Raw genomic sequence first — 72,089 nt, forward strand, 5'->3', positions numbered from 1 at the left:
CACCCCAGGAAAGTACGGGATAACATTCACCTGACACAACAAATCAGAATGGAGCCTCGGTAAATCACTGGCAGTGTCCCCTGAAAATGTTTCTGCAAACAAATTGGTGTATATACTGCTTATATGCCAAAATGGCTTCTAGGAGGTTCACAGCTACAAAATTGATACATAGTAACAATTCCATTGGGGCACTAAAACATCCTTAATTAAAATATACAATAAAACACACAATTAAAAAGCATGACAATTGAAACAGTTAAAAAAAAACAGGGAGGGAAAGCTGAATCCCTCAGTGTTGGAGTCTCTGCTCCTAATTTTTCAGTCTCATGTTCGGTTTTCCACATTTCCACATAAGTTTGCAATTTTAAAAATTGGTCTGCACTTTTGTGTGAATTTCTCTTACTATACACATTTTTATATGATTTTTTTCCTACTACAGACATTTTTGCAAAGCAGTGTCCCCTAACTTTATTTATTTATCTGTTGAACAGAATCAAATGTCTCTCTACCCACCCACTGCCACCCAATCCTCTCTTGCAGATTGTGTTTTTCTGAGCATCCGCCCTCTCAGCCCCTCATCAGCTCTACGGCCCCTTCCCGGTGATATAAGTGCATGTGCAAAGACTTTCAAAAAGTTGTGCATTGTATCCATATTGGCTTACTTAAGCATTTCTGCTTCTTGTGTAGATTACAGATTTATTGAAGGTTATTGTTGGTTGGACAGTGTTCTCGAAGCGACCAGCATGAGTTTGACCAAACTGCGGGAGGCAGTGGAAGACAGGAGTGCCTGGCGTGCTCTGGTCCATGGGGTCACGAAGAGTCGGACATGACTAAACAACTAAACAACAACAACATTGTTGTGCAATGCATTTACACCCCCCCCCAAGGAGTGTGTGTGGAGGATGGGCAGCAGAACATACAGTGACTAACGGGGAAGCCAGCTGGCCTGCAAGTATTGACGTCAGGCTGTGCCCCTGCTTCTGTACCCCCCAAAGCAGCTTGCCTTGAACAGCCGCTGCAGGTTCTGAATCTCTTCCACCCTCTGCCTGTGTAATGGGCCTTGGCGCTTATTCCACATTTGTGGACTTTCTTGACCCAGCACAGGTCTCAGCAAGGCTCTTGAGAAGAGGGGGTCTTAAAGGGAAGGAAGGAAGAAAAACGAGAATCAAAAGAAGATAAATCCATGACTTGAGCCTCCACCATGCAGTGCATTCGAAGCACTGGCGGAGCTCACAAACAGCGATATGGAGAATGAAATTAGCAGCAGAAGTATTAAAATATTGATAGCCACCATTCCTAGGCCAGGCTTTGTCCATCAATAATTCAGCTTACCTTGAAAGATAGTGTAAGATTTTGGACTTTGCTTTATCATGTTTTCGCTTGGCAAGATGGGCTTGTGTTTCTCTCTCTCCCCCCCACCACCAAATTTTCTGAGCAGGAGGTCTCTGGGAAGTAACACTCATTCTTATGCAGTCCATAGCTGGAATTTACATTGGGTGGCTTCATAAAGGGAGAGAGAGAAAGAAAGGTCGGGAGAGGAGAGGAAGCTTTCTTTGGGACAAGCAGTTGAGCCGCTCATGTGTGTGTGTAGTGGGGCTGAGATAATTTTTTGGGCAGCCCCCATCACCTTCCAGGAAACATTAGAAAAGTTGTGCCACTCATTCCTAAGTGCCCCTTGACAAATCCCCAGCAGTGAAGTTGGACTCACATTCCACAAAACAGCCTCAATGACACTTGAGGAAGCACCATGGGGTGGGGGGAGCCAGAGTGCAGGTTGATGTGTGCATGTGTGTGATTGTGAACATCAGCAAAACTCTCCTGCCCCCCTCCTAAGCAAATGTTGTTCCACCTGCTAGGCAGGAATGAGCATCTATCTGACTTCACAAAAGAAGGCCAGAGCACAGCTGGTTGTGTGTGGCCTCTGTCTCCAACAACGTGCCCTGGGTCATTTGAGAGAGTGCCTCCAGTTCAGAGCATTGTGGCGTCTCTGTGTTAGTGTGTACCTGTGCACACACACACATGGGGAAGCTTTACACTACAGAAGCAGTCCTGTTGAGAAGGAGGCATTTAGCCACACATACATTCCAAGCAGAGGCTGTGTACACATGACCCTTTACTCCAGCTCCCCATGTGTTCCCATGTTTGAAGCTGAGTACACATGACAGTAGTCACAACTCATACCTTATCCTGTAGTGTCTTGAGAAACAGTGCATGCAGTGAGTTGGAGTTTGGTGCAGGAAAACAAGCCAGGTACTGCACATCGGGTGAAGACATCCCCGCCCCCTTTCTGGTGTGTACAGCAACTTAAAAGAGCAGCTTGAAACACAGTGCAGGGGAAGGCGACCTCGCTGCGTTTCAAGCTGCTAATGTGTACATAGCCTAAGTCTGCTTGCACATTAGACTTTTAGCACATAGGCATTTTTAAAGTCCTTTGCTCTGGAAAGGCGGGGACACTCCCCCAGGCGATATAAAGGGGTGGGGAGTGTGTTTGTGTATGAGACAGACACACATTCACATTGACTGTGAGAGAGAAGTACACTTGGAGATCTGGGAAGCCACAGAGCTTTTTCTGGAAGTTCCTATGCTGCTTGCACAACCTACTCATGCTTAAATTATTAGTTAAGGCTGTGGTGCTGAACACTGATGTTTGGTCAATGGTTTCCTGACTGCATTTTGCTGGGAGGTGTTGGGAAATTCTTTCATGTACTGCCACATAATCTGTTCTTGCCCTTTCCTCTGATTTTTTTAAAAAACAACATTATGGAGTGATGTCTCCTGATTCCTTTTTTAAAAGTGTGTAAAGTTCAACCATTTTCCTGAAACAAGCGCCTAAGTTCACATTTAGTTAAGAGCTTGCACAAGATCCATTTTGAAAAGGCTGGAGACCCCTTCCTCCTTTCCCACATATTTTTAAGAATCCTTTTTTAGGAAAAGGAAAGAAAAACCAGGAGCCCCCAAATGAGCCAAATGTTGTTTCCATGGAAGCAATTAATGGGGAGAGCAATTTATAAGACTGATGCAAGAAAGGGGGGGGGGACGAGCACACTTCATGATATCCCCCGCTGCTTTGAAACTGTCTCCAGGAAAAAAAGTCTGTTGTGAAGGAAGTGAGCGCTCTGTTCTTCAGCAGAACAAAAGAAGGAGACGGGCAAATGAGGTCAGGACAGTGCTATTCTCTCCTAGGAAGTACCACTGGGACTCCACAGCTCTTGCGAGGCAAGGAAAAGTCAAGTAAATCCTCATTTTGTGACATATTCCTCCTCTGTGCAGCTTTTGCCCTGATGCACATCAGTTTGCTGCTTTTGAGGGCCAGAGGCATCTTGAAAGCAGCTGGATGCCAGCTCTGAACCTGGATGAAAAGACAAAGGCAGGTTGGAGAAGAGACCCCCTGCTGCCCCCTGTCCCGACTCCACTGGAATGGGGTCTGCAGCCAACAAGAGGGAGATCTTCCCCCAACTTCCTGCCCAGCATGGATGCCAAGTTCCTTTTTAATCAAAGAGGGATAAAAGCAAAGCCAGAGCTTACTTTTGCATGTGAAGCCAGAAGTCCAACAATCAGTCCCAACAGTTAGTGCTGGGGTGATACTAAAAGCAGCCCCTGCTTTCCCCATGAAGGGGGGATCCAAGAGGGTCCTTCCAGACAGGTGTTTTTTTTATTATGGGAGCGGTATTGCTCTTTAATTTTTATTTTTTGCCGTATCCATATGATGTCACCATCATCAAAATGCCAGCCTGTATTCTCGTTTAATCCAGATTTATCCTGTCCATGGAATATCCTGCAGTTTTGTTTATTATTTAATCTCATAGGCCATTTGCAATTCCTTTGCAGTACTGAGCCCCCAGTCTGGCAGTAGCCTTGATTTAAAAGCAAGCACTTTCCACCTTTTGTACTTCAAGGGCTACACCCAAAAGCGACTCAGTGGACATGAGAAGCCCACTCTTCGGAATCATATATTGGGAATAAGAGACAGTAGAAAATCTATAACTGGACAGTGAGAAACGTTTGTTTGTTTTAAAATTATCCTAAACACGCCAGATAGATAGGTATTTTGATGTTTATGGCACAGCGCCAGCTTAGCCATATTGTGCCCTCTTGCAAAATCCAGAAGGAAGGCCTCCTGGGAGTGGAAGGAGTTTGATCCTCAGTGAGGAGACTAGAAACGCTTCCTCCCTGCTAAGATTCAGTTTTGAGGTGCCTGGCAGGAAGCACCTCTGAGCCGCCCCCCTGCCCCCCACTCCTCCTTTAAGTTCCAGGGTCACTTGGGGGTCCTGAACACCTCCTGGAAGCAGGTTTGTGGAATTCCTATGGCAGCCCTGAAATGACACTCGTACGGCTACTCAATGCTTTCTTAATTTAATTTTATATTTATACCCCATTTTCCTATTAAAAATAACCAAAGCAGCAATTTTGTTTTTGTTTCCAGCCAGCTTGGGATGAAAACTTAATGGAGTTTTGGCAGCTTCCCTTTGCTACTGATTGCTCCCCCCCCCCCGATCTTTCTATGCCACCAGATATTTGTGTGTGTGTGTGTGTGTGTGTGTGTGTGTGTATCAAGGTGGCAAAGAAGATAAAACCATTAATTAAGTTATATCAGTAAAAACAAATTAGAAGTTAGAAATGAATGAATCAAATTAATCATCAGCTTAACTGGATCGCCCCTTGGGGAAGCTCTGGATGAACAAATGAGTCTTCGGCAGGTGCCTGAGTGCCAGTCCTGAGGGCATTTTGGTTAGGGACTTTGATAAGTGTGACTTTCCTGTTTTGGTTCACCTATTGTTCCCCAAGTGCAAATTAGGCAGATTCACATTACAATGTGAGCTGAACTAAGTCTCTCCCTCATCCCTAAATAGTATCATGCCCAAAGGACCCCCAAATTCTGCAGTATCCAGTACGTATTGGTGCAGAACAAACAGAGAGGATGAAGGGCCTATTTACAAAGAAGAACTATTTACAATGATAGTTCTTGTTGTTCTAAAAAGGAGCTTCTGTAAACCCTACAGCGCAAAGGCATTTCCTGGAGCACATTCCAAAGGGCGGCTCTGGGAGCTCAAACCCTTTCCAAAGGTGTTGCGCTTTAATCTCTCCACAAGACGTGCTGGTGTGTGTTGTGTGGGTGTGTGTTTTTGTTAAGGTGTGAACAATCTGAGACAGAATCTTACCTGCAGAGGGCAGCCTTTCTCCACAAAACAGGAATTCAAAGCTCCTTGTGAACCTAAAACAGCATTTGAATTAACGGAACATGGATATGCATGTGTAAAAATCATTAAATCATGAAAGGTATAACTGCCCCTCCCAGCAGAGCATTAGGCTATTTGAAATAACCGGTGATTAAAAAGTAGGAATGGGGGAGATGTGTGTGTGTGTGTGAGAGAGAGAGAATGACACACACACACACACACACACACACACACAACAACAACAACACTGCTTTCCCATGTTGTTGTTAGATATAATCAGAGATAAACTTACCTGTGAATAAGCAGAATGGTAAGATCATTAGGAATGTCCCAAGACAGCATCCACCAGAACCTGGGGGGGAAAACAACAACTACACTGATAAGCTTAAATGTAGCCTTACAATACTGTTAAGACAGGTTGATAAAATATTTTTGCTTAACAGCTATGCAAAAACAACCCCAAGGTTTCTGTGGGTAGGTTTAAACATACAGGCATAAATATTGGGGAGCAGGACAAGAAAATGCTTTTAAATGACCACCACGGAAGAAAACTGCTCTTTCTCGCAAGAAGGACCGCTGCTGTGGATGACACACAATGTGTTAAAATGAAGGGCAGTTTCTTCAAAGTCCCTCCTCTGGAATCTGAGCTCTAAGCAGAGGTATCCCAATGAAATCCTCAGCTAGTCCAGCTCCTATTTGCTTCCCTGGGGCTCCTAGTTTGCTCTGGACAGAGCCAGACAGGCCACAGCAAAGGCTATTCTAGGACACACACACACACACACACACACAGAGAGAGAGAGAGAGAGAGAGAGAGAGAGAGAGAGAGAGAGAGAGAGAGAGAGAGCAAAGCCAAAAGCTTTCAGTAGGGAAGAGGAAAAATGCCTTTGCGCTGTAGGGTTTACAGAAGCTCCTTTTTAGAACAACAAGAACTATCATTGTAAATAGTTCTTCTTTGTAAATAGGCCCTTCATCCTCTCTGTTTGTTCTGCACCAATACGTACTGGATACTGCAGAATTTGGGGGTCCTTTGGGCATGATACTATTTAGGGATGAGGGAGAGACTTAGTTCAGCTCACATTGTAATGTGAATCTGCCTAATTTGCACTTGGGGAACAATAGGTGAACCAAAACAGGAAAGTCACACTTATCAAAGTCCCTAACCAAAAGTTGTGCAGAAAAATTTGTGTCCTTGGGGAAGGTGTGCATAAGAATGCATATACTCATGGAAATAACATATGATATGCATTAAATAAGAAGAGATTGCTTGCCAAAATGTATACAGTATACATTAGGCAAAATTACATACAAATCTGTAGGAAAAATGCATTCTAAACTCCTGATGAATTTGCAAGATGATTTTTTTTCCCTTAAAAAGAATTGCAAATTGATGTGGAAATGGGGCAATTTGAAATTAAGATGGGGAAAAACGATAAACTGAGGGAATCTGAAATGGGCGGATTTGTCCATTCCTGCTCACATTATTATTAATATTTTGTTCCCCTTTTAAATGTTCTAGTTATATTCTTAAATTAATTGTAGTCCTTTTTTTTAAAAAAAAATGGTAGACTACTAATTGCTTTAAGGCACATTTGTTGCATTTTTCACTGCTGAATTTCAGTTATATTTTGGAAATTAAAAATGTATTTGCAACTATATATTTACAGTATATATATATTCCTTAAGTATTAACAGTCTCAAAAATGTTGAGAAGAGCAGTGAAATGGTGAGAAATGAATTGTGGCTTGAAGAAACTATTGTAAAGAACTCTCATCAGGTTTCAAAATAAATTTCAGTTTGTTCTAAGATGATTCCCTTAGAATGATTTTCTGTTTTGAAAATATAATAACCAAACTCTGAAACTTACAGAAATATTCCATACTCTAATTATTATTTGGAAAGAGCTAATTTATGTAGTGTTTGAGTTTTCAGGGTTGGAGAGAATCAGTAGCCTCTTCTGACTCAAAATGACATCAGTGGGACTATTGTAATGAAATCCCCATCTGTTTCCGTTATTAATGCCTTATTGGCAGGTTAGTAATGCAGCTCCTCGGTCAGCTCCCAGGTTGAAACTAAGCGTGCAACTGGGTTGCGGTTTAATTTTTGTTTAACAACTGAGTGGTTATAATAATCCCATAGTTGCATTAAAAAATAGTTGTTGTTTTTTTAAAAAAGAAAAGCCTTTCTGACGTTAGGATTTCCACATTAAGATTAACCACTTTTATTTTTTCTTAAGCATGGGAGAAATTTGCTTTTAAAAACTAGACATGGACTTTAATTACTATTTTTTTGAAGAGGTTATAAATTCAATATGTAAAAATGTGGTTTCGTTTTATATTTGCCACTCTGAAATCTCAGCTAAATCTTTTTCCACTTTGGAGGAAGATAGTTTAATAGTTTTCATTTTTGCATGCTGTTGCTGTTATTGCTATTCCATTATTGTCGTTGACAAAAATAACAATATTATTATTAACAGAAAGCAAATATTTTAATAGGCATCCAGAGGTTAAAATTATATATCTTTCAACTGTGGATGCTTTGACTCTTAGGAAAGTCATTTTAAAAAATAAATAAAAATGTCTTGTTTAATTGCTTGTCAAGTTCTGGTTCATTTTTGGCCCTTCAGCTGCATGTTTGGGCTTACAAATGGTTTTTTTAGTACCTGCTTTCCCCCACTCCACCCCACCCTCTGCGGTCTCTCTCTCTCTCTCTCCATCCTCAGAACGGCTAAATTCTAAATCCCCTCCGCTTGCTACTATGCCGCTTTTCCCGTTTAATTTTGCATTCATTGCGGCTGTATGGAGAGTGCAGTTTTTTAGCCTCCTTTTGCCCCTTTCCTTTCATTTGAAGATTAAAGGCGAATGCTGAAATATATCAAAAATAAATAAGGTGCTGCAAAGCTCATTCATCACCATCCCTGGTTTGCTGGCTCTTTCTTTCTGTTTCATGCTGTGTGCTTTACATTACATTTCACAAGCTTCTTTTCCTCCCTCTCGCCCTCTTCTGCAGTTTGTTAAAACCTGAGTATTTTCATAGGACTTGCAAACACATTTGTGTACAAGGAACGCTGCCCTTTGGGGTGTCCTGGGACGAGAGCAGATTCTTTTTGGCCTAACCCTGAACACTGTTTTGACTGTTCAATCAAAAATGCAATTGTTCTGCAGCCAAAAAAGCCGCTTTATGTCTGGAACCAGGCATGAGAATTCCTGGTGGCAAAGCAGTCCAGGTCAGAAGAGAGCATCAAAGTGGGGCCAGAAGACTGTTGTGGTTAAAAGCAAAAGGTCCAGCGGCAGCAGCTGCCTCCCCACCCACAAATCCACTGCCTTGTTCCACACACAGGCTGGCAGGAGGAGATGGGTTTGCTACTCAAGCATGATGTAATGCAGGGGTAGGCAAACTAAGGCCCCTGGGCCAGATCTGGCCCAATTGCCTTCTAAATCCAGCCCGCGGACAGTCTGGGAATCAGCGTGTTTTTACATGAGTAGAATGTGTCCTTTTATTTAAAATGCACCTCTGGGTTATTTGTGGGGCACAGGAATTCGTTCATTTCCCCCCCAAAATATAGTCCGGCCCACCACATGGTCCGAGGGATGGTGGACTAGCCCATGGCAGAAAAAGGTTGCTGACCCCTGATGTAATGGGAACCGAGTCGAATTAGGACACTACAAAGGCCTAGCAAATTTGCCCATAGGTAATCCATGGTTTTGTCTGCATTGTGTTCAAGCTGCATGAGTGAGAAAGAGGGACCCTTGCCTCGTGGGGTGCCCTTTTGCAATTAAAACTGCAGTGGTACCTCGGGTTACATACACTTCAGGTTACATACGCTTCGGGTTATAGACTCCGCTAACCCAGAAATAGTACATCAGGTTGAGAACTTTGCTTCAGGATGAGAACAGAAATCGTGCAGCGGCGGCGCGTCAGCAGCAGGAGGCCCCATTAGCTAAAGTGGTGCTTCAGGTTAAGAACAGTTTCAGGTTAAGAATGGACCTCCAGAACGAATTAAGTACGTAACCAGAGGTACCACTGTACTCTCTCTAAATAAGAGCTTTTCTGCAGCAAAGGAATTGACTGTTTCTCCTCCTATTTTATTCAAAACCTTTGTTTTTGCTTTAGTCCCCCCTGTCCTGCTGCTGTTCTGTCCACTGGAGTTCTCCATGGCATTCTCACGTAGTTGTTCTCCATCCCTTGGGTGGCAGTGGAGTTCCCTTTCCGGAGTGGTTAGACTAGTGTCCTTCTTGCTGTCTTTCCTCTTGCAAGCAGACAGGACTTTGAAAAATAGGGGCAGATGATGCTGGCTGCTGGGCCACTGTCAGGGCAAGCAGTATTTTAACGCTGGTTTCAGTGTTGTTTATTGTATTTCAACTATTGCTTTTAACTAGCTTTTTATTAGTACTTTGTGCTTTAAAATGATGTTTTAAAAATGTTGTAAGCCACCTTGAATACCGACTTGGGGGAAAGGAGGAATATAAATACATTGAATAAGAATCGTAATCATAATTTTGCAATTTCTCAAGAGCCGAAGACGGCACATGGATGGAGGCGGGAACACCTTGATGTACCTGAGAAGTTACGGTAGTTCAAGCAGCAGCCCTGTCAGCCACACCTGGTTCTGCAGTGGGAACTGGCTTCTAAATCCATCTCAAATTGGTTTCTGGGGGTGGGGGAAGAACTGATTTGCGGTCTTTGCTTTATTGCATGACTTGGCTAGGTTTTCATCTAGCTATCTCAATGCAGACCATATTTTAGCAAATGGAAATTGCTACATGCACCCATTCTACATATTACAGCCTACAATCATATAAAGGAATGACAGGGAAGATGTCAAACCCCAGCTTTATAGCAGGATGTAGCAAAAGTAGAATTTTTTTTTGTCTTGAAAAGACCACTAAAAAAACCAGAGCAAACCAACCTCCCTGCAGATGAATGGCTTTGTGTTGCACAGTGGCAGAGAAATGGTTAAATTATGCACTAGTTGGCGTCTGAAAGCCGTCTGTCCTCCTCCTTTGCTGACTGAGAGGTTGACCAGTGTCAAGCCAGCCTGATGTGTTCAGCATACCTTCATTGCATCATAAATAAAGCAGACGAATTACTTTTTCTTCCTAGGGTGGAATAAGCACTAGGATGGGGAGAGATGGGGACTGGGGGTGTCTGCCTGATGATTTGGAGGGGGGGCTAAGAATTAGGGGGAAAGGGGGGGAGAAAGAGGCGAGCGAGCTTTGCAACTGCTCTATGAATCTCTGGATGGCAGCTGAGAACAATGGGGTGGAAGCAAGCAATTACCTCCAATCCTTTCCCTTATCCAGGCGCAGAAAATATATTCCTGCCTGAGATCCCCCCCCCCCTTTTTATATCTCTAATTCAATTCTTAGAGGAAGGCGAGGGAAGATATAACAAAGGGAGGGGGGTGCTTCTGTCAACCAGGCCGATTTGCAGTTGCAGGACCCAACTCTCTCTGCCTTCGTGAACAATCTCTCGGATCCTGCGCGCTGGGAGGCTTCGGAGGGAACCTCTGAAAGGTGTTCCTTCCCCCCAAACTCTTTCGCAAATCCTCGGCAGACACTGAATTGTGAGCCTGTTCTTTCGCCTCCAGGAGTCAATTCCAATGTGTAAACACAGAGCCCTCCATATCACATCCTCTGGACTGCAGCAATTAATGGCCTTTCGCTAATGGCTTTTTAGCCTGAGGAAGTCCAATCTAGAGAGAGTTTGCTGCTGAATTTCCCCCTCCCCTTCAATAATCCATACATGTTGTCCCATGTGGACATGAAGATGCACGGGAGCACTTTTGCAAGTGATGCTGCAGTGAACTCTTTTTGGTTTGGAATGCGTTGCTTCTCTATGCTCCCATAGTGTGGTTAGCAGAAGTGGGTGAGGACCATTTGAAAAGAGAAGGTGCAGCCGGGGAGCGAACAGAGCTTTTCCATTCGGTTTGCAGACCTGCAAGAGGCAAAATCTCTGTTATGCCAAAATGGCTCAATCCATGTTAGAACCATCCCATGCCCCTAGGTAGGACGGCTGGTTGGCAGGATTGCACCCCAGTCACCCTCTTGCGGAGGACCAGATTTGTCCCCAGGCAATCATTCCATTCATGGCTCCTTTGTGAGGGAGCAGGGCTGGCGCAGCACCCACATGTCAACATAGGGCCCTCTTCCATGGCGAGATGATTTCCTCTGCCTTTTACTGGGAAAGAGCATCCCTGGAGGGTCACACAAACTGTGGTGTGTGTTGGGGGCTATAAATACAAATAACACATGAATAAATAAAAATACTCAAGCCGCTGATGTCCTTTGTTTATTCGAAACACTTAGCCGGGATCTGTTGGGGGCGGGTGGGCTGAAAGCTGCACGGTTTTAGAGCTATGAAGCAATGGGTGAAATGAAGATTGATGAACACATGCTCACACGGCAGACTTCTTGGCTATTTCTGTGCATTAATGCTAAAAAAGGAAGAGGCCGTTTCTTTCTGATACGTTTTTGCAATATTTATTTATTTATTGCCTTCCCCACACACATGCCTCATGGTGGTGTACAAAATGCAATAAAGGCAGCTCCCAACATTTTGGGTATAAGCAACTCAGTGAGCCTCCAGTCCGTAGAGGGCAGGGTTGAGACCAACAGATAGGGAAGACACCTAAGCTCCACCCTTCCTTGTGCTAGCTCTATTTCTTTATCCTCTTATTTGCATGAAGATGCTGTGAAGGTAGCGCTAGTCATGTCGCATAGAATCCAAGGCCAACCTTGTGAATATAAAATAACTAGCTTTTTCTTTACAAGTGGGACTCCTGAGTATTTTAGTCTACCTGTTGTCAGTGGTGTAGCATCAGTTGCCGGCATCCGGGGTGGGCATGCATGCACTGGGCTGAGGGGCACGTGTGCCAGGCAGGGAGGGGCTAGCCCTCGCTGCTGGAGTGACTCTACCCCCACCGAATCAAAGTGGGGCCACACTGAGCTGCCTGCCTGCCTGCCCATGCAGGGGGGAGCCCGGCTGGCGAACACAGCCCTTGGTGGGTGGAAAGGAGCACTGGGCCAGGCCATGCTGGGGGCACCTGGGGGGGCACCTGTTTTGTGCCTCCTGAGAAACAATGTGCCTGGGACCATGGCCCACTGGCACCCCCCATGTTATGTTCCTGCCTGTAGTATCTCAACAGGATGGGCAGACACACTTTTAAAAGCCCTGGCCTGAGTTGCTGCAGAGTGGCCTCCTGAGATCTTTGGAACCTGCAGGAGAAACTCCTGAAGACCTCAGCGACCTACTGGAATTATAAGGGATAAGACAGCCTGTCCAGTAACTTGGTCTGGAGCTGAATAGAGTCTTAGGGCTTGTCCACACTTGCCTTTCCTCTGCGCCTTCCATGCGTGGTCCATGCTTGAAAGCTCCATGCCTAAGCGCTCCTCTTTTTCCTTCTTCATTTTTGTTTGTTTGTCTGGAGCTTTGCTTGTGAAAACTCACTCTTTGAAGCTGAATCGGAGCAAATGGCAATCCACAGAAAACCCAAACTGGTGTTTGTATCTCTTTAGCTTTAAAGAATGAGCTTTCACAGGAAAAAAGAGTGCTCAAACCCAGAGCTTTAAGTGTGGAACTGTGCCTGGGAAGAGCGGGGCAAAACAGAAGTGCAGATAAACCCTTATATGATAGTAGTAAAAGTTTGAACTTGGTCTGGGAGCAGATGGGCGGACAGTGCAAATCCTGCAAGCAGGGTGTTATATGCTGCTGGGAGTCTCCTCCCACAAGCAACCTAGCCACCGTGTTCTGCACCAGCTGCAGTTTTTTTCTATGCATTTTGAAATCAGAATTCTTTGATTCAGAGCACGCCAGAAACCCTCCACCGCTATCCCTGGCCATGGTGTGCCACAGCTCTTTTCACCCACACAAAGTATCTGCTCACTCCTGGAACCGGGAAGGGAATTGCATGACCTCGGCCCAACTGGCTCCCTTTCCAGGATCTTCTTATTGATTCTTGTGCTCCCAAGAGTTGTGGACAACAGCAGGAGCAGCCAAAGTTCTGCCTTCCATATGTTGCTGGACCAGAACTCCACTATCCCTCACTCTTGGCTACGTTGCCTTGAGCTGATGGGTGCCAGAGTCCAACAACATTCGAAGGAAGATGCCACAGTTGGGACACGCTGGTCGTAAGCTCCTTAAATCATCTGGATTTACAGAAACTTGTTTTATGGGCTTTTAAAAAATATAAATATATCACTGGCTCTAAAATATCTTGCAATCAAAGTCATGAGGATGTAAATATTGTTTTTCTCTAGTTGTACTTTTTGAGATGGAGCAAAGAGAATAAGAGCATTACAGGGAATTTAGAGAAGGCTTTGGGTATTAAATCCTCACCTCTTCTGTGAGATAACATAGTTCTGTAAATCTGCACAAGACCTTTGTTTAAACTCCCCCTGCAGGGTGAGGAGGAGGAGGGTGCCTGTATCCCCCTCCCCACCCGCCCTACACGCCTGATGCTCACTGGCTCTGCTTTACATAATACTCACCTGCATCACTGATATTAACCCTGATGTGATGGCATTATGATTGCTATTTACAGTGTGAGGCTGGTTATGGTAATCTTGAAAGGGATTAATAAAATAAATTAAATGATAGAGATATTAATGCTGTTGCCAACAAGCAACAATACTTGACAGCCGACAAAAAGGAACCTTGGCGTTAGTAGACCTGGAAAGAGAAAGTGAGAAGGGTGTGGGTGTAAGAATCCCAGGTACTTCAGTCCAATCTGCCTGAAACTGCAGAGTGCTTCTCCCTCCACCATCCTTTTCCCTTTCATGTTCTATATCCATCCTCTGAGCTGCTTAAAATGTACTGGGTAAGCTGTACACGAGTGGTGGGGAAACTCAGGCCAGGTGGGAGGGGGGCTGAATGTGGACGATACCAGCATAGACAGCTGCTACTAGTGGACAGTGTGCCAATTACGCCATTTTCTGGGGAGGCAAAGAGCTGAACAGGATGCCCATCTTGACCACATTGAGGGCTCCCTGGAGGCCCCCAGTTGGCCATGGGAGGCAGCAGGATAGCTCAGGGCCATGTGGACCTTTTGGGACTGATCCAGCACAGCTCTGTTGCTTAGGGCAGTGTTTCCCAACCGGTGTTCCGCGGCACAGTAGTGTGCCGCCGGACGTCGCCTGGTGTGCCGTGGGAGGGAGGCGGGCGAGGCGGGCTAATCCTCCGACGAGCTCCACCTCCAGACCCATTGCTCAAATCCTTTAACCCAGCAGGGCGGGGAGGGGGGGGAGAAAGAGAAAAAAGAAAGGGTGGAAAAAAAGAAGGGGAAGAGAAAATATTTTTTTTAAAAAAAAGGAAAGAGAGGGGAAAAAGCGAGGGATGGAGGAAGGTCGTTCCTCGATAGAAAGGACTGAAGGGGTGGCAGCTGCGTGGCTGACAATGGGGGTGGCGGGGGGGGGAGAGACAGGAGAGGGACCGTCTCTCCTTTTCTCCAGGCGAGAATGCTGTGTGGCTTCTTCTTCGGAGCGGGGGGAGAATTGTGTGGCAAGACCCCAATCGTTTTTTCTGTGGAGAAAAACGATTGCTCCGACCGAGGGAAGAGAGTGAGTTGCGCGGAGCGCCTGCGTGACAATCGCCTCGGAAGGCATCGAGATTTGGGGTGGGTGGGTGGAGTGACGGGACGGCGGTGTCGCCTCCTCTCTCTTTCTCCCTCCTCCGCGGCCGCTAGCGACGGGCTTTTAACTTCTCCCAACTTTTGTGTGCGCGCGCGGCCCTCGAAGTCCCCCCTTCCCGGGGGACCCGACTAGGCCCTGCCTGCCGCTGGGTGAGAGCGCAGCCTAGGGAGCCGCATTGCCGCTGCCCTGCGCCTGGCTGGGTGGGGGGAGGGGACCCTGGCGGCGGTGGCCCCAGCGGCGCCTTGGTGCTCGTGCGGGACTCGCTCGGCTGGTGCCGGCCTCTCAGGGCGGAGGCCTAGTCGCGGGCTTCTGGGTGTTGGGGTTGCTACGCGCCTCAGTCCCCGGGGACCCAGCGTCGCAGCCTGACGCCGCCGAGTGTGTGGCTATGAATGGGAGGGTGGCGGTGGTGGGGCGGCGGCGGGCCTCTCCCCCTTCCTTTCTGCGAGGGACTCTTCTTGTTGAATGTGGGGCTGGGAGAGAGGCGCGCATTTCTGCTCCCCCTCCCGCTTTGTACATGGAGAATGGCCTTGTCCTCCTCCCTCCCCCTTCCGCCGTGTAGCGCGGAGGGTGTGCGTCTAATCCCCTCTCCACCTGCTCCCTGAGCTGCTACCCTTGTGTAAGGGGAGGCTGCGAGTGTGTATCCGACGCAGGCAGCATGCTCTTATTTCTCCCACCTTAAATCAGCGCTAATTGCGCCTGGACGCAGTATTTACTTCCGAGTAGGCCCCCTTCTCCCCCCCCCTAGCACCTGACGTTGCTATTCGTATCATCAGGTTTGTTTGTTGATAATTTAATTGTTTTAAAAGCATCATGCTAAAGAGCTCTCTCCCACCCCCAGACCCTTGGGCAAAACAGAAACACACACATACACACACACAGAGATTGAGCCCTGCAGGTTTTATGAAATGAATGGATTCTGAATGCCTGTTTCAGTGGCTTGTCCGCCTTAGGCTGCTGGGCCAGACACCTGTTACACGGTGCAGTCCGTAAGCTGTGAGCGCTGCTACCTGCCGCCGAGACCACGTAACGACAGTCTTGAAAGACCTACATTGGCTCCCAGTACCTTTCCGAGCACAATTCAAAGTGTTGGTGCTGACCTTTAAAGCCCTAAGCGGTTTCGGTCCAGTATACCTGAAGTAGCGTCTCCGCCACCATCGTTCAGCCCAGACACTGAGATCCAGTGCCAAGGGCCTTCTGGCAATTCCCTCACTGTGAAAAGTGAGGTTACAGGGAACCAGGCAGAGGGCCTTCTCGGTAGTGGCGCCCGCCCTGTGGAATGCCCTCCCATCAGACATCAAAGAGATAAACCAGTGTTTCCAAACCGGTGCGAGACGTTGCCTGGTGTGCCGTGGGAGGGAGGCGGGCGAGTCGGGCGGCGAGAGGCGGGGCGGCGGCGGCGAGGAGAGGCCGCCCAGCGCGGGGCTCTCGCCGTCTGCCTGCCTGGCTGCCTGCGTGGCGCTGACGTCACGGGGCTGTAACATGCCCCACATAGGCACACGCAGGGCGGCAAGCGAGCTCCCTCCCACATCCCATCACCGCTCGCTTCGGCCGGCCTACTGGGCTGTCGCAGGCAGAAGGCCTGCACATGTGCGAGGTTTTCGCGCCTTCGGGATTCCCTTCACGCCTTCCTCCTCCCGGGTCCTTGAGAGCACGGGAAGCGGCAGCGCGAGACCGGCGTTGAGCCTGGTAGGTATTGCGCTTGCCAAGGCAGTCATTTGGGAAATGAAAACTTGCAAAGCAAGCAACCAGTTCAATCTGAAGTACGTGTATGCTTAATATCCTGTATCTGAAACCTGTTCTGCCCCCTCCCCCACACTTGGTGCCATTTTCATCTACACATGCAGCAGAGTAAGTTGACCCAGAATAGTACCAATTCAGATGGCAGATGGGAGAATGACAGTGCTGAATGCTTTCCCATGTAGAACAGTCCCTGCAAATAAAAACCTAGCATATTTGGAAGAGGGATGCTAGCCTAACCATTACCTTCTATGCTGTTACTATTATTTTTTTTTTTTTACATAAGTAAAAAGTGACCTTTCCCCATCTGACATGGTGGTGTGCCTCGAGATTTTTTTCATGAAACAAGTGTGCCTTTGCCCAAAAAAGGTTGGGAAACACTGGCTTAGGGTGGTAAATCCAGCCCGGCTGCTTTGCTCTTTCTGTGGATTTAGCACCTGAGTTCCAGAATTCCATCTGGGATCCACATGGAAGCAAAGGGAGGGTGAGCTGAATCTGAGCCAAGGATTTGGAGGGGCCCCAATTTAAGCAGATCACAATCTGCACAAATAGTTCACCCAATAATTGTCCAAATAGTGAGATAACAGAATACAGTATGTAAATGGACAAGGGGAAAAACAATCCCAACTGGAGAAGGTGAGCCATATGTGGCAGAGGCCAAAAAGGGGGGGGTCCTTGTTTCTTTTCCTTATTCCCCCGCATGTTCCTTCCCTCCTTCTCCCGCCAGCTGGTTGCAGCTGGCCATCGGCTTGAGTTTCTCACAGGGAGACCGAAAAGGAGCCTGTAAATGAAGCAGCAACACACACCTGGAAAGAATCATGTGGCCTCCTTGACCTCAGGGCTGGATGTGGAATTGGGGCATGTCTGGAGGGCGCAGGAAGGAGTGTGGGAAAAGGTGCAGGGAGAGTCACAGGTGTTGGGAGGAGGAGGCCAAAGGCAGCCACCAGGGCTGGATCACTGCTTTTGCAACTGCCTAATTGGAAACAAACAACCCCACAAAATCAAGCTGTCTTGGGCTCTCCAGGTTTGTTCAGGTGCCTGAAGAATAGTGCTAAAATAAAATGCACATCTTAAGGACACTGGCAGCTGCCTTAGACCAAGTTAAACCATTGCTAGCTCAGAACTACACTAAAGGTGCACTGAGCCAGAGTTATGAAGGTGGCAAGCCAAGGCAAGGAGCAGTTGGAGGACTGTGAGTGAGAGTGGGGGAAATGTTCTGGTTGATCCTGGCAAGCCCTGAGTTTTGCTCACCCTTTTGCCCTCAACGTCAGCTCAAGAAAACAGAGCCCCCCCCCCCAAGGTGCAGAACATGCTTGATAAAAAGGCAAATGACCTGCCAGTGGAGCAAGCAAGGCAGACCAGGAACACCCCTGCAGCAGAACTCAGGCTCCCAAAGCATGCAGAGATGGGGCAGCTCCTTTTCTTTCTTGCCACAGGCCGTAGGTTTTCCTATCCAGGCTGCTTGAACAGTAGTTGTGATGCAATGGCAAAAGGGAATGCCAGGGAAACTTAGCTGAAATTCAGATTTATTTATTTATTTATTTTTAAAAAAAGTTTTTATTTGCTTTTTTTTCCAAGGTCAAAATACATCGTCATTGACACAACAAAAGCAGTTTTACAGAAAAGAAAAAAGTTACAAAAGAAAAAAAGAGAAAAAGAAAAAAGAGAAAAAAATCACTTTTCCAGATCTATTTTCATAATCAACTGGACTTCCCCACATCTTCCATCCCCTGCTTTCTTTACAATAAAAATAAATAGCAAATTGATACCTTATTTTATGTGTTTTTGTACTTTCATTTGATTATATAGTCTGTGATTTATGTTTTTCAGAATGCTAACTTAATTTCCACCATTTACCAATCTCAATACTGAAGCATATTTTTCCCGAAAACTTAACAAATTCTCAACATTCATATAACTTATAATGTTTTTGTAAATAGTCCTTAAATTTTTTCCAGTCCTCTTCCACCGCTTCTTCTCCCACATCTCGAATTCTGCCGGTCATTTCAGCTAGTTCCATGTAGTCCATCAGCTGTGAATGCCACTCTTCCAGCGTGGGTAACTCCTGTGCTTTCCAATGTTTGGCTATAAGAATTCTTGCTGCTGTAGTTGCATATAAAAAGAAAACTCTATCTTTCTTTAACACTCTCTGGCCCACAATGCCCAGGAGGAAGGCCTCTGGTTTCTTGTGAAAGGTGTACTTAAACACCTTTTTCAACTCATTATAAATCATTTCCCAGAAAGCCTTCACCCTCGGGCATGTCCACCAGAGGTGAAAAAAGGTACCTTCAGCCTCCTTACATTTCCAACATTTATTGTCAGACAGATGATATATCTTTGCAAGTTTAACCGGGGTTATGTACCACCTGTATACCATTTTCATAATGTTTTCTTTTAGGGCACTACATGCCGTAAATTTCATACCGGTGGTCCATAACCTTTCCCAGTCTTCAGACATAATGTTGTACCCAATGTCTTGTGCCCATTTTATCATAGCTGATTTAACTGTCTCATCTTGAGTATTCCATTTAAGCAACAAGTTATACATTCTTGAAAGCACTTTAGTCTTAGGTTCAAGTAATTCTGTCTCTAGTTTTGATTTTTCCACCTGGAAACCAATTTTCTTATCTTTTTTAAAAACCTCTAAAATTTGGGCCTAATGAAACCAGTCTCGCACCTTTCCCTTCAATTTTTCGAAACTCTGCAACCTCCAAGTGTCACCAACTCTTTCTATTAACTCACAATATTTTGCCCAGCCACTCTCCATGTTACGTAGTTTAATGGCCTTGGCCTCCGTCGGTGATAACCACCTCGGAGTCTTATTTTCAAATAAGTCCTTGTATTTTGTCCAGACAATGAATAGAGCTTTCCTGACAATATGGTTTTTAAACAATTTATGAGACTTTGCCTTGTCGTACCACAAATAAGCATGCCACCCAAAAGCGTTGCTATGCCCTTCCAGATCTAGGACATCTGTGTTTTCTAGCAGAAACCAATCCTTCATCCAGCAGAAGGATGCAGCTTCATAATACAATCTTAAGTCCGGCAGGGCAAATCCCCCTCTTTCCTTTGCATCTGTTAATATCTTAAATTTTATTCGGGGCTTTTTGCCCTGCCAGACAAACTTCGCAATATCCTTCTGCCACTTTCCAAAGCATTCCACTCTGTCCACGATCTGGAGGGTTTGAAACAAGAATAACATTCTTGGCAATACATTCATTTTAACTGCAGCTATCCTTCCCGACAAAGAAAGTTTCAATCTTGACCAAATTTCTAAGTCCCTTTTAATTTCAGACCAACATTTTTCATAATTGTCTTTAAACAAATTTAAATTTCTTCCAGTCAAGTTAACCCCCAGGTATTTCACTTTTGTTTCCTTCTGAAACCCATCCACTTCTGAAGAGGTCATATTTTTTGCCAAAACCTTGGTTTTTTGTTTGTTCAGCTTAAATCCCGCCACCCGACCAAATTCAGAAATTAACTCTAAGGCTCTTTTTGTACTGGTTTCTGGTTCCTGTACTGTCAAAACCAAATCATCTGCAAAGGCCTTCAATTTATATTGTTTTTCTCCGACCTGTATTCCTTCCACCTGTTGGTCCTTCCTAATCAAGTTCAGCAACACCTCCAGGACAGAAATAAATAACAAGGGTGATAGGGGGCATCCCTGTCGTGTCCCTTTTTCAATTTTAAACTCCTCTGTCACCACATTATTTACTATCAATTTAGCTTTTTGTTCTGAATAAATTGCTTCGATACCATTTTGGAACGCCCTTCCCACTCCCATTCCTTCCAAATTTTTCTTCATAAATTTCCAAGATACATTATCAAAGGCCTTCTCTGCATCTATAAAAATCAAAACTGCTTTTGTGTTCATATTTGTCTGTAATAACTCCAAAACGTCGACAATGTTCCTGGTGTTGTCAGACAAATGCCTACCCGGGAGAAAGCCTGCTTGGTCTTTATGTATTACTTCATTTAAAACTTTTTTCAGTCTATTTGCCAGAATATCAGCAAAAATTTTGTAATCCACATTTAGGAGTGAGATGGGACGGTAGTTCTTAAGTTGGGTCTTTTCAGATTCCAATTTTGGTATCAAGGTGATGAATGCCTCTTTCCACGATTCTGGTGCCCCCTTCCCTTCCATGATTTGATTACATACCTCCATTAATGGCTGAACCAAATATTCCTTCAGTGTCTTATAATACTTGGAGGTAAGCCCATCTGGACCTGGGGATTTGCCTAATTGCATATTCTGAATGGCACTTTCAATTTCCTGTTGAGTTATTTTATAGTTCAGGGCTGTTTGTTTATCTTGTGTTAGTTTTTGCAGGCCATGACTTTTTAAAAATTGGTCTATCTCAGTCTCTACTTGGTGTCCTTGGGTAAATAATTTTTTGAAATATCTCTGGAAACACTTTCTAATTTCTTCTGGTTTCTGGATACATTCTCCTTCAACCTCTAGATTGGTAACAAAGTTCAATTTTTGTCTCTTTTTCAGCTGCCATGCCAGCAGCTTCCCACATTTATTTGCCGATTCGAATGATCTTTGCTTCATCTGTTTGATTTTCCATTCAACTTCTTGATTTATTAGTTTCGCGTATTGTGCTTGATGGAATTTTATTTCCCTTAAAACCTCTTTTGATTTTGGGTTTAGTCTCAATTTTTTCTCTCCGTCTCTTATCTTCTCCAAGATCTTGTCCTTTTTACCATTCCGAAGTTTTTTCTTGATAGAATTCTGTTGTATCAGAAACCCTCTCATAACAGCTTTACTCGCGTCCCAGATTATTCTCTTTTCCACCGAAGTATTCAAATTTATTTCAAAATAATCTTTCAGCGTTTTTTGGGCCTGCTTCACAATCTCCTGGTCTCTAAATAAATAGTCATTCATTCTCCATCTGAAGGATCCGGCTGGTGTAAGTCTCAAGTCCATTTTCAAAGCATTATGGTCGGAGCAGGTTTTAGGGCAGATCTCTATTTTTTTTGTCTTAGGTGCCAGTCCTCTAGATATCCAGATTTGGTCGATTCTTGTCCAAGATAGGTGGGCTTCAGAAAAGAATGTTCCCTCTTTACCTAAAGGGTTCTTTGTTCTCCAGATATCAGTCAAGTCCATATTGTCTGTAAGTTCAAAGAAAGTCTTTGGGAGTCTGCCATCTTTGGTCAAATTTTGGTTTTGTGACTTGTCCATGTAAGTGGAGACAACCCCATTCATATCTCCCATCAAGATGATGTTGGAATAATCAATATGGTCCAGCATTATCTCATGCAGCTTCTTGTAAAATTCCGATTTCCCATCATTTGGTGCATAAATTCCTACTATCAAAAATTTTTCTCCTTGTGCTTGTATTTCAATTGCCAAAATTCTTCCAAATTCGTCTTTAAACACCAACTTTGGTGCTAGGCTCTCTTTTACATAAATCACTACTCCTCTTTTTTTTACTTTGTCAGATGAAATAAATTCTTGGCCTAGTCTCTTATTGATTAATACTCTCCTGTGGAGCCTAGACACATGAGTTTCTTGAAGGCAAATGACATCTAATTGTTCTTTTCTCAGTATGTGAAAAATCTTTTTCCTTTTTTCCGGTGAGTTTGCGCCATTAATATTCCAGCTGAGAAGCTGTAGAGACATCCTGGATCAATTTATTAGCCGGTAGGGGCTTCTCCTTTATCGTCTTTGACTGGAGGTGGAACCGGGTTGAAACCAAACGAAGGAGGTGGCCAGGCTCCTACCCCTTTCCGGAGGTCCACCCCGTGATCGTTTAAGAACTTTTCCTGCTCCTCTGCTGTTCTGATTCTTGTCTTCTTCCCTTTCCAGGAAAAAGATAGTCCTTGAGGGAATTCCCACCTGTATGGTATTGTGTTATTCCTCAGTAGGATTGCCAAGTCTTTGTATGTAGCTCTTAAATCCAATAGCTGTTTTGGTATGTCTCTGAAGATTTCTGCTGTTTTTCCCTGGATTACCAATGAATTTTTAAAATGTAGGCCGAGTATATTGTCTTTTTCCTGCTTAGATCTCAAAATGATCAAGCAGTCTCTTGGTTTGTCCTTCTTGGCCACTCTTCCCAATCTAAAAGCGGTAACAATTTTAAAGTCCTTCTCTTCTGTCAGATCCCAGAACTTAGATATTTCTGTTGTCAAAAAACCAGTCAAATCTTCTTTTTCTAATTCTGGGATATTTCTCAGCCTAAGGTTGCTCTCCCTGTTTTTCAAATCCGCCATGGACAGGTACGCTTGTTGTTCAGTGACCTGTCTACTCAGTGGTCTTACTTCTCCTCTTAGTTCCTCAATCCTTTCTTTGTTTTGATCTGCTTTAGTATTTGCTTCCAAAGCTAATTTTCGATTTTCTGTTGTAGTTTTTTCAATGTTCCCTAGTGCCTGTGTATTTTGGGCGACTTGGTCTGTCAATTTATTAATTGTAGCTGTTACCTTATCAAATTTAGCCGCTTGCTCCTCAAATTTAGCTGCTTGTTCATCAGCCTTTTTATTTAACGCTGCCAACTGATCCAATATTTCTTTAGATACAGGGTCTAGCCCTCCTGCTGCCATATCCCCAAAAGTTGGCTGCTGGAGTTGTCCTTCTTGCAGACCCGTCACAATGGGAACAGATGATCTGCGTGGCTGCACAGGCAAAGTTGTTTGCAAAAGTTCAGTTTGTTTTGCTTTCTTAGCAGCCCTTGTTTTTCCTGCACCACTCATTCCACAGCTGTCCAGGCGTCAAGGTCAAATTGTAAATCCCATGGGAAAGACAATCCGAAAAAAATAAACATCCAGACATAAAAATTCCAAATCAAACAGCAGTTCTCAGAGACTAATAATTCCACAATCCTGCAGGGGGAGCTCCCAAGAAATTAGGAAGAAGGATAGGAAAATTCCACCATTAAAGTCCAGCAGAAAAGGAGGAAAATCAAACAGATTCCAAAACTGGGGGGACCTTCCAAGTTCAATTTCAACTGCAGAGAGTAAAAGTTCTTTACAAAGGTGCATGCAACAGTTCCTTTTTTACAGTTTACAAAGTAGCCCAGTGTAACTTTATATGTTTTTTTTTTTAACTATAGTTGCCACAGTCCGATGTTTCTTTGTATCCAGGCAGGTCGAGAGCAGGGTTTTTTAACTTATAACCCACGGAAAATAGATGGAAGAGAGAGTCACAGTTCTTATCCACTTATAAAGCTGGTAACTTTTCTTTAACTTTTAAGCGATCAAATCCGAATTTGCAAGTATATTCCAGCTTTTTTTTTAAATTCCTTTCAACGCTTCCGCTTTAGAAAGTCTTTGCTTAATACTTTAAACAGAGCCGGAAGACTGACTTCCTTTTTAGCGTCTCCCGCTTTCAGCCGAATTTCGCCAAATTTAAGTTCAAATAAAGCCTCAAGTTTCTTACTCACGAGTATGTTGTTTTCGATTCAATTGTTAAAAGAAGAAAGGTCAGCGCCGATCAGCAGCAGCCGCGCGGCTTCACTTCCGCGGAAAGAGCGATGGTTTCACAGCACCGCTACCCCCTCCACGTTCCGAAACCCCTTACGGGGTCCCTTCTGCGTTTCCGAGGTCGCTCCTGGTGCCCGCCGAAACCCACGGCCACGAGCTCACTCTACCCGTGGTTTTTCTGACTGGGTCGTCGCTGTGCCGCAGCGCACGACCCTTTTCCGCGGAGCCCCTCTTCAGCAGCTGAAGAGGACCGCCATTGCTGAACGCGCCGCCTCCGGAAGTCTGAAATTCAGATTTTTTTAAAGATGCTGTCTAAAGCCCTTCAGCAAGTTCCTTCTGGGCTAAATTAACACAGAGAAGCTGTGGGATTTCAGACATAGGGATGGGGAAGAAATGTGACTGGGTTCATATTTAGAGGTGAATCTAGATAACTTTCTGAAAGAAGGAACAAATTGAAACACAAAATTCCATTGAATTTCATACTTCTCTGCACTTTGCAATGCAGTTCTCTAGCCAAGTAAAATGTATAAAAATGCATATTCTTGTGTAACGTGCATCAAAATAATTGTATTAATGAAAACATACAAAAATGTACTATATTGGGGAAAATTGCTTTCCCCCAAAATGAGCATATTAGGCAAAATTGCATATAAAAATGTGTGTATTAGGAAAAATTCACACTAAAATGCTGATGAATTTTGGGGAGGAGGGTTTTTTAAATTAAAAAACCACAAACTGATGTGGAAATGTTGAGAACTGAACGTAAGATTGGAAAAATGAGAAGCTCAGAGAACCAAAATGGCCAGATCCCTAATCTGGAGTTTCCCCCAGTCTACGTGGGCTGTGGTCTCTCTAGACACATGCTCATAGTCTCCTATGTGTCAGGCAGGGAATGCCTCTCCCCACATTCATTTAGCCCACCTCAAAGGCCTTGGTTGGGGACTGTTTATACCTTTCTTACTTCATTCTGCAGCAGGAAGATGGCATTCCTGCACTGTGAATTTCCATGCTAATGTGATTCTGTCATGGTTCACATAGAGGCGGAGCTAGCTGCTCCGGCACCCAGAGCGGCACACATGCTGTGCACCTGGGGGCGAGGCAAGCTGCCCGTGGGGGCGGCACAAGCATCCCAGGGGGGCAGTGCAGGGATGTCATACACCCCCCGATGACACCCGGGGAGGACCGCACCTACTGCACCCCCCTTCCTCCGCCAGTGGGTTCACAAACTGAGTTGTGGTTTATGCTAACTGTGGTAAGTTCAAGCAAGTCAGCTTCATAACTGATGGTATTTGGTGATATACCCAGTCCCAGTGCATGTGATTCTGGAGCCCATGCTCCACTAAAAAGGAAAGTAAAAAGTTCCCAAGTTCTGGGGGTGGGTGAATGTGCTAGCCTGGTGCTTGCTGCAGCTTGTACATATCTCAATAAACCATGGTTCATATGTAAATGCAGCTTAGCATTATTATAACGTCCCGTGTGTTGGATAAATCTAAGTACCGTCAGTCACCTGATGACATGATGGTATAGTCCTCACCGCATCTGATTTCTGGTCTGCACCATGGCATTTGCCTAAACAGATTTCATCAGAACCTGCTAATGAAATACAGAGTGGTGTTGCTTTTTTGTGCAGAATGAACATAGGTGAATAATGATATGTTTTTCCAAAAGGATAATGTTCCAAAAAGGCAGACTGATAATGAAGGTGAATTCTAGAAGAGTAGCTGGCTTAGTGACAACACAATTAGTTCTGGAGCATCTTAAAGACTCGCAAGTTTATTTCAGCTGGAGGCTGCTTAACCCATCAAATATGCCACCTGCTGCCATCAATGCCCTTCCCCCATGGGCACAGGGAAGCATGGAAAACTATAAAGGAGCTGGGCATTAGAAAATGGAAACATATGGAAACCTTGGAGTGTGTGTGTGAAGTATACTGGTCTTCCAGGACATTCTGTCTCTGACCTTAAGACTTTAATATAGGTGGGCAAAAATTCAAGAGAGAGTTTGAACAAGCAGCTGTGGCAGGGGAATTCGCGAACAAATTGGACACTGTGCTTCATGGTTTAAAGGACTATAGATGGTGCTCTCATTACCAGAAAAAACCTCTTCCATTTGGAGTACCCCAACAGTGTTTTGTAGCCATGGTTTGATACAGTAACACTTTATTCCCTGCTTTTATGTCTCACACTTCCATGATCAGGACATGTTCTTTGCATTTCTGCTGCCCCTGCCTCTTGCCTTGTTAATGTGGCTTTTATGCTCCTGTACACCTCAAGGCACATCTACCTGCTGCCCCTGTCATGCCTCTGATTTAGCAGGCCCTCCTCACTCTCTCAAGCTCGAAAGCTTGTTTCCCAATAAACAAATTAGCCTTTAAGCCTGAGATCCAGCAGGGCCCTTTATCTTTTTCACAATAAGGAGGGCAACCCATTGTTGATTTCTCAATGTGTGTGCAAATCAATTCTGGGCAAAAGCAATACTTGTTAAATTGCTAAATACAATGTAGACCTGACATGAACTTGCAACACAAGAGAAGTGTGGAGGAGAGTTCTGGTTCCCTCCTTTTTAATGCAACTCGGATGTTTGCTAGTCCCTTTAGCAGAGCAAAGGGAGCCACAAGAAAATCGGAAGAGGAGGAATTAAATTATAACTGAAAACAACCTTCCCAAATTACACAGGTATGGGGGGGGGAATTGTGCGGGCTGACAAGTTGTTGCATATGGCCAATAGTTTGGGTTTAGTTAGGAAATAGTGGCCTGGCAGAAGCCAGGGTGTTACACGCAGTGAGACAAGAATGGCCAGGTTGTCCATCTCTCCTGGAGGATGTTGGTTTCATAAGAGAAGATCCAATGTTCATTTCTCATCTAGTCCTGTAGTCTTCCCAGATGCATCTGGTTAGCCACTGTGAAAATAAGATGCTGGACTAAGTCGTCCTTTGGCCTGATTCAGCAACACAGCTCTCCTTAGTTCATCACCCTGTCTTTGTTTACTTATTTTGGCAAATCGTATACCTCTTTGCCTCTAAGCAGTGTACAAGAGACTCAATGAATTGCACCTTTTGAAATATGAATGATCTACCACCACTCAGGGTCATGACCCCCTCCACCAAAGCCAGTAAGATCCTTTGCTTACATATCACTATTCATCTCAGTAGGTAGGAATTCCATGCTCAGCTGACATTCCACACACCCCCAAAGTGGTTCTGCTCTACATCTGTCCCAAGCCTGGAGCAGCAGCCTCAGAGATAGGTGATGAGGTTCACCTGGCTGAAATAGGTTGAGCTATTTAAAATGTCTGTCACTTTGAGTTTCTATATTTTAGTTGACTCTTAGTCCCCCTCCCCTCTGTTCCTTATCTTTGTGCTTTATCAAAATTGTAAGCTGCTTTGTGACCCCAACTGGGCCAAAAGGAAGGGGGTGATATTTAAATCATTCTCCTCCAACCTACTGCTTTCCAGATGTTGGATGGGGCTGCTGGGCATTGTGGTTCAAAACATCTGGAAGGCACCAGGTTGTGGAATACTGACTTAGATCAAGTAAGCAGGTTCCAAAATGTTTTACAGCCGTAACTAGATTTGCAGTGCAAGTTGCCATGCCCATTTTACAGGTGAGGAAATGGAGGCTGAGCACAACTCTGGCTTTGCTGGGCGATCTCTCTGAGCCTTAAAATCTCTTCAGCTGGGGTGAGGCTCCCCAAGGCCGGCACCCAATGGTGCTGGAGAACCCGCAGGGTGCAGACATCGTGGGCTACTGGGACACAGGCCTTTGGGATGAGCTTGTGCTGGTAGCAGCCGCTGCTCTGAATGGCAATGGAGCGGAAACCCTGCCGGCCTCGTTCCTGTTCCCTCGTCACTTTGCTGTATTTCTGGGGTCCGTCGCTGGTTTCGTTCAGCCCTCCGAGCCGAGGGAGCTCACTGCAGGCAGGAAATCAATTCTTTTTATCGTTAACCACTTTAGTACTTACAGGAGCTCTTTTCATTCACAGACCTAAGAACTTTGCAGGAGGCTTTTGAGATTTGCCGGCTCTTCTGGAGTAAGTCTGGGGGATGCCAGGCGGAGGAGACCCTCCAGCGCCTGCTGCTGCTGCTGCGCCTGCCGCTCTGTGGAATCCCCTCTGTTGCCTGCTGTTGCTGCCGTAACTCTGCACACCAGCGGCTGGGCTGCCTCATGCTTGTTTTCTCCTGCTCCGGAGGCTAGGACCCGAACCAGGAACTTCAAAGTTACAAGAAAGAAGATTCTAACTAAACAGAACTTTCTGGCGGTAAGAGCTGTTCAACAGTGGAATGGACAACTTTGGAAGGTGGCAGGCTCTCCTTTGTTGGAGGTTTCTAAGCAGAGCTTGGATGGCAATCTGTCAAAGATCCTTTAGTTGAGATTCCTGCATTGCGTGCAACCAAAATGGCCGTCATTCTCTCATGATAAAAACCTGTTATTGGTGTGTGTGTGTGTGTTTTATAGTTAAATTTGATGTTCATTTATTTCGGTCGTGCACATAAGTCACCTCAAGACTTTTTGTATTAGTTGGTAAATAAACTGAAGTAACACTGCTACCACCACCAATAATAATATAATAATAATAACACAGCCAGGTGCCTGCTCTCCACTTCCCTTGCCAGGAAGATTGGACTGTGGATGAGAAGTTGTTTCATGAGCCCATGTTTTGCCCTACAGTGCCTGATGTGATCCTTTAGGTCAGCCTTCTCCAGCTTGCTGCCCTCCAGCTGTTTTGGGCAACAACTGTATCAGCAGGGACTGATGGGAGTTGTAATCCCAGGAGGGCCCCAGGTTGGGGAAGGCTGCTTTATGTCTAAGCGGCTTGGCATGAAGGCCTTCCAGCGTATCCAGGAAGAAGTCCCAGCAGGCAGCCGAATGGGGCACCAAGCCTGGCTCTCATTAACGTGCAGGTGGAGCAGGATAGGGTTGCATTCTGGAAGAGCGGCTGGCTAGAGTGCTCGTCACAGCAGGCTCAAATAAATCATGTTACAGTAGCCCAAGCTACAGGTCACAAATCTTCTTGAAGATAAAAAGGAACCATTCCTGGCCATGTCTGAAACATAATTTCCATGTGCTTCCTGTTAGAAAAGAATGGATTCCATATTGGAAAACTTATCAACATGCTTGGACCAAGACAGAGAGAGCTACCAGCGTGTGCAGATGACCCTTTCCAGATGTCCTCCCAAAACAGCCCTTACACCTCCTTATCACTGGATTTTTTTTTGGGGGGGGGGGTTCTGGCTTACATATCATGTAGTAACTGTGGAAAGGTACTCAAGGAAGAAAGGCTTCAGCCAATGCTGGTCAATGTGGAGAACGAAATTGGAGATGTGAGAAGCAGAAAGAAAATGGACGGGTGATGTGATCAAGGACACAGAGTAGTCAAATCTCTTTAATGGGTGGTTGCTTGGTTGGGGTAGTTGAGCTGGGAGTGTTTTTAGCTCCTCGTTCAGCAGAACTGAAAGGGATGGTCAAGGTCCACCAGAACTGCCGGTTGCTCCTTGAGTGACTGGCTGCAGCCAAAGGACCCTTCCAGAGAGGTTTGTCAAAGGGGAAAGTCCTGGCCTTTGCTCTTTGCTGAACATAACATTGTAAATACTTGCATAAGCTTCCCAAAGCCCCAAGGACATGACTGAGGTTTTGAATAAATGAATACATTTTTTTTAAAGAGTTTGTGCAGTTGGCAACTGTAGAAATGACCCAGAAGTCACACTCCACATGGCGTGTTTGGTTAGCAACATGCGAGCATTTATAGACAACTCCTTTGTTGTGCTATCCCCCTTATTGCTGGACTTCTGTCAGTGATCTCCTACTCAGGAAGGGTGGGTGGAGAACAGAGGAACTAATAAAATGGGGAGCGGTGGTGATATTTTAAGTGGAATGGCAATGTTACGGCTGGTTTACAGAGGAAAAACTTGTTGGAAGCCCTTGCGTTGCTAATGTGTTGCTGCTTGAACGTGGGTTTAATTGCGTCCTTCTGGCCGATGCTGGTGATATCACCTAACGTGTGCATCTGAAGTGAACCCCGTCTTCTTCGCACGCTGTAGCGGCATAAGAAAATGCAGTTGAGGGCCAGCCGCTAAAGAGAAACAGATGCCTTTTGAATGGAATACCTGCCTGGCTGCAGTATCTAATCAGAAAGACGCTGGGATATGGAAGCAGAGGGGGGAGAAAAATATTTGGCACGTCTTTTGTTGAAATTCAATCTCCACCTCCCCAACCAGGCCCAGGAATCGTCTGCAAACTTTTCAATCAGCTTTTTAGGATACAGTGAATTCTGTCATAATTTTGTCAACCAGAACCAGATGTGCTTTTTCTTTTGACAGTGTGGAATAACAAAATCATATTTGTTCAAACCACAAGGCAGGTAATAAATAACTGTGGACACAGCGCTGCAGCTTAGCATTCTTCAAAAGAGGTAATGAATATTGCTGAAAAATTTAATTTGGAGGTAAAGTCAGTTTTTGAAGAGAAAGCCATCTGAAACCCCATGGCTTGATAACGTTCCTTTCCCTGTTGGGCCAAATTCAGCCCAGAAACCTGGGGTCAGAACAAGCAGGGCTGCCACACCCTGGCCATGATCCTGCCGTGGAAGGCAAACAGCTACTGCTTTCTTTGGGAAGAAAGGACTCTCGGTGATAGAATATGGGACTGCTGCAATTGTAAGGACATTTCCTCCTAACTCTTGGGTTGTGAAACAAAACTTCTCTTGATGATCCTTGGCCAAGCTAATCTTGGAGATGCCACAAAACTTCCACAGATTCTCAGCCACAGATTTTGCAATCGGCACCATAAGAGCTATGGCTGCAGAGTCCAAATCCATGATCTGATTGATCAAGAAAAGGGACTATGAGTTTTTGTAAGCAGCTGTTTTAAATCTTCCGTTTTGCCTTACAAGTTCTACCACCCCCCAAACATGATTATCATTGTGAAATAAATGGACAGGATGATGCCCATGTCCCAGGAATTATGTGGGCCTGTGTGTGTCTTGTGCTCACAAGGTCAGCTGCGCCATTTATGAGAGAGTGGGAAAGTTGGAAATGTTTGTTTCTAAATGAGAGATATTTTTAAAATTCCTGTTTCAAGTAAACTGATATGAACTCCAATAGTAAGAGCCTGATGCAGAGTGCCTGGAATTTGATTGGCTTGGGAGAAAGTCAAGTTTGTAAGAAGTGGAATGTGGGCTCATGTTCCTACGAATTGTTCCTACGAATCTTGTTCCTACAAATCTTGTTCCTACGAATCTTGTTCCTCTGTCTTTAAGCAGAGGCTTGACAACCATATGTCATGAGTGCTCCAATGGTGTTTCCTGCTTGGCAGGGGGTTGGACTCGATGGCCCTTGTGGTCTCTTCCAACTCTATGATTCTATGATTCTATGAATTTTGCCTAAGCTGCAACAACTGCCTTGTGAATGCTTGGTAGCAAGTGGCTCATGTGGCTCTTTGCTTGGGATCTTCTCTTGTAGGATGTCACAGGTAGCACTATTGTCATCATGGACACCATTCACCCAGAGAGCCTCCTATGCCACTTTGGTGCATTTCACTGGAGCCTATATATCAGGATGTCTCCCTTTGTTCCAGAATGTGGATGCACTTCAGTTTTGGAGCTATCATGTGCTAGGGGTTGCCTACTGCCAGGAGCTGAGTGATCATGACAATAACTCCCACTTCTGATACAATTTCCAAATCTGTAGCAGAAGGTGTGCCCTTTTTTCTGAATCCTCCATCTTTATATTTGCTTTGACCATTACAGTCATACCTCGGGTTAAATGTGCTTCAGGTTGAGCGTTTTCAAGTTATGCTCTGCGGCGACCCGGAAATAATGGAGCCCATTGCTTCCGGGTTTCACCACTCATGCATGCGCAGACGCTCAAAATGACGTCATGCGCATGCGGGGAAGCGGCAAAATGTGACCTGCGCACATGCAGACACGTCTTATGTTCTACTCAGGATGCGAACGGGGCTCCGGAATGGATCCCGTTCGCATCCAGAGGTACCATTGTAATGTCATCAGGGCTGGTGCTGCTGTCCAGAAGTGACATGAGGCAGGAATGGCACAGCAAGACTTTTATAAGCCGAGGCTTTTCTGCAGGGGAAGCATTGGGACTCTGCTTCAGGCAGGCCAGAAGTGGCTCACAGCCATGTCAAGTTGCATGGTGGACCTTTTTTTAACGATGGGAAGAATCATTTTTGCCTCCCACTCCCCACCGCAGCAGTTTCACAATTAGCTTTTCCAAACTTCTTGCTCCTTAATACTTTATTTTGTTCCTTTATAAAAATGCTTTCCTTCTTCCTCTCCTCCTCCTTTAAAAGTTTTGCATTCTAGCTGTGCATTAGGGTGTGCAAAGGTGACAAAATGTGACATGAGACTGTTGGAGGCTGTTGCAAGAGCATCTCCACAGGCTGATGTTGCCTTTCAGGTCCATTTGCCAGTGTACCCATATTCTTAAAGTCTTTGAAAGCAGGTCTCTCTGTGGATTTAGTCACAGACTCCTCTGGGTGGAGGTTAGATTTTTTTTAATTATTATTATTTTAAAGAAAACATTTTTCTGGGTCCAGGCACTTCAAATGAAATTCCACAATGAATTCTCCTAAGATAATTTGGGTCTCTCTCTCTCTCTCTCTCTCTCTCTCTCTCTCTCTCTCTCTCTCTCTCTCTCTGTGTGTGTGTGTGTGTGTGTGTGTTTGTAAGAACAGAGAGGGGAGAGGCTCTGCTGAATAGAGGGCCACTTAAAGAAAATGCTAATGACTTAAAATGTTATTCCTTCTGTGTTTTAGAAGCAAAATTAAAGCAGTGCAGGTTCCCTGCCTGTGCCTCATCTCCAGTCACTCCTGAGAAATTCCCAAAGGCTCCCCTGGGCTCCCCTCTTTTAAGAGCATGGACCTGGAACCACTTACAGGAGAGGTTTAATAAGAGGCAAAATGTGTTTTTTATTTAGTATTTGGTTGCGTGAAAGAGATGGATTCTCTCTGGCTGCCTCCTGATGCAAGAAGGCTCAGTCATCTGTGTACACACAGGGGCTGAAGCAACCAAAGAGCCCCTTCGCCGCCTGCCTTCTCGACCACTTACGTTCTTCTGGCCAAGATGAAATGGTTTCATTTGCAGAATCGATCAGCAGATCTAGCAAACTTATTTTTTGTCGGAATCACTGATAATTGACTTCTTATCGGATGTAAAGGGGCTGGGGACCAAAGTGTCACAGGTTGCATCTCTTCTTCAGGAAGGAGGGGTGGGAGGGCTGTTCACACGGTCGCAGAGAGAGATATGGTGCAATTGAATGCGTTTGTAGGTTTCCACCTAGGCACTGCATGAAAATTAGTGGCAAAGAAAATGGCCAGCATCCGATAAGGATTGGCAGCTTTCCTAAATGCCTCCCTGTTGGTTGCAATTAGGCTGGTGCAAGACTCGGAATTCCTTTCAAAGAATCAAGTTTATGACTTTGTGGTGTGAGATGGTGCCAGCCCTGCCGCCTGTTTTCACTATTCAGTGTTGAGGAAACATATTACATCTGTCTTTGATCCCAAGATCTGGATTGCCAAAACTGATGGCCACAATTAAAGACAGTCCTGTTGAAAACCTGACCTCTGTCTGCTCTCAACTTCATGTAAACTTTTCAATATGGCTGTAATTTGGTATTAAATTACCCCCTGCTTTATTGCTTTCTAGCACAGCTCTGTCCTGTTGCTTTTTAAAGATATAAAGGCTAACATGAAAGAAAAATGGCAGCGTATCTGCATAATTATGTAATTATATACTTGTTTTCCTACACTTTGAGAGCCTTTTGTGTAGTTTATGCCTCTTCAGAGAAACAGTAATAGTTGGGGAGAATTATTTCTCTGCCTTTTCGGGGCCTGCACGGCATCAGGATGAGTTGCCCCTGTTAACAACTGTGACACTGCCTTGACGGGCTTGGGTGTGATTCATTTGCTTGGGAGGGAGATCGCTAAATGTGCCTCTTTGCTCATTTCACCAGCTTTTAATGGCCCCAGCCTTTCATGGCTTTCAATCTTATGCTTCAGGGCGGGGGGGGGGGGAACCCATCACCATAAAGAGCATGGGTGAGCACCAAATCACCAGTTTTGCTTTTCAAGGGCCTAAGCATTTTTGCCTCATCCTGTAACCTGCCCCAAATAGTGCTCAGGTCTGTCATCTGGCTGTACAGAATCAATTTTTTTCTCTCCTTAAGTACTCATATTTGTGCAGTGTGCCTCCTTGCTGTTTTGTTGACCATGCTGTGGCATCCTTCCTTCCATGACTATTGAGTTTCCTCTCCCCTTTTTTAAAAAATCAGCATGTGTGTGTAGGAAAGGTGGGTATGAACATTTCCATCTCCTCTCCCATCGCTACTCAATCAACAGAATCTCTTTGTTCTGACTTCCTTTTGTTTGAAAGAGACAAATGTGTGATTTTCCAGTAAGCAGTGAAATACAGAATTGTGAATGTGTGAGCGTGACATTTTCAAGTGGGTAACAGCAATAAAAGGCAACCTGTGATTTGCTTCCTGAATCCCATGGCAGAGAAACTGTTTCTTTCTGATGCACAGTTAAGTCAAGAAAGTGGAGAGAATTCCAATGCCAGGCACAAATGGATGGCAATTTTCTGTTTACTTCTGAGAGCTTTGGACACCCCAGTGGACAAAGTAATTGACACAGGCTTGTCCAAGGAAGATAAAATAGGCTGTGTCCACACAGCATTTTATTCCAGAATCAGAAATGCCAGTTCCTAGGGGCCAAATCACTTCCCCCCAATATTTTTTTGAGGGGTGTTTGGCTCCGTCTCCTGGCTCCTTGTGGCATCATGTGCACAATGTCAGGACATTCTCAATCATCCTGAGAAGCTGGCGCCTCTGTCCAGAATAAATGAAGATGGAGAACATGGTTGCTTTTTTTCTACATAGTTCATACACTATCTAGATCTATTACATATTTTTTTGCTGCTCAAATGTGCTTTTTGAGAAATTGGTTTCATTCCAAAAAAGGAACTACAGTGTATCCATTTGAAACCAGATAGCGGTGGTCCTGGGCAGTTGCGTAGCATGGGTTGCCAGCTCCTGGGGCTGTGCAGAGGGGGTGTGGGAGGGAGGGAAACAGACGGAGTACACATGCACATTCAACTGCCTGTGTCACCCAGGAGATCGAAGCCACAGAGGTAAGAAAAGAAGGGTCATTCCATTGTTTGGAGAGGTCACTTCCTGGTTCACATGGAGAAGCTGTTTTCATTGGAGCCCAGCAAAGGAAGCGTGTTGAAAAATTTAGCCCCTAAAAATTTTGCGCCCGGGGCAGCCACCCCGTGCCCCCCATGCTACGCCACTGGTCATGGCAATGGGGATGGGGCGTATCTGTACTTGCACACCAGTGATGTGGTGGTGGGTGTACACTAAAATCACAATCACCACATGAACAGGCCACATGACACAACACTTTGCCACTGCAGATGTTAAGATTTGCTGCTGGTCTCTAAGGGGCCTCTTCCTCTTTCTCCTTCTCCACTGGACCCTTTCTTATTTCTACTGCAACAGAATAACTCAGCCCACCCTCTGGATTTTTATCACTAGTACTTTATCTTTGTGGACAGACGAGAGGTATATGGGATCATATAAAATGGTAGGACAGGTATCAAGAAGCAAAGTGTAACAGATACCGTAAGTTGAATAATACATTTATCTCCGTTTTTGAGATCAAGGTAAGTTATGATTCTCCCAGGAGAGTGAAATACTGAATGAGTTATTTTGGATTGGTACTTATTAAATTTCATATTATCAACAGCATGACACAATGCTAGGTGCAATAACATGTTTAATTTCTGAGATTTTGAGCAGGGAGTTTTTGCAGTAAAAGGGAGAGATTTTTATTTGAACAATTCTCAAAGTCTATGAGCTGCAGTTTGGGCCACAAGAAGCAAGTCCAGTTGCTTTTCTGACTAGCCTGGTTTTGCCTTCTCTAACAGGAGAACTCAGGTGGAATGCCTTTCACAGACCCACCCATCACCTGTGGGCCTTCACTTGAGGAAGCTGAGTGATGCTGTACAAGGAGAAGAGCTCCCCAGGGCTCAGTCATTGTTCTGGGGCGCCAGTGAATTGGACCCAAGTTGACGGATTGGGCCTCCTCTAGTTACCATTGCCAAACTCTTCTATATTGTGAGCTCAAGCACGAAAAGGAGCCTTGGAACTGGCAGGCCCAAGAAGCTCATCAGGGGAACCAAACTAGGGTTGCCATATTTCAAAAAGTAAAAAACAGGGCACCCTGGAAGTTGTTGAACTTATTTTAGACAACCCCCAAAGTTGTTGAGCCAAAAAACCCGCAATTTTTCGGTTGACTTGCCTAAGATCCAAGACAAAGCGCTGCCTTTCGGAAATTCCCCCCGGATGTCAATTCTGCCTTTGGAATCCCAGTAATGTCCAGAAAAACCTGGGCGTATGGCAGTGCTAGACCAAACACTCCAAACATTCCTTTCCCCACAAGCCAGTTACAGGCTTAAGAGTCCAGCATGCCTCTCTGGCTCTCTGGTAAGGTTGTGGTTGCTCCAGAGAGGAAGCCACTAGTGGGTGCTGCAGGTCTGTCCCCGCCAGCCTGCAAAAGCAGGAGGCTTGGAGGGTGGGAGGGCTGAGCTGTCTTTTTGTCAGTAAGGCAGGAAACAAAGACCCTGTGCCTGTCTTGGGGAGCAAAGCACTCAGGAGGAGAATGTACAGCATGAGGAATGTTGGATCTGATTTTAAATGGAACAGTTTTGTCATTCTGGCTGGTGCTGAGTGCATTTCGTCCGTGCATGTGTGCATTTTGTTGTTGATTTCACAAATCCTTATTTCACACAGAGATGTCGTCCATGAGAATATAAGGCCGTGATAACATATGAAAGCAAATTATATTTTCTGGAATTAAAAAAAAAAATTGTCTTCTAATTTTTTTGTCCACGACAAAGGAACACCTCATGTTCTTGGCTGGTGTGAATTTCATACATTAGATGGAGCCCCTTTGATATTTAGAGAAGGATTTTTGACACTTTAATAAGGGAATCTCCTCATCCATCATTTGCCATTCTCGTCTGTCCAAGCACCATCGTAAATTTCAGCCTCCTCCATATTCAAAGCTTGTATAAATAAAAAGCCATTGTGATCTGGGAGAACCGAGAATTTCCCTTTTCCTGTTTCTCTGCCCATTAGGAAGGTTTTCTTGTGTGCGCCTCAAACTCCCATAAGACAAATAAGTATCGTGCGAAAGAAGAAGCCCCCTTTTGTGCTCTGTGGAAGTCTCATTTGGGGGCTGCTCTGTCATCGGAAGAGAAGCCTCTTCTCCATTACAGCCTGCTCTTATTACCAGCCCTCTCTCCCAGTCCTTTCCTACGCTATTTTAGGGATTATGCAGCTGCTCTGAGATACTCTGAGATACTCTGAAATTAATCAAGGCAAGCAAAATCTCCTGCCATGTTATCCGTCACTGGAAGAGAGGTGAGAGTGGATTCTGCAAGCCACGAGGCAGTTTTGGAGGTCGTGTCTGTCCAGTAATCACAAACCCTCCTGTTCCCAAAATGAAGCAACCTTTCGTCAGAGGCAAAAAAGCAAAAATTTTGCCCTAACAGAGGCTGTGTTCCAAGCAGAACGCCAGACTCTTCATTGGCATTCAGAGCTGAACAACATATGATGCTGGCTACTTTACCTCCTTTTGAAACACTTCCTCAGCTGCACCTGGATAGGGAAGGCTTCTGTGCAGTGAGAAGAGACGCAAAATCTGCAGGGATGCTTCCCCACCCCCACCCCCACCTCCCAGCCAGATTTATATTTCAATCTCTTCCCCAATCAAGCCCTGCACATAATTTCCCCCAATAAGTTAGTCTGCATAGTATGGCTGGCAGACACTTAGTGTGATTGCAAATAATAAAAGCAGATTATCCACAGAGTTGGTTGAGTGACAATTCTGACTTGCCTTGACCCAGTGCCCAGGGAGATAAGAATTAATCTTATAAACCTTTGCACACTTCTCCTTCTGATCTCTGAACAACATGGTGGGGTTGCATTAGCCCCCCTTTGTCCTCAGCTCAGTGACATTAAAACGCAGGGGACAGACTAGGCACTGTACTATCACTCAGGCTTGGTCTAGGGCAGTGTGGAAAAGCACCCATTTGTGATGGAGGTTCTCGGCTTCATTGGCACTCAACATACTGTTCTTCGTTTTGGCCCCGAAGCCAGGATGTCTCAGAATAATGGTGGTTTGTGTGGCATCCTAAAGAATTGCCAGCACTCATTGTGCGACAGTGGCAAAGTAGAAAGGAAAGGTGGAGAGAGGTCACCCTCCCCCTGCCATGCAAGAAACACAGTCTAAGAAGCCTCCAAGAGGCTTGTCAATCATGGCTTTGCAATAAATAATATAGAACATGCAGAAGCTGCAATTTCCCTCAGAACTCATTTGGCCTATAAACCATATATTTCCAGTAGGTAGACCATTGTGTATGAAGAGCAATCTGGTATGCTAAAGCATATATATATATATATATATATATATATATATATATATATATTCCGTATAAAATATATACACCCAATAAGCAGCTCAAAACTAACAACGACCTTCCATTTTATTTGATTCCCATTGTATGAAAGCAAACAAAAATTATTTCGTTGCCACCAATTTTTTCATCTGATTACGTCGTAAAGATCTCCATAGCAGAATCAGAGGTGGGGTGTGGCGAACTGGCAAGGAGGTTTACCATGCAGTTGAGCAGAGCTGCATGGGAAGCCAGTGGCACCCAAGATGCCATTTGGATAGCGAAGCATTTTAGCTGCCGTAAAGGCACGGGACTGGCCTTGACAAGGAGAACTGGGCTATGATAGTGTCACTTAGCCATTCTGCTTCGTGAGCCACACTCCCCTATCGCCACAATTCCATTTATTGCATCTTCTGAAAAGGATGTTCTCTGCTGACAAGCCAAACTGAAGGATCTGTGCCATGTGACCCATGTGACAACAAAGGTCTTAAGGTGCTCAAATATTGCAACCAAAGAATCATATAATTGTAGTGCTGAAAGGTACACCAAGGGTCATCTAGTCCAACCCATGGGAAGCAGGAATCCTGCGCATAATAGTCCCGGGATGGGGTCAAACCACCACAAATGATAAGTTGGCATCTCCTGACTTCAGTCTGGTTTTCTTTGTTAAGGCTCTATGGGGGTGCAGGGCAGCAAGTTAAACAAACAAAATGGAGGAAGGGCAAGTGCAGATGAGTTGAAGGAGTAAACAACGATTCTGAACACTGTGGAAGAGCAGGCACATTCCTTCCCTTCTGAGGTAGAGCTGTTTCTGCTTGAGATGCCTAACCCAGGCAGCATCAGTCAAGTATTTTGGTCTCCTTAAAACTGCTTCTTCCCCCCACTTGTGTTAATACAGACATTAAGTCTAATAGTATCTACTTAGCATAAACAAGAAGATAAAAATGATTTCTGTGATTGAAATGTTTGTTATTTAGCATTAGGCGTCTTCATACTCTCGTATGTTTTGCATTTTAATCCACTCTATGCTTGGTTTTGGGATTGATAGATTAGTTTTAATCCCCTGTCTAATAGTGGAGGGCTGGTGAGATTTATTAAACAGGCAGGGCTTGGCTCCTGGATTTAAGAGGGCTCCTCATTATGCATCTACTTCGCTCATGCATATTGCATTGGGGGATCCACCCGTGTCTCTCCTTGTCCTCGGAAGCACTTTGGAGAGGCCCATTAGCCGCGAGGGCCTTCACTTAGTCGGGCCTCCAAGAGTAGGAAACATCTCATTTATAAATGAGGGAAATCCGGATTGCACCTGAGCGATACAAATATCTGAAGGAAGGGTTCTCGTTGTTAATGCATCCTATTAAACATCTCTTAAAACCATTGTGGACATTTTACAGTTGGACTCTTTCTATTTGGGTAGAAGCATTGGGTCACAAAATGAATGTGACACACACAAATAATTGATGCAGAAAGAGTCGAGGGCAGGGAGAGAGATCACATTATCTTGTAAAAGAGGAGAATCTGATTAGAAAACACATATAAAGTAGGCTTTTAATTTTTCTTCTTTCCAAAGCCTTAATGTATCATTGGCTCTGATGACTGGCTATAATTTAGTGCATTCCGAGAATGTTTCCCTTAGAACAGGGACTGCACATGTTGGCAGCTGTTTCCATTTAGGAGTTTCTCTATCTACTAGACAGCCAATACAGGAAGTGGGACAGGAAGTGACTTAAAGAAGTGGTGCCTCCTAGTGGTGGATGGCACCCACATCAGTGCACAACCTACGCTTGCCACACCACTAGAGCTTTTGTGTGTTGGGGTGGAGGGAAGCTGCTTGGGGATATTTTACGTTTCCTGAACCACTTTCTGCAAGCATCCCTCAGTGTTTGGCTGAAGGGAAGAGATCCTGTGTTCTTAACATTCTTTTCTACTTTGCAGGGATGACTCCCAACTTTAAATATATGTAATATAAACAAAAACTATATATAGTGATAGTTATATTAAAATTAGGCAGTGAATTCCCCATTCCCTGCTAATTTAACCAGTCAGTGGTTCTTCCGTCAGAACTTGGCAAAAAGACAAAGAAATGGGACAAGCGCCATTTAGAGTAATTAAAAGCAAAAAGGTAACCAAGAATAAAATCCCTTGAGAGAAGGTCTTTCTCTTTAGTGCTTTGTAGTGCTGAAAATAGCTCAGTTTCTTCAACTTTCTTTCATGACAGATCCTAAAGCATTTCTAAGTGTACCCAATTCTAAGTTGCACCATTCTAAATACATACACCAGCCTTTTTCAACCTGGTACCCTCCAGATGATTTGCACTATAATTCCCAGGCAGGGACTGATGGGAGTGATAGTCCAAAGCACCCTGAAAGCTGGATTCAAATGTAAGCTATCTCTATTATTGAATAATTTTATTTACAAATTAGCTTCACTGGAGAAGAGGGAGATAAGTGTGAACACCCCCCCCCCCCGCCAGAGGATGGGATAATGCAGTTCAGGATTTTGGGGGAGTGAATTTTACAAAGAAATAAAACCTGGTCAGTTGATCATAATCCAGCATCTTTCCACTTAGACATAATAAAAATAAACCTCACTATGAATCATCTGGGAAGGGGTTCAAGGCTGTGCTAAGACCACCTGAGCACATAAACACAAAGATCCCATTAATACTGAACTCTACGACTAACGTTACACTTGATTTCTGTTGTTTATTTAATTCCATTTATGAATCACTTCCTGTAAAACATCTCAAAGTGATTTAATAAACACACACACACAGATATGCATATGTTTAAATTGTTGATGTTTCTGTATTATATATAATTTCATATATAATGTGTTATCTAATTATTATGTATTATATAACTTCCTATATAAAAACAATTTCAAATCCCGGAGACTCGGGGGGGGGGGGATTAAAAATTATACAGTAGAAACAAGAAGTAATAGCGGTGTGTCGGGGTATGTGTATGCTGTTTGCTTCTAGAGAGTGGCTGAGAAGGTTTTCTGATCGAAATGGTGCTTCCAAATTAAAATGAGGATGCCTGACTCTCATCAAATATATGTCTATCCAAAAGGAATCGGACCTTTATCTAGGCTTTGACTTTCAAAGCTCTTATTGATGTGTTTGTATTGTAAAACTGGGTTTTTTAATCTGTATATCACCTTGTGTTATTTTATACACAGAGCCGTACCTACTGGAGGAGCCGGGGTTTTTTGCCCCAGGTGAAGCTTCCAGAGGAGCGCCATTGAAGCTCCCAGCCTCTGTGTGCATTTGCAAATGCTCATGGGGTGGGTGTGCCAACCTGGGTCTTTGACCCAGGTGAAATAAAGCCTATTTTTGCCCCTGTTATACAAATAGGAAGGAAGGAAGTAGTTGCTTGCCTCTTCTGTCAGTCAGGTCAGGGAGAACATGCTTCCAAACTGGGACGGTACATATGAACATATGCTTAACTTTCTGAAAACTATAGATGTTGGGAAATTTCATGAGAAACAGGAGCTGAGCTGAAATTCACATGTTTGTCAGAAGTCAAGGACAGAAATCGTGCAAGGGAATGCAAGCAGTATAATTCCATTATTTAGTCTCCAAACGCTATGTAAATAATTAAGTTATTTTCTGCATTGTTTTTTATGCTTCCCTTCCATTGAAATGCACTGAAATTGATTATAGTACATAATTAAGTACGTTTATTTCAGCCAGAGTGGATAGTGAGATGAATGATGCAGGTTTCAGCAGAAGCCACACTGGAGTGGAACAGGAACAGCGTCTGATAAAAGCAGGACAAGACAGAAATCACGGCCTCCTTACATCCCCACTGAAAGCGCAGCATCCAACTCCATCATGGACTTTCCTACACAGGAATGCAAAACATGATTCTCTGGAGCAGAAACACAGGTCGGATGCCAGATTTGGAGAGGCAACAGCGCAGCGCTTGTCTCCTTGCTGCTTCTGTTTGAGTTCACCATGCCACAGAGCTAAACCAGAAGTTGCGGGGCCTTTATTTGTAATGGTACGTGTTATTTTTAAACAGGTTGAGGGCTTATTTCTCTACCACGGGCAACCAGGAATTGTGACATGCCCACTCTGAATCTCACATCCGGTGCTCTGCCTTTCTGGTCTAGGCGTAGTCCAGAACAGCTGGTTTTCAGAACTCTCTGCCTTGCAGGATTTCTTGGGTGTTCACTATCTCATTCTCACGTTCAGGGCTAGCAAAATGACCTATGGTGTGTTTGCGCTGCTCTTAATGGGAGCTAGAGATGCTTCACATCTGGAATGTTCCTGGTCCAGTTGTAGCAAAATGGGATAGTTGTTCCATTAAAAAAAACAACAAAACCCATTTCCCAGGATCTGCTTTGTGCCTCTCATTCATCACCCCAGGTGTAGCAAAATGATCTTGGCGGCCTCCGGTGATGTATGACTTCTTCACAAGCCTTTGGACCAGCAGCGAGTGCAGTTTCCACCCTGAGCAGTGTGGTGGCAGCATTTCCACAGAGACCTGTGAAAAAATGCTCCCAAATGTTTCTCACACTGAGGCTTTCGTCTTGAAAATTAAATGATCAGTTACAAAAAGAAGAGAAAAGAATTGGGTTTTTGGAGTGTGTGTGTGTGTGTGTGTGTGTGTGTGTGTGTACCTCTTATGTAAACTGTTTTGAGCAAGGGAAGTTCTGGACCTTTATTAGTTATTTTGGGTGTCTCCCTCTCCCAGAACTGGGCAATGGGCATTTTGGAAATGAAATTTCATCAGTGAATAAGATTAAATATTGCAACCGCAGCCTGCCCAGGCCCAGGATAGCTAAGCAGAAGCAGGTGGTGGTGGAGGAACTGGCTCAGGAAGGCAGCTGTGCCTGATGATTGAGGAAAGGTTTGTCTCATTAGCTCTCATGTTCAAAATCCTCCTGGTGAGAAGTTGGCCAAAGTGGCCCACTTTCACGTTTCCCCATCAGATCGATGATTGGAATTAGCAACAAATCCAAGTGACTCGGTTGTGATTATTGGCAAACGTAACACACATTCTCATACAATGTCAGAGAAACTGGCCAGAAATGGGAGATGGGAATTGGACAGGTCAGAATGATCTTGCTCAGCAGCTTAAAAATCATGAAGCAAAACTGGGGTGGGATGTGGGGAGAAACCATGAAAGTGAAAATCTACTCTTGGGTTCGACAGACAAATGTGCTCCCCAGCCAGATTGTCACCAGGTTAAGGTCAATAGAGGTCTGAAGTGGAAGCTTTGATGTGTTTGCTGTGAAGAATGACAGCGTGTTGGTCTGGGGCAGGTCTTGCCTAGTGAATTTCCCAGACTGAGCCTCTAGCCAAGGCCAGGGCTTCCACTCAAGTCTCCTGCAGAACTGAAATATTCTACGGCATCCCTGCTCATCACCAAAGGCTCCGTACTGCTAGAGCTTCTTTTCTTTCCCTCCTTTGATTATTTCCCAAAGAGCGGTCTTCCTCTGCCAGGTTGGGCTTCTTCCCTGCTTTCCTAACCTAATTCTGGAATCAGATCCAGCTCCCCACTGGTGACTCCTTGCTCTGCTCATCAGCTAAGATTAGGCACTATTTCAGATTTGCTGCAGCACTGGCAATATACTCCAAATTGCAGATCCATAGCTGCCTCTGCCTCTTTTTCTTCTCTTTAAGAGGAAGGCAATCATCATTAGGGCTTGACTCCTAGAAATAAAATCAAAGTGCTAATAATACTTTTGAACTGACATTTTCAATGGGTGTTGATAATGAAAACCTTTCAGCACCAAGAGGTATCATAATTGATGGCCTGTAATTAATATTTGAAAGGCACGATGGGTGATAGGCAGGTGTGTGCATATACAAAAAACCTGCATAATTGGGATGTTGTTTCTGTGGTACGCAAATATTATGCATGTTGTTTGGGTTGGGGGGTGTTGTGTGTGAGAGAGGGGGATTTCTCTTTAGTCTGTAAACATGCAATGTGAAAGGAAAAGAAATGTGAGCATGAGGGGAAAACCCCGGCAGGTACTGAGAGCCCCCCTCTCTCCCCCCCCCTCTCCATGGAGGTGCCTTCCTTGCTTTCACTTTCTTTTCAGATCACCATGTTGGTACAAAATGAGCCAGGAGAGGCAAGAATTCTAATGAGGTTTTAAAAGAAACCAAACTGTCCCCTTTTATCGCTTCTGATTTGCAGAGGCACAGTGTCAGGCCTGGGGAATCCTTTAAGATGTATTTATAATCATAAAAAGGGACTTATTTGGACTTTTAACGGAAAAAGGGAAAGAAGGGAAATTATACAAAGGGCAAAGCAGAGAGCTGTCTCTGAAGGGCAGTTATTGCTTGCCCTTGCGCGGAGAAAAAGGCTCCCTCAATGGGATTACGTCCCCTCTCATAACCTATCAGTCGTCTGATCAGAAATTCATAATACAGGCCATCTATTTCTCAGCCCAGCGAGGGCTGCATGATTGAATTTAAATAGGCAAATGCCAGACTTGGGCTCTGACATTCTCCTTGCCTCTCTCAATCTTTCTTTTTTCGCCTGCCCTCCCAATCATCATGTCCTCTCCCCCCCCCAACCCCATTTCTCTCTCTCTCTCTTTTCTTTCCTTTTCTCTACTTCTCTGTGCACCACCATTTTATATTAGGCATGAACTAGCATGATGAGAAGTTATCAGGAAATGGAGGATAGATGGGGGGAGAGGCAGGCAGGCAGGCAAGAAGGGAGGGAGGGAGGGGGCCAGACACACACACACACACACACACACACAGAGGGAGGGAGGCTGAGAGAATTGGATGGCAGAAAATTGTAAATTGTTGCTGTCATGCTCTCCCTGGGACAGTAAAATCTGTTTTTAAAGGCCCTCTTCTTCCTCCACCACCTCCCCCCTCAATTATTTTTTTCCACTATCACCCCCCCACCAAAGAGGAAATATTTCAAGATAAATTATCCAGGTGGTTGCCTTACTAAATCAGCAGAATGGCCACGAGAAAGAGCCACTCTGTGTTCGCTTTTGCTTTACATCTCAGAGAAGGGGAAGCCAAATGCACCCGAGGCATTTAATTTGCCAGGAAAACTTTCCTGAGAGAGGCTACAAAGGAGGAGGCTTCTCGTCCTGCAGCCTCTAGTGGGATGGTGATACCCACATTAGTGCTTCAGTGGTGATTGAAGCAGGGAAGAAGATGCAGTGCAGACGGAGACCCTCCTCTATGCCAGCCACAAGCACATGAGCTGGACTGCAGTGGATAGTTGGAAAACCCAAAGATGCCAGTTGGGGCAAAAGAATGGAAAGTCCTTTTTGCTCACCTGCAGTGCGTACACCCCCCCCCCTTTTAAAGAAATGGAAACGGAACAATATGCTTGACTCGGTTAGTTGTGTGGTAATATATGTAGGGCAGTGGGAACCGCACTCCAAAGTAGTTTAATGGGGTGTTGATGGAGTCATTGGATGAAGAAAGGTTCCCTAGGAGATCCCCTACCATGAAGGGGAGATGCAGCAACATACAACATACAGCTAAGGAGCCCTCATTGTGCCCTGCTTTCTCTCTGTCCATTCAACAAGGACCCAACTGAGGCCCTGCAGTGGAGCAAGGAGCCATCATCTTAGCAGATTTCACTGCAGGTGCTGACCTGCAGTGTGCTTCATACAATGTGCCTCCCCCATCCCTGGGCTCAGTTGGCAGGGAAGACCTTCCTGAAGCCCCTGGGGTATTGCTTAGATTGAGGTGGGGGCAGTGTGGCGCTCCCTGCAAAAAAACAATTATTCCCGTTGAAATAGGGAAAGTTGAGTCCATTAGGAAGAGCCTTCTGTTTTCTACAGTTGCAATGGACTTCAGTCTCATGAAATAACAAGAAGGGAGGCCAACCCATGTTCCTGTGTGCTAAGAAGACACCTAGGTAGATATTATTACTGCTAGCCAAGGGCGTGTGATGAAGAAGCCTTTCCTTTTCTTTGCTGCCACAGTAGGGGGAAAACAAAGGCTGAGTGGAAAACAACTCAGAAATGAGTTTTGTGTGTGACATGCGGAGAACAGCTTAATAACCTCACCTTTTGATCATCACTAATTTCCACTCTCTGGGCTAAAGAGATCAGGCTGTTCTGCATTAATAAAGAGGTGACCTGTTGGATGCTGGCGCATGTCTGACAGGGTTTGCGCGTCCTCATAATCAAACCACCCAAGGAGAGAGCGAAAGAGAAAGATAGAGTTTGAAGGGAGGGACTCCGTGGGTTGCTCACACATTTCCCACTACAGCAGAGGTTGGATTTCAGCCCCCCCCACCGGCTGTTGTTAAGTGTCCGTTTGGGGGGTGGTGGTTATGGGGGTTTGATTATCAAGGAGGCTCTTTGCAAACTCTGTTCATCCTGGGATGCCAGAGAGGCGAGATTAGATCCTGGAACAAAGGACTGAGTCCATCTCTTTGACATCTCTCTGTCTTCGGCGGCAGTCACCATCACATTGTCCCCTGCAGGACAACTGGGACCTTGACGTGAAGGCTCTGGACATAGCCCAGGCACTGTCCTTCCTGTGTCACCCACCACCAGGCAACTTGCAGGCCATGGAAAGCTCTAGTTTGACCTCTAATGCTCTCTGGCACAGGAAGGCTGCAGTGCAGAGACTTCAGTGTCGAATCCCAGCAAGATCAGTGACCTTGGGAGCCAATAGGATCCCATATTGCCTTATACATGCTGCCTCTAGTCTCTCTGCTCTGTGCAGACTGGGATACTTTAGCCTGCCTTGAGACAAGCCTCCCACCATTATCACCCCAACTTAGCACTTCTAGGGGCTTTGAAATGCATGCATGCATTGGCCATGTGTCAAGCTGGGAGGCAAAGGGCCAACACAGAGCATTGGATTGCAGACTGTCAGTGTCCTGTTCTATCAACATGTGGCGACAGCAGCCTGGTCTGCTTGGGAGTCTGACTTGAGAAATGCCACAGATGTTTTGCGGGACCAGTTAAAAACATATACATGGGATGCAGCCCAGAACCAAATGGAAATGAAACCCATCACCAAAACAACCCGGAACATCCTGTAGATGGCAGAAATCCAACATATGTTGTAGCAGGACGTGTTTGAGAAACCCACCACTCCTCACTTCAAAGCAGGAGTTCAGACCCTTATGAAAGCCGCGTCAAACCAGAATCTGATAGCAGCGGAGGGCTGGGTTTTTATTATTAAGTTCACAATGGAAGTTTGGTGCCAAGCATTTTATTGGATAAAATTGACAGTTGGTCTTAAAACATCTACCCTCTGTGTTCTGTTTTAGTCAAATTGACTTTCCTAAAAAAATTCTACATCAGTGAAATCAGAGTTGGACATGACTGTCCAGATGTGGCTTTCAAACTGAATTCTCAGCACAATATTGCAGGCTGCCTGATGAGCCAAATCAGCTACAGCCACCGTTCTCATGGCATGGCGTGGCTCATGCATTTGGGCCTTGGCTCTCTCTTTCTCTCTGCCCTGAGACAGATTTCTCACTTTAGCAGCAAAGGATGGGGAAATTTTGAAATGTCACTTTTGCCATTGATGGCAATGTGTAAGTAAAATATTCCACTCTCAGCTTGTTTAAAACCCTGACCCTCATTTTCACATACTTTCTGAAATGCTTTGTAAGTAGATTGACAGGACACCAGAAACTGAACTGGGTTTGTGTGTTGTGTGCTCTCAAATGAAGCCCCTCCCATTATGAGACAAAAGGCCCTAGGTTCAGCGGGCTGTAAGTTCATTAAAGAAATTGAATTATACAACAAAGCTGGCTGGGTAAAATGTATTATTTCCTGTTTCTGGTTTCTCCCCCACTTTGCCATATTTTGTTAGGGTTTTTTCCCCTTTGTTTGCAAGAGGTATTTTGAATGAAAACACATGCTTTATTTTACAGAAAACAAATCTGCGGACGGCCATTTTCTTTTTTCTAATATTTTATTAGTTGACTATAGGAACAACATATAATCAAATAAACAAGGTACTGAACTGAGACCCTCACAGGCCAGGAAAAGAATGTGGAGGTGTCACAGATGCCACACTCAGGCCCAGCCTGAAAAACCCGCTACAGCTTCCCACAAGATTGGCTCATTCCTCTGTAGCAAGGAGAACTCACATGCCATTAAGAGGTCTGTTTGCTGCCTTAAAAGCTTTGTGTTCTGGTCTCTAAGTCTCAACTGCTATGCATCCTAGGGTGGAGACAAACACCTCAGAAGAGCCAAAGGCGCATCTAGCCGAACACACAGTTTTCAGTGGCCGACCATTTGCCGCAATGGGAAGCCCCTAAGCAGATCAGCAAATGGCAGTTCATGGGCCAAATCCGGACCACCAGGAGCATTGTCTAGTTGCCAGCTGGGAGGCAAGAGGTACATCCTGAGAGAGCAATAGATCATATTTGTTGCACTGACATTTAGGTGTGCAACCTGCCGACTGTTATGTGGAGGTTAGCAAGTTCTGGTTTTCATGCCTCACCTGCCAAGGAACTCTGGGCCCAGACCCTTCAATGAGATGGATGGGTGGGCCACTGGAGGCAGGATTGTAGTACCCTTGAAGGAGCAGCATTATTTTCATGTCTAAGTTATGACGCCTTATTAGAGCAAGGAGATTTCATTAGCGTGACCATAATTGTGTCTCCAGAGGGCCTCTTTAAACATTGCTTTCCATGGCTTGTAAATGGACATTAAACATTCACTTTGGCATGCCCAGGTTGCAGCAAGAAGGCAGGAGGGGGCAGTGTGCTTTCCTTTGGGATATGCAGGCCCTCTCCCCTGTCTCGAGAGGTGCCTCCTGCTGCCACAATCCCTTGCAAGGTGATGCTGGGCATGAATCTGCAGGGTGTTGCTTCAGGGCACCAAAGAGCCTTTCACTCCCAAGTGACCGTTCAGGTGTCTGGAAGATGCCAGCATTTGGTCCAGGAGACTTTAGACCAGCCTCCCTCAACGAGGTGCCCTCCAGATCTTTTGGACTACACCTAACATCAGCCGCAGCCAGCAGGGGCAAATGGTGCTCCAACCTGATGGGAGTTGCAGTCCAACACAGCTAGAGGGCACCAGGATGGGGAAGGCTGCCTTAGTGCAAGAGCACCCAATGGAACAGGACCATCACACCCCAGATTCCACAGAGGTGTTGGCTCTTTGCAAGACAAGGTTTCCCAGTGGTGGTGCAACCACCAGCCTTGCTGTCCCAGAAACTGTCGGATGAAATTTTTATTACAACATTATGAGGCATTTTCTCTTTGCATCTTTAAGCTGCTATATCGTTCTCACTTTTCCATGCACTGGGTCCAAAGAGCTGTGGGTTGCGTGAGGACATTTTGGCTCTCCCTTCCCACCCGCTGTCGCCACTTGAAATGCATTCTGAGGCTCAAGGGGCCTTCTGGAATGATGTGAGGGTGGGGGGCCGGGGTGAAAGTAAACAAACAAACAAACAAACAACCCATCATGCACTCAGCCCAGCATGGCCCAGCATATGCCAGCCACTATTTCAAAACCACTATTGCTATTATGACTTTTCTTGCCCCAGTTGAAGCGCACAGGAGTCCTTTCCTACTAAAGTGTGGCAGCAACATTTGGAGCAGAGGAAGGGGGGGGTGTAAAGAGGGAGGCAGCATCTGGGTGGGCATCATAGACACAAGATGTTCCCTGTGGGGGCAGGGAAGGTGACAACATACCCTCCCTGTGAAATCGTGAATATGAGTCTCACCTTCTACCTGCCCACTTATTATTATTATTATTATTATTATTATTATTATTATTATTATTCCCTGCCCATCTGGCTAGGTTTCCCCAGCTACTCTGGGTGGCTTACAGCATATTAAAAATTGTAAAACATCAAACATAAACAAATTTCCTGATACAGGGATGCCTTCAGATGTCTTCTAAAAGTCAGGTAGTTGTTTATTTCATTGACATCTGGTGGGTGGGCGTTCCACAGGGCAGGTGCCACTACTGAGAAGACCCTCTGCCTGGTTCCCTGTAACCTCACTTCTCGCAATGAGGGAACTGCCAGAAGGCCCTCGGCACTGGATCTCAGTGTCCGGGCTGAACGGTGGGGGTGGAGACGCTCCTTCAGGTATACTGGACCGAGGCCGTTTAGGGCTTTAAAGGTCAACACCAACACTTTGAATTGTGCTCAGAAACGTACTGGGAGCCTCTTAAGCCAGGCAGGCAAGGCCTCTGTCTCCTGAAAGCCGCTTTATTAGAGGGGGGAACAAAACCCCAGAATCCTTTTGTGAGATTTCACTCTGAGCAGTGGTTTAATCAGGTGTACACCACCAAGGACTATTTTATACTCATCTTGTTTTTGCTTTGGAGGGACCAAATATCTTCCCTGCCATCATCAACCATTAAAAGAAGTCTGTAATGAGATCCTTGAGGGAAAGAAGGCACCTGAATCGTGGAAAGAAGCATATATTTCACTCATACCAAAGACAGAGACTGAAAAGACTCAACTAAAGAACTACCGCCCAATATCACTACTTAATGTGGATTATAAAATTTTTGCAGACATTTTGGCAAAAAGATTTAAAAGAGTGTTGATGGAAAGGATTCATAAGAACCAAGCAGGCTTTCTCCCTAAAAGACACCTGGCAGACAATGTAAGGAATGTAATAGACATTTTGGAAAAGCTAGAGGTGAATATAAACACTAAAGCAGTATTGATTTTTGTGGACGCGGAGAAAGCCTTTGATAACATTTCTTGGAGCTTTATGATGAAGAACCTTCATGGGATGGGGGTAGGCCAAGGTTTTGAGAATGGTATGGCTGCAGTATATTCTGAACAAAAGGCTAAATTGATTGTAAACAACGTAGTAACTGAGGAGCTTAAGATAGAAAAAGGAACACGACAGGGGTGCCCAATTTCCCCATTACTTTTTATTTCAGTTCTGGAGGTGTTGCTGAATATGATAAGGAATGACCAGCAGGCTAAAGGGGTGCAGGTCGGAGCTAAACATTACAAGTTAAGAGCGTTTGCAGATGACTTAGTTTTGACTTTACAAGAGCCAATCACTAGTACGAAAAAGGTTCTAGAAATAATACAACAGTTTGGCCAGGTAGCTGGATTTAAATTGAATAAACAAAAAACCAAAGTTTTAGGAAAAAACTTAACAGATATGGAAAAGGAGAAATTCCAAGAAGAGACAGGGCTGACAGTGGTTAAGAAGGTCAAATACTTAGGGGTTTATTTGACATCTAAAAATGTGAACCTGTATAAGGACAATTATGAAAAATGTTGGTCAGAAATCAAAAAAGATCTAGAAATATGGTCAAATTTGAAATTGTCAATGTTAGGCCGAATTGCGGTGATCAAAATGAATGTATTGCCTAGAATGTTATTTTTGTTTCAGACCTTGCAGATTCTTGACAAGTTGGAATGTTTCAAGAGGTGGCAGAAAGATATTTCGAAATTTGTCTGGCAGGGCAAAAAGCCCAGAATTAAATTTAAAATATTGACAGATGCAAAAGAAAGAGGGGGTTTTGCCCTGCCGGACTTAAAATTGTACTATGAGGCAGCTGCTTTTTGCTGGCTGAAAGAATGGATGCTCCTCGAGAATACGGACATTTTGGATCTGGAGGGTTTCAACAATGCTTTTGGTTGGCATGCATATTTATGGTATGACAAAGCTAATAGCGCTTTTAAAAATCATATTGTTAGGAAAGCACTATATAATGTTTGGACAAGATATAAAGATTTGTTGGAAAACAAAACCCCTAGATGGGTGTCACCAGTGGAGGCTAAAGCAGTGAAGAAACTCAATATGGAGGTCGGATGGCCGAAGTATTGGGAAATTTTGGAACAGGACGGAGATAAGTTTAAACTACAAAGCCAGGAGAAACTGAAACATAAAGTACAAAATTGGTTTCAATACCGTCAAATAATGGAGTTTTTTAAACAGGATAGGAAAATTGGCTTCCAGGTGGAAAAATCAAAACTAGAAACTGAGCTATTAGAACCCAATACTAAGATTTTATCTAGAATGTATAACTTGTTGCTGAAATGGAATACACAGGACGAAACAGTTAAATCGGTTATGATCAAGTGGGCACAGGACGTTGGGTACAATATCATGTCAGCTGACTGGGAATGGTTATGGAACACTGGTATTAAATTCACGGCATGTAATGCCTTAAAGGAAAATATTATGAAAATGGTTTACAGGTGGTACATGACTCCAGTCAAGCTGGCAAAAATTTACCATTTGCCCGATAATAAATGTTGGAAATGTAGAGAGACTGAAGGTACCTTCTATCACCTCTGGTGGACGTGCCCGAAGATTAAGGCTTTCTGGGAAATGATCTATAATGAAATGAAAAAGGTACTTAAATGTACTTTTCCTAAAAAGCCAGAGGCCTTTCTCTTGGGCATTGTCGGCCAATTGGTGTCAAAAGGGGATAGAACTTTTTTTATGTATGCTACAACAGCAGCAAGAATACTCATCGCGAAGTATTGGAAGACACAAGATCTACCCACGCTGGAAGAATGGCAGATGAAAGTGATGGACTATATGACATTGGCTGAGATGACAGGCAGAATCCGTGACCAACGAAAGGAGACGGTGGAAGAAGAATGGAGAAAATTTAAAAGCTACCTTAAGGACTATTATAAGCTTAATGAATGTTAAAGTGTTGTGGTTTTCAGAGACAAAGGGATACAGTGATATAAGGTCAGAATATAGAGAGGACTAAGATGACAGAGGTTGGAAGTAACAATTGGGAGTTGCTAAAAATTATGGACATTGGGATGCAGAAAGGGGGGGGGAGGGGAAGTCCAAGAAAAGAGGTTTATGAAAATATGGTATGAAACTATACGTGTATGTTTGTCTTTTTAAGTGTTTGTTTGTTATTTAAAAACTTTGTAAAACCAATAAAAATTTTATAAAAAAACAACAACAAATATCTTCCCTGCCATCGTGGTTGGTTTTTTATGTTTCCCCCTCATTTTTATGTTTGTTATGGGAGAGTGTTATTTTTCTAAACTAGATTTTTATTTCTGAAAACAGCTCCAATGGTAAACATCCTATTAACCCAGCATGTTTTAATGTGTGGCATCTTAGTAGAAGGACGGCAGAGAGAGAACAAATCTAACATTATATTTTTTTTAAGCAAGCAAACAAACACACCCTGCCCAGTTATTTATCATCACCAAATCTTTCCCCACGTCGGGAAGGCAAAGCTGTCTCTTTAATAATGCAAAGGGATAGTAAATTTCAAGCTGAGGATGGGCTGTAGGAAGGAGCCCCTTTTCCGCCCTGCCCCTAATGTCAGTGGAGTGGCTGAGGAACACACCTGATTAGTTCTAACAGGCTGCTTAGCATTGGGTCACCTCTGTGGCTCCATCTCTCCCCAGCAGGGTCACTCGTCTCCAGGCTATATTTGGGGAGGGGGAGGCAGGGGGCGGGCAGTGTGTTCCGAGCGCCTCTCGTCTCTCCGCTTTCTCTGGTGCTTCCAGAGCAGTTTATTTTTATTTGCGATGCGCTCCCTCCCTCCCTCCCTCCGGCTCCTGCTCTCCACTCTGCATAAATCGCTGGGAAGGGAGCACCCCCTCCGCCCAGGCAAGAGTGCATTAAAGCAGGAACTGTGTGTTGTGTCACCGGGGCCTTTTGATCCGGATTTCTTTTTGGCACAGAAAGCGTTTAAATTAATTTCCTGCCCGTGTGTGTGTGTGTTCTGCACCGTTCTGCTGAATTGCCAAGGCCAGTTCGTGCTACCAGGATGCCCGGGCTAGGTTGCAGGCAGGGTGGCGGCGGGCTGTGTTTACGCACACAACGCCCAAACCACGAGCCCAGCCAGCCTCGTGCGGCCGCCCCACACAAGTGGATCAAATCCGGTAGCTCCCACCTGCCTGTTCCTCCAAACGGGAAGCCTCTGGTGGCAAGGCTGCTGCGCCCTGCCTCGCCTTTACGGTGTTTTGCCTGGCTCGCAGCCTGGATGCTGTCTGTTACAGGGGGACCCTTCCTAGTGGGAAGGGTCGCATAGCCAAAGCAAAAAGTGAAGGCCCGGCTGCTCTTGGGCCCTTCTTGCCCTCCAGGGCTCTAGGTCTGGTCCCTGATGTGGGAACCCCAGTAGCTGGTGGGGCGCTTTCCCCCTCTGGGCTGGGAGAGCCGTAACTACTTCTGTGGGCCTGGGCAGGAGAGCCCTTTGTTTTCCCTAGCTTAACCCTTTGCGAGCCACCCACATTGCCGCCTCCTCCTCCTCGCATTTAACTCTATCTCTGCCAGCCCATCGCTGGCGGAAAAGCTTCCCGGTGCACTCGCATGTCCCACAAGGTGTGGTGGGGGGAGACGCGCCATTTGGGCTGCCCTAGAAAACAGAGGGGGGCCTGACCCTCTGCCCACTCCCATTGGTGTTGGGGGAGAGTCCTGCTTTGAAAAATCGCCTCCCCCCGCCACCACGGGACTCTCCAAGCAACTTCGAGGATGCTTGCTTGGGTTGCTGTGCGCAGCAGCTCTACAAACGCCTGCCAGGCCAGCTCGAGGCCGAGAGCGGCTGCTACGGATGCCAGGGCAGGGAGTTCTGCTGCCAGCCAGCCCATGCCTGTCCCTCCCAAGCTGGCAGCAGCAATCAATGGCCTGCCTTTCTCCCTGCCATAAGCCAGGCAGCCCAGAGCTCTTCCTTCCCACTTCCGAGGATGTGTTTTGTGACTGCGGAAGCTGACATATGAGCGGGACATTTGCCCTTCGTCAGACACCCTTGGCTGGCAGAGAAACTGGCCAGACGGCAGCCAGGAGTGTCTCAAGCACCAGCCCCAGCCCCGGGAAGCCTGGAGCGCACGCACACTGGTGTGTGTGTGTTGCATGATGCACAATGAGCATCTTCCCACTGTGGGGCCGACACTTGGGGGGGGGGGGAGGCGGAATCGAGGCTTTGGGTTCTTTTCTTCTTGCCAAGCCTGAAGCTGCGTGACCCTCCCCGCCTTCTCTCACCCCCCTCACCCTCCCGCCGTAGACTTGGTGGCGATGAAGCAGCCGAGGCTGCTGCTGCGGCTGTTGCCTGGCCATGGAGAGGGGTCCCTTGCGCGTGGGTCTGTTTATTTGTTTGTCCTCCTCCCCATGCCCCCCAGCCCCGCTTCCCCCTCCCCGCCGCCACCGAGCTGGAGGGGGAGGAGGAGGAGGAGGGGAGCCCACGCCAGCCCCGCAGGACGACAGCTCTCCCACTTGCTCCACGATCGACCACCGACCTCTCTTAAGAGGAGCAGCAGCCGCAGCAGCAGCGTGACCGGCCGGCCGAGGTAAGGCAGCGGCGGCGGCAGCAGCCGCGAGAGGGGGCGCCTCCGCCTCCTCCGCTCATCGGCTGGGCCTGATGTGAATATGCAAATAGGCGGCCTGCCCGACACGTGTCTGCCCGCCCCTCCCTCTCCCCCCCCCCCGCAGGGTCCTCGGCTCAGCCGTGCTCGGCTCAGGGCTCTACTGCCTTGCAAAGCCAGAGCGGCAAGCGGGTGTTTGTTTGTTTATTCGCTCATTTGCATGTTGGAGTGTGGGGAGGCGGAGGTGTGAGGGCCCGTGAGATGACAGGAGAATCATGCGACAAATTAAATGTGATGGTGGTGGTGATCCCTCCTGGGTGAGGATCTGATGCAGAGGCGGCGGCTTTCCCTTTTTTTAATACTCCCCTTCGCTGTTGATTGAGGTGGGGGTGGTTTGGCATCTTTTTTATGGTGATGATGACGATGATTTCAGCCCTCCTCTGGGGGGAAAGGTGGTCACTTTGAAAATGCCAGGTGGGGAGAAAGTTGAGGCACTTGGCACCCCGAGAATTGCATTGCCACCTCCCCCACCCTCTTGATTGCCCTGCATTGCTTGTTCATAAATTAGGGGTGCTTGGATTCTCCAAGAAATAAAACTAAGCCTGTTCCATTTTTTAGAGGAGGAGGCAGCTTTTATTTCGCAGGGTGCCTGTTTTCTGCTCATTGACATCGCCTGAAATTCTGTTTTGTTCCTTTTGCTACTTTCTTCAGCTACGTTTTAAGAAAAGGCCATTCGCAAAGCAGATCCTGGAGCAGCCTTGGGGATCGGGCGCTTCTCAGTGGCTGGGTCTGAATTCTGGTTTGAGCGAGCGCACGCTCTGAGCCTCTTCTTCTGAGCCTCCAGGCTGTTTTACTTGCAAAAGGGGGAACAAGGCAAGGAAGCAGCGATTATGAGCAGAATTAAATAGGAGGAAATGGGAGGAATGCAGCTGGAAGAGTAAATATTTTTTTCTCTGTAGCAGATTTCGGAGCTTCTAACAGAATCCCGATTCTTCCTCCCTTTTCCTGCCTGTCTTCCTGATGAAACTTCCTTGCCTGGTGTGCCCCCCCCCCAATCTATTTTAAAGCCACGCAAGAGACCCAGAGAACCCTTTTCACTGCTGTCTCCTTTGGAGGACTCAAACCCCCCCCCACACACACACACTTTGAAAAAGGAAAATACCAGTCCCAACTGAACTCCTGGTTCTAGGATAAATTAAAAGCAAGAATGGCTGACTAACCATCAATGAAGGGAACAGAAATGAAAAGAAAATACCACCTTTTGTGGAAGTAAAAGAGGGACCAGTTCACATGGCGAAATCCCCTCACCAGCCTAATTTTTCTGACCCTAAAACTAATAATTGCTACTTCTCTGCCTGCACGACCACTCCATGTTCTCCCCTGTGCCTTCTTGACACAACCACCTATTTCTTGTGTTCCTGATCAGCCTTGCCTTGCGTCCCGTGCTCAAGGTCTGGGTGGCGGGGGATGCATTCCCCCTCAGGTGGCTTCTATCTCATGTGCCACCATGTTGATTTCTGGGTTCCACCATGGCTTAAGCGTAGTACTTGAAGGGCCTGTCAGGGCAGGCCAGAGAGCAGGCAGGCAGAGCATTGAGCCAGCTTGGCTGTTGCAGCAGTTGCCTCTGGTGCTAAGGGCTCTCCCTTCGGTGCACCTGGGGGGTGCTGTGCACGGACCGCATCCTGCTTTCCCCAGGCCTGGCTCTTGTGTGCCAAAAAAGAAGAAAGGCAGGGATAAGGTCTGTTGTTATTGATCAGCCCAAGGGGATCATTAGGCCTCGGTTACCATCTACAAATCAGGAGCCTGGTGTCTCCTGCCTGGGCACTCATTGCCAATTTGTTCCTATTAGATGGCCGAGCCCGGAGGTGTCTGATGATGAGCAGATTGGGTCTTTATCTCGGCAGCGGCAAGGCTGGAGAGGAGGCCAGCAAACATCGAGGCAGCGCAGCCCTTGCAGATTTGGGGTCTGTGATTTGTTGGACTTGCTGAGGATGGCAGCTTCTTTGCCTATATTGGGAAGGGAATTTCTGGGCCAAATCTAGTTCCATCCATGTCTCCCCAACAAATATGATGGGAATTAAAGAGAAATCATTAACGAAGCCACTGTGTGTTAATAATATGTGGTTTATTTCCCAGTGGAATAAAATATATTTTATGATACAAAGATATTCCTGTTAGGGCCCTTTGTCAGCATTTTCACACCCCTTGACTTGGAAGCCATTTGGCCCCCAGACTTTGCAGGCTGTTTAAATCCACTGGAGGACAGTCCCAGCTGCTCCTGGATATGAATGATGCAAAGGAAATAATTTCAAATAATCTATTTTTTAAAAAACAGTAACACAGATTTATATATATAAACATACAGTATATAGTCCTAGAATTCTCACTTTGTTTTGTACAGTATTAATGAGTAGGAGTTTTGTCCAGTATTAATAAGGCCAGGCTCAATTTGCATGTCATCCTCAGTCTGTGATTTTTTTCTGTATTGTGCAAAGATGCAAATGGGAAAGTGAAGTTCTCTAGGATGTCATTTTTGGGGACTTTGAACAGGGAGGAAAGGAACGGCAGCCCCTTGTAGCAGTATTTTTTGGTGGTGGGTGATTTCTGTGATCAGCCATGTCTCCCTTGTAAGGTGGTTCTTCAGCGCAGTTCCAGTGCATGTTCCACACTTTTGTCTGTTGCAGCTGCCTTTTTGGGTTTTACTGAGCTTTTCATTCGAAAGAGTTTGTTGAGGGCTTTAACCGACTCGGCCAGGATTTGAGTCTCAGAAGAATTTGCATGCCTACACCTTGAATCTCTTACCTGAGCTCCCCAAAGAGACATTTCTACCTTTGATTGGCACATTACCTCATCTGCCCCAAAGCAGATGGGATTTTCAAGCTTGTGAAAAGTGTATTCACCCAAAGACTTGAATTGTAGAGAAAATTATAATTTTATCCGTTGGTTAGAAAGCACGCTAATATAATCTCTGACTCCATTTTGGTTGTAAGCCAAATTTGGAGTATGAAGAAGAACATTCTAAGTGCTTATGTGTTTTTGCCTTGTTTTTTAGGAGCGCACATTCTCCCCCATTTAATTTCTAGAGAGAAATTCTCCTCATTTAATAACCTCATAATTGTATCTTTTGCTCAGTGATCAAGTACATCTCTTTGGTGCCTGTGACTTACAGTAGAAAAATAGGTTTAATTTATCATAGGCTAACATAACATCCAGCTTGCTTTGATCTGTATGTTGCATGGATCAAAATCAATTGGCATGTACTAGGAGGGTTTCTCTCTCTCTTAAGATTGCATTAATTTATATGTACATATTTATATACTCTTCTAATGCTAGAGTGTATATTTCAGTTGTTATCATTTTTTATTAGCAGAATATTTCATTTAAAGAAAACATTGTTAAAAACTACAGTTCAGTTAACTGTGACTAAAGTTCCTTAAATGCAATTCATAAAGATCCATCGATGTCGGATGCGTAATCTAGGATTTGTCTGAGAGTTCCTATCAAAACCTTTGCAGATTAAATATAAACAACGAACCGGCCAAACAAACAAACAAACAAACAAACGCATAAAGTATGAAGACGAGGCTTAGCCAGGGCATTTACAAGCCACAGATTTAGTATTTCAGGTTCATGTCAGCTTTCTGTTTTAACAGAGGGATTGTTGCGTTTTTTCTGCTGCTGTTTTAAATATGACAAATCATCCTCCCTGTTTATCTATCTCTCTGTCTATCGTTTGGGTTTAGGGTGAATTTCACATGTGAAATTTCTCCATGTAACATCTGATATGTTCTCAGCATGCTGGGGAAGGGTGGGGGGATCCTTTTTAGATTAATGGTCAGTGTCTCATACACACAAATTTGTGTTAGGATGCTACAGAGAAGGTGCGAATTACTGACAAGATCTGGAATAATTCCTAATGCTGTAGAAGGGTTCATTTTCTCCTCCACATGATGGATGAGGCATAAGAAGTGCTTTTCTGAGATCATTAATGCGCATCATTCTCTTAAGTGTTATTAAAGTCCGTCTGTCTGAAGCTGCAGGAACAATATCTTTCCCCTCATTTCGCCTGCTGTTTTTTTTAAAAAAAGAATAAATCACCCTCTACCTATAGATGCTGCCTTTTTGTAAATTCATTGTCAAAGGGTTATTTATTTCATAACGCTGCACACTTTCCAGAGCTACATTTCCCCTACCTTCTTTTTAAAATATTTGATTGCTGCTTGTGAGTCCACATGTAATTTCAAGAGTACATGATTCCTAACCTTTACAACTGCAACACCAGCCCCTGAAAAGCAAGCTTGTTAGGCTTTTTCCTTGAAGGTATTGTTCTAAGAGAGCACTCTCGTTCTGCACTATATCTGGGCAAAGCAGCCCTCCTCTTAATTTTGGTTTGAATGTGGTGTGCGAGGCATAGAAGAAGAAGAAAACGGCAGCCCGCTGGCAGGGACAGTGGTGCTGATAGTAACCCCACCACACTTTAAACGTGTTTGCTGCCCCTCCAGAGAAAGTATTGGCATGTTTCTGAGCTGTGGTCCAGCTGAGGGCAAGGCAAGGAGGTCACAGACAGGTAGAGGCCAGGTGCCACCATCCAGTCTCGTATTTGGAAACAGAAATCATTATTCTTTTTGAAATATCTTCTTTCAGCCATTTTATTTCCACATATTTAAAAAACTTTGGCCCTTTACTTGGGGGGGGGGCTGGAAATGCAAACTGAGCCATGGTGTAAGTGGGGGCAGGGTGGTGGTGGTGGTATCAGTAAGGCCAGCAGGGAAGAGGAGGGGTGTATGCCAGGTACTGATTGCAGATGGATCATATTAAATCAAAAGCAATTTTAGCCAAACAGGAGAATTCACTTTAAAGCTTTTTTAACCTTCCTTAAGAGCCAATTTTCCCCCCTCAAAGCCCTGAGATAATAAAATACAATATAATTTATGGAGCGCTTTCCGTGGGTCTACATTCCTAACTCTCTCCCTCTTTTTCTTTTACTGTAAGATAAAACATACCCAACCACTGGGATGGCAATCAAGACAAAACAAAATGCAGCTGATCATAAAGTCGTTTCAAAATGCCACACTCCTTTTGAAAGAGGCTTACCTGGAAAGGGTCCCCGATACACTTTTAATAGAATTTTAAAAAGTTCGAAACACAGCTGGGCAAAAGCCACAGCTGGGCTCTTGAACATTTAATTTGAGATTTGAATAATTCTCCAGATTGAGCTAGAATCATGAACGCCATATAAAAAGACCACTCCCCACCCCCATTCCTAAATTACATTATTCCACAGATGTGCAAATACTTCAGAGGGAAAAATTACATTGATCAGATTTTAATACCCCCCATGTCACCCTTCAGTCAAAGGAGGGAAAAGCTCCCCCTCAGCCCTTTTCGTCTTCAGAAAGGTGCTAGATTATAAACATCTGAAGGAAATGAAAGGGGGGGTGGCCAGTCCGCCCCCAAATTCTTTCCAGATTTTCATTCCTTTCGCCAGAAGCCTTCTGTTCTCAGAGATGAGGGAGGGTTGGGGGGGATGAGACTGTTTCTTATTTAAGACTGAAAATCAAATACATTGATTATAGAGGTTACTAATTTTGATTTGGCTAATTTTGAGGGCCTTGGACCTGCACCCACAAGGGCCAGGGGGGCTTTCTGGGAATTGGAGCGACCCCCTTTCTTTGGGTCTGTATTTTCCTGAGAGTTTGGGAGTCCTGGCAGGCACAACCAAAGCCATGAGTTCAGAGCAAACACGTGTCTTCAAACTGCTTGGCAAAAAAGAAGGTTTGGCGGCCAATTTTTAATTCTTTACAGGAGACAATGAGGAGCAGATAAGTCATGTGTATCAAAGCAGAAGCTTTGCCTCAGTTTTCATTTGTGAACGTGCAGCCACAAGCTGCAGCCTGCATGTGGATGTGAGAGGAGAAGTGGTGTTAAAGTGCCTTATCTTGGCTTGAGTGAAAGCGCCTCGTAGGCCCAGGCTGCTCACAAAGCCTCCATAAGTCCAGGAGGGAATGGCCAGTCCAGGTTACGGCAAGAAGTTGTTCTAATTGATTGATTGATTGATTGATTGATTGATTAACATGCCTCCCTATACCTGGAGGTATCATGGCGGTTCACAGAACGAAATCAAAATATAAAACCACAATAGATATAATCAAAATAAAAACAACAAACCCCCCCCCAAAAAAGTGTTCTGCTGTGATCATGGAATGATGTTTGCTTTGAGCAAAACAACAGGTGCTTTTGTATAATAACAGAGTAGTTTTGAATGAGATTTTTGCAGTGGCGTTGCTTGGTCCATATGGCTGGTGGTGCATCCTTGAACTGAGGAATTAGCCCGTGCATTTTAACACTGTTGTACATTGCCTCAAAACTTGACGTAGGAAGATAAACAATAAGATTGGTCAGCCACTTGAGTTGCATCAGTTTTGTAAAGATGGCCTCTCCTGTTGAACTGAAGTGTGGCCCCAAGGCCTCTCCCACCCAACCTCCATTCGCTGCTTGCCCAAGTTGTTGTTGTTGTTGTTTAAAAAAGAAGGCAAAATCAAGCCTGGCACCGTGGTTCCTTGCCTTTTGCTGTTCTGAAAAACTGAAAAGCCCCAGTAAAGAGGCGAAAGCAAAAGAATGCAGAGCCGATCACAGCGCTATGGAAACTGCTCCACAAAAATGTGGAACGAAAGCTTCGCCGGAGTGTGGTTCATGTATTGTAACAGCTGTGACAGCCTGGTACCGTTTAACACTTGTTCAATTATAAGAAGGAGGGGGAAATTCAAAAGGAAGCTTGATTTATAGAAGGCACATAATAATCTTTCAAATGTATAATGTAACTGTCCCTCCTGCAAAAAAAAAAAAAAAAAAGGAAAAGGAAAAAAGAGAACCCACCCCCTCTCTTCCACAGTCTTGCCCCCCAACAGTGCATGGTCTGTTTGACAGTCTGGGGAAATTCCTCTCCCATCCAGCTTCTGGCTTGAAATAATGTTTCCTAGGGCTTGTGCTAATAGTTATTTGTAAAAGTATTTTGGGCCTAGCAAGGATTTTTGCAGAAACACATTGCTGTTTATGTTTTTGAGCACACTATTTTTATTTTTAGTTTACTTTCTCTATAAATTATTATATTGCTATTGCATTAATGTGATTATTTTAAAAAGTGAGCGTGGCATGAGGTCACCAGCTCTGGCCTTTTCTGCTGAGGTGTGTTGGATCCTTTGTGTGGTGGTCAGCTAACAATTTGCAGAGATGTACCACAGCAGCATTTGCTGCAGGAAAAAGAGTCACTGAGTGAACACAGTAAATATATCATTTTGTTCCAGTGATAATTCTTCTCCTGTTTAAGTTTATTGCATCAGCTGTGTCAGAATATTTAGGGTTAAGATTCCCCTAAGACTTGTACTTAAATATTTACTATTGTTTGCTACTATATTTGTGGTATAAAAACTGTGAAAATATGTATCATATCCTTTGATTCAGGCAAACTGTTTAGTCTAGAGATAAAGCCAGCACCGTGCTTTTCCTGTGGCTGTGTGTTTGCCTGCCTTTGTTTCTCTCTCTCTCTCTCTCTCTCTCTCTCTCTCTCTCTCTCTCTCAAAAATTGGGACTCCATTATGCTTGCCCTCTTGCATATCCCATCTTTCTCTTTGATCTTCAGCAAAAATAGTCATATAGTAAATGTTTGCATAAGGAGGCACACTTTGTGAGCAAAGGTCACTGGCTGCCGTTGACGAGAGTTGTGGGATAGGCAAGCAGGCAGTATTTCACCCCCCCCCTTAATATTATCAGACCTGCATAGCATAAAAATCACTGTGTGGCTGAATGAACAGAAACTTTCTGACTGCACTCCATGCAAATTAGACATGAAAATAAATAAATGGCTGTAGGGGAAGTCAAATCAATTTATCTCATGCCGATGGACTTCTGATACTAGGAATCCCCTTAGCCCCTTAGTGCCCAGATGCCTGTAGGTGCTCTGCATTTACCCCCCCCCCCAGGACCATCTATCTCCATGGAATCATCTGGACACCCCCCCGAGCTCCTTTGCCCCCCACCCCATGTGGGGACCGTTTCCCTCCCTGAAGGAGACAATGATAGGGTCCTTTTTCCTTTGTGTCCGAGGCCTCCTCATACACACTTGGCTTGTCAATCAACTGAATTACAAACATAGTAAATAAGAGTGGCAAATGAACTCACCTCCCACCCACCCCCCTGAGCCGAGGTGTAAATAATTCAAACTCCCCCACCCAGAATCTCGCATGGCTTGACAAACTGAGCTTGGACTTGACTGAAACCGGGAGACTGCCGAGACTGCGAAGGCGGTTAAAAATAAATAAATCTCTGACCGCAAACAGAGAAGCCTTCGAGAGAAAACCTGTTTGCTATAAGCCATGCGCAAAGGAGGGCCGCAGAAGAGCATGGTGGTTTTCTCTTTCTTCTGATTCAACCCCCCCCAAACATGCATACTTCTATGCTCCTACCCTCACCCCCCCCCGAAATGTACAAGAGAGTTCTGGTGGTGTGCAGGGCGGGGTGGGGAGGAGAGACTTTTTCAGGGCTTCCCAACAAAAACAGAATTGTTTCTTCATGTATATTATTACAACCAAGTGGATGGTTTCCAGCTCCCTTGTCTGTTGTGCAGATAAACCGTTTCCTTATAATTCCTTCTTCCTCCTTTGCAATATCAGCCAACCGCCCAAGTAGCGGTCCATTGAAATCCTACTGAAGCCTGTTTATTGCTAGATATACCCCGATTAGGGGAGAAGGGGGGGTCCCCAGCAGCTCCTTTTAAAGGATGCAAAAGGTGCCAGAGTTGCCCATCCTGTGTTGCATGATGGAAGGAGACACAGACATGCCATGAGGGTAAACTGAGCCAGGTGGGGTGAGCTGACCATGTTGCCCTTCAGACCAGGGATGTAGCCTTAGATTAGGTGAAGGATTTCACAGCAGCTGGCTGGTTAAATTTCAAATGTTAAATCTCAGTAAAAGTGAATTTTTGGTCATGTATCATTTAATAAACAAAAGCAAGCAGCCATCGTTGGAAAGGAAGGCTGTTTTTATCCCACATACGCTCAAACACCAGAGCCAAGGTGGATCCAGCAGTATAATGCAGTAAGCCCTTTGGGTTGGTCAAAATACTTCCCACACATCTTGTTCTAATCTTCCCAGCAACCTTGCAATGTGGGTCTCACTCTCAGGAAGGGGTGGAAATTCGATTCAGTTTGCATTTAAAGATGAACTTGCACTCTCTGAAACACATAGTGAAATACAACTATCTTTTGAAATTTGCACTTTCTAGATTTTTTTTCAGTTCAGTTCTCTGGCCAAGAAAATGTGTACATTTTGATAAAGTGTTTATTATAATGTTTGTGGAATGAAAATAACAAAAAATATATTGGGGGAAATTGCTTTGCAAAAATGTGTGAATTAGGCAAAATTGCATACAAACACATGTATATTGGTAGAAATTCATTCTAAAATGCTGGTTGATTTTCAGGGGAGTCTTTTAAAAAAAAAATCTGCAAATGGATGTGGAAATGTGAAGAACTGAATTTAAGACTGGAAAAATGAGAAACAAAAATAAACTGAAATGGGCACATTTGCCCTTTTTTTTTTACTCTCCTAGCCAGGAGTTGCAGGCCGTAGGGGCCCTGTTCAATGTGGCTGCTCCTGCAAGGCACAAGCAGCGCCCGTGGGGGAAAGCGTGAACCTTGCAGCGTCAGAGGCCTTGCACTGCTGGCAGGCTGATCACTTGCGTCGGGGTGTGTGTGTGTGTGTGTGTCAGTAGTACAGCAGAGTCATAGGCCAGAAATAAATAAATCATCTACAGGGTCTGTGCTATTCTCCAGCCGAAAAGCTTCTCTCTTTTTCCCAGCAGCAGAAGATGGCTTTTCTACTTCCTAAGGGTTCTGCTGGCAGGCAGGACACTGCAAGGAAAGAAAGCAGGCCGACAGTCCAGAGACATCCTCCTTTGCTGGCTCCCCATTGTTCTATTGTTTTCTGTTCCTTTTGTCATCTCATTGTTTTATTCTCTTGCTCACTTTCCCTTCTCCTTACTCTTGGAATTCTCCCTCACTGTTTTATGCTCCCCACCTGACATTTCTTCCTCATCTTCCTTCCCCAATATCTCTCCACTTGATTTTTTTTTAATGATTTCCAAAGAAAACTCTCTCTCTCTCTCTCTCTCTCTATATATATATATATATATATATGCAGGTTTTGGTGTCTTCGGGTGTCTTCCCTTGTAAGAGTCGGGGTGTCTGTGCGACGTTTCGACGAGGTCTCACTCGTCATCTTCAGGCTGGTGCTTTCGGCTTCTTGTTACTGGAACAGCCTGAAGATGACAAGTGAGACCTCGTCGAAACGTCGCACAGACACCCCGACTCTTACACGGGAAGACACCCGAAGACACCAAAACCTGCATTCCTGTACCCGTGAAAATCTACGAAAGCATATATATATATATATATATATATATATATATATATTAGAGAGAGAGAGGAAAGTGACATTGAAGATTCCTTTGTTCCTCCCCACCATCCCTGACACTTCTTACTTTTGTCATGTGTCAGTTCTTTGTTTGTGAGCCTATAAGCCAGGACGTATTTTTAAAGGGGGAGGGGGCTTAAAAATAAAATTAGAGCCCTACAAGTAAATAAATAACTGTAGGTAATAAGTGCCTAGATACGACCCTTCAGGAACGTAACAAAAGAAGTGGCAGTTGTGCAAGAAGAGCCAGCTTGGGCCACCCTTACATTTATAGCTGGTGGGGAATATTCTTGGTGGATTGGGCCCAATAGCAGCAGCCAAAGAGCAACAAATAACCATTTGTTTTCCTCTACAGATGGGTCGTCTCCAGCTCCCCACGAAGTTGGCGGCCGGCTCTTTGTTGTGTTTTGTTTCCATTCTAGTGATTATTTCCTTGCAATATTCATCCAGCCTTTTGTGGACAGGAGCAGCCCTGTAAATGGCAGTGAGAGAGAAATAATATGTGTGCCATTTCATGACGGGGCCAATCTGCCTTTGAGGACTCTGGCCAGCTAAGAGCATCCCCTGGAGAGTATCCTCCATACACCATAACAAGAAACTCTGGCTGGCACCAAAGGGGCAGCATTTGAGAAATGAAATATGTAGAAAAGAATAAATGGAGGGCAAAGGTAGGCACAGAGTTGGGTTTGCCAGTGCCGAAGTCTAGAGGACATTCCGGGTGCAAGCAAACCACCTCCGAAGGCCGCCCTTTTCGGGCAGCCTGTCAGACATTTCCAGCTAAGCCAGCATTTCAGGGGATTTAACTGGTCAGCCATTTCTGTGGTTTCCTTGGAATGTTATCATTCATGCTGATCATGTTTTATAGTTTCAGATGTATTTTAGAGTTGCAGTTGTTAGCTGTATAGCGCCTGCTGGAATATAAGTGGGGTAACGTTTATATTAAACCAACGGAAATGATTCTGCAAGGCAGATATCCGGTTCTGCCCTTCTCAGAGTAAATGTTTCCTACCCACCCCAAAATCTGGCGTCATCGTTTTCTTACCCAGCACACAACTGCTTTCAAGCGGTCTTTAGGGCTGTGCTGACAGGGGCTGATAGGAGCTGTTGTCCAAACCACCTTCAGGGCACCTAGGGCTGTCTACCTGTTGCCTGGATTGGCCTGTTCAGAGGAGACCTTTCAGGAAATCCCTTGTTCCAACCAGGATAGTGGAACGTTGGACCTGGACTTAATAGGGGCCATACAGTTCTTTCCCCAAAAATGGAGGGTGGGAAGGTGGCAAACTGTGGGCCCTTTGCTGAGTTTGAGGACAAGCACAAGGGCCATGTGTGACGCCCCTGCCTCCTTCCTGGCTGCACCGTCTCTTTGGCATGAGGCCGGCACGGATGGCGGAGACGTCATGAAGTTGCTCCCACGATGTTGGCGCTGCCTGCTGATTGTGTGCCACCCCCACTTCTCCCTACTTGAGATCTGAAGATGAGTGCTTGGAGGAAGGGGGGCAGCCACAAGCCGAAGACTGAGGAGGGCAGCCGCCCACGTGATTATTTTCCTTTGAGTTGTTCTCTTGGAGCTCAACATGCTTGGAAGGAGCTGAAAAGAGAATCTTTAGCTGAGAATTAAGAAGGAAAACACGAGGGGGGGGTGTTGATGTCAGGAGCAGAACAGGATGCTTTACAAAGGGAAGTGATGCGTACTCCAGTGACTTCTCTTTTACTTCACGTTTGGTGAAGGAGATTGCTAGGCTGGGCATGTCTCCAGCTAATTTTCCAGCCTTTTTGAAATGCCAAGAGCGCCTTCCCAAGGGCGACTTACCTCTGCTTTCCCAGTAGATGGCATTGCTGTCTGTTCAGTAAGACCTGGCTCCTATTTTGCCTTCTCTAGGGCTTATTTTCATTAAATGCTGGTGCTGTGTGTGTGTGTGTGTGTGTGTGTGTGTGTGTGTGTGTGTACACACACAGCAACATGTGTGTGTGTTTTTCCTTGTTACCTGTAACTGCAAGTAGTAAAAGCTACTTTTAATATCTATGTTTCATATGACACCTATGTGTCATAGGAGGGAACATGCAAAGGGGTGTTTTTTGTTTTGCTTTTTAAAAAAAATTCAGGATTTGTCCACATGAGAGGTGGTCTTTCCAGTCTCTTCCTTTCTGGACAGTGCTTCATGGAGTCTCTCCAGAACATGTTTCTTCCAATATGCTGTTGGGTGAACAACTCACTCACCTTAATTCTGGAGCTTAATTTATTATATTTCAGTTTCTAAGGAGAGTTTAAGAGCAAAGGTCAGGCAGGGGATCCAGCCAGTGACAGACTGACTCCTGAAGTGGAATCCATTTTGAAGTGCAAATTATTTGGAGGAGGGCAGCAGGAAAGTCAGTGGGGTCAAGGTCAAATTCAGGCCTCTACCAGTTGTTTCCCCCAGTTATCCTCCCCCCCCCCATACACTTTCTTGTTTCCCCTCCTCGGCTTGCAAATACCTGATAGAACTGTAAATAGAGGGGAAATAACGCAAGAGCTGATGTTCTGGGGTAGCTTGGCTGATGCCAGATCTCTTGTGAGTTTAAACACCCACCTCCAGATGGGCTCCCCTGGGAAGGAGCAAAAAACAAATACACACCCCACAATCATGAAATACACAAACAGAAATGCTGGCCTGGCTCTTGCCATCCTGCCTGCTTGCTGCTGCCGCAACTGACTCCCCCCGCTCTTCCTCCCCCCATGTTCCTCCAGGCTTATGTGTCTCCCCCCCCCTTCAATGACTGAACCTGCAGTTGATCCTTTTCAAAAACGGAGGTTAGCATAGAGGGTTGGAACAGGAAACATCTGCCAAAGGGGAGAGATGGCACCTTTGCACAAACAGGCCAAATGCTTCCCTTGATCTTCTCCGCTGTGTTTTCACCTGCATTTTCAACACTGCTATGCGTGTTTAATGTTAGTTTTGCAGCCTCTCTAAAACATGCATTTAGCTGCTGTTAATTGAGGACAGCATAAATTGGTTTCTTCAGCTTTGCGCTGAAACAAGATAGCATCCCCATATCAGGATTAAGTTTTTCCCCCTCTGTATCAAATGGCTTAAAAATACTGAACTCAATTCCTTTTGAATTAACTGAGCCTTATTTTATCCCCCCACCCTCCAATATCACCTATCACCATAGTAACCACTAGCTGTCAGTTCAGTTTCTGACATTTTTCTCATTTGCTAAGATTTCAGAATTGCCATCCTCGCTGCCAACATGTCATGAACAAGGGGAAAAAATTGCATGAAAAATCTAATGGGTGTCTGGTCTGATTGTCCTCACTTGTGGCAGGAAAGACAAAAACTGATGAATTGTGAAATTTATTCAGAAGGATTCAAGAAAAGCAAGAAGGCGCTCGGATCCCCCTCCCCCCTCCCCTCTGGCAACACCTCCTCGTTTTCATCTTGTTTTGCTTGATGCGCCTTACATGTTTGCCCTGACACTGGGGGTAGGTGGGTGGGTGTCAAAATTTAAGAGGAGCAGCCTTCACGTCACCCTGCTGCTGGCTTCCCTCCCCCCTCCCCCCCACTTTTTAAAAAGTCATCATTAGAAAATAAAGTTAGCCTGGTTTGTTATTTAGCAGCAGCCATTCCCACTCTATTAGTGCCCGACAAAATTTGCTTTGGTCACTGCTTACAGACAATTCTGTTGATTTTCTCAGTTTTTTTAAAAAAGCTCAGTGTATTTGTATTCATCCGACACAGGGGGAACCCCCACCCTCAAGCAGGAAAAAAAAGGAAATATGAAAGACGGATGACCTAGAAAGGGGCAAAAAGTCCCCCTCTCTTTTTAAAAGAGGACATTGATGAGCACTACATTCCTTTTTAAAATTCCCTCGTGTATTGTCTTTAACAGCCTGCTAAAGAGAAATCACACTTAAACCCATTTTTAAAAAGTCTCTCTTCCCACACACACACAGAATGGTTCTTTAAAACCATTCTTTAAATGGTTCTTTAAAATAAAAGGGAAAGCAACTATTGTTGTGTTGTGTGGTGTTTCTTGTTTTTATTTTTTGTATGTAGTTTATTTCGATAAAATAATGAAGACTTTTCTTCCACCATCGAAATCAACACATTTGATACTGAGGAGGGATGAGGGAATCCACGTGTCCATTTTCATGCGTGGGCAGCACTTGAGATACTACCTGTGCCTGATGCCAGCCGCCTTCCCACACCGGCGTTTCGTCCACCGTGGTGTTCGGAAATGCATCCATGTCTCCAACAACTTGTTTGGGGGACAAGTGCAATCTTATCACAGCCTCTGTGTGTTTCCCTGGCTGCCTACAAATTCTGGCTCAGTGGCAGGAACTCATTTCAGAAACATAAAACTGGCTTGATAAGCAGCTGCTGCTCAGCTTGGCTCCTTGAGGAGTCTTGGGGTTGTGATCGCCTCTGCCGAATGCCACCAAATTGTTTCTCTTTCGCATTCCAGATGCTGCTTCTGAAGCTTCAACTGTTGAAAAACATGCAAGCGGATAAAGGGGGGGGGGTTCAGTAGGGATGGGAAGACTGAGAAATATAGAACATTATAACAGTTTGCGGGTGCGGTGTGGGAGAGATAAAACAATTTCTTATCGTTGCACATAATACACATGTATTCCATGTTTCCAGGTGTCGAGTAAAAGAGCAGGGGCCTGGAGACAATTCTATGAATATACAAATGTAAACATCACAAAATAAAATCCACATTGGTATTTTTGGTAACGTGAGATTGGGGTTCCAATTCGGCCACATGCTCTGATTTGCGTTGCGTTTTATTTTTCAGTGTTGACCCTGTGGCTTCTTAGTATTCTCTGAAACGGCTGAGTGCCTGCGGGGAGCCTCTCTTTGCAGCTGCCCACACCTGCATTTGTCGGATTTTGTGCCTATGTGCTTGGGATGCAGGCGGGAGGAGGAATTTGTGAGGTGTAATAATTACTCAACTTGCCCAAAATTATCAGCGTTTTGGAATGAAAGTCAATAGTTGCTGTACAGTTCCTTGCTTTCCCTGAGACATCAAGCATGATTATTGATTGTAAACTGCCTATTTCACTTTTGGTAAAACAGATGCTGTGTTGATTTCAAGGAGCCAAGAACCTGGAAGCCTGTACACATTTCGATAAGCAGCCGCTGTATGTTACACTACAGCCGCCCCCAAAGGCACAGCACGGGCAGAAGCATTTCTAGATGTCCTTCTGGGCTGTAAGATTTCCCCTAATCAGCAAGCCTTGCGATGTTGGCTGTGGCCACCTCTGCCCTCAAGCCATCGCTCCTCTGTTTAATTGTAAAAATTCCACACACTTTGGGAAATGGGAACGCGTCATTTATATTCCGCTTCTGTCAGGTGTATAAATATTAAAATATATTAGCCCCAAAATGGCTGATTATCCCTCAAACATTTTGCGATAAATCTCACCTTTTTATGGTGTGGGAGGGGGCTCTCGTGCCTAAATATTTTATGATGTTTGGAAATATTCTTTAAACAACCTGGATTTATTATTAATGGTTTAAACATTTATAACAGCCTTAAAAATTCCGAGGTGCAGCTCACGTTACACTCATCTACCAAGATAAAGTTATTTTTCCATGCAAAATGTATACAGGCGACTGAGATGATAGCCATTTTCTGTGATGTGTGTGTGTGTGTGTGTGTGTGTGTGTGTGTTTGGAAAACATACCGTGTGGCTACCAGGCAGAGATCGCTTTCAAATATCGAGGTGTTCTCAACAGCAATGCAGCATTAGACATGAAGTCACACAGAAGCACTGATAGTAAATATGTTAATATCTGCACGCGCGTTTGTGTGTATGCCTGCTTTGTATCAGCCATGCTTACGTTTCCCATTTTGTGTAGGAGCTGCACGGAGCCAGAGGCAGATGGGCCTTTTGGTGCAGATAGGAAAATAGCCTTGGTAGTTGACACCTTGCAATTTTACTGAATCTACCTTTAAATAATAATAAAAAGCCCACATTTTTTTCCTGTTAGGTTCCAGGGGTGGGGAGCTGGAGCTGGA

This window comes from Podarcis vaucheri, assembly GCF_965113315.1.
Source record: "Podarcis vaucheri genome assembly, chromosome: 7".
Lineage (NCBI taxonomy): Eukaryota > Metazoa > Chordata > Lepidosauria > Squamata > Lacertidae > Podarcis > Podarcis vaucheri.